Consider the following 72,089-nt stretch of genomic DNA (forward strand, 5'->3'; position numbering starts at 1 on the left):
ACTTAAAAAAAAAGTGTTATAATTGCTGCTGAGCGGTTACTGTCAGCTGTTATTGAGCATAAAAAAATCCTCTGTGTAGTTTCCTGGTTGCAGTTACACGCATGAATGTGGCTGACATCACACCCTGAACCAGCTTATGAAACTGGAGGATGTGGATCACATGAATCAATAAGGAAACAGCTGATTCCTGTTTCTGGCTTGAGCTCCGAATAAAGTAGGTGATTCCGAAAAGGGTTCAGGGTTCAAGTGAGAACATTTCCTGGAACAAACAAGTTTAATGTGGAGAGGTGGAGAGGGCAGTGTTCACAGTACACTGACAGCACAGAGCACAACAACTAAAGATAGGGGTGCTCAAGGAACATGACACTTTGGTCCAATGTCTAATCTACTGGGAGAGGAATCGCTTTATCTACAGTTCTAATGATTTTAATGCAGAGACTGTATGTTCACCTGGTAGGATGAGTAAAAAATAAATATTCTGTGAATATAGGTATTACCCCTTTAGCATTACTTTAGCCTGCCCATTGTAAATCCACTGACCCCACCAACCAACTATTTTGTGAGAAACAAAAAGCTATGACTTGCCTTTAGTGGGAATCACATTGTACTTATAAATATAGGATGACTGATGTGATTACTTCTTCCAACACACGGTCCTTCACACAGTCACTGAGATAGACATCACTGTTCTGCCTAATCACATTTTATGTATGTGACTAAAGACTGCCCACATACATAGCCAAGCGAACCCGTAGGTGTCATGTGCAATGGAGGCAAATTTTAATTCCTGTCTACAAGATATGACTCAAGAATGAAGTATCATATGTATGAAGAGCAGTCCTCTTCACCAAAGAACCGAAAAGGCATCTGATTAAAACTTCACCCTTTTCCTTCTCATCTCAAGCCTCATCTTCTGAACAGTTCTGTCTCTAATATACGAAAATATGTATAAACAGGCTGCCAACAGATTAGATATGCGACTCTCTCCTCTCTGGACAGCTCACAATGAGCCAGCTAAACAAAAGCAGCTGATTATAAGCTAACCTTATGCCAGGTAATATTAACTTTCCCTGATAAACAGTTTGATTACATTCTTACATCCTATGAGAGTTTATTTGCTAAGTGTCCGCGTCCTACAGTTCAATTCAATTCAATTTTATTTATAAAACACCAAATCACAATAACAGTCGCCTCAAGGCACTTTATATTGTATGGTATACCCTACAATAATACATACAGAGAAAAACCCAAGAATCATATGACCCCCTGTTAGCAAGCACTTTGGTGACAGTGGGAAGGAAAAACTCCCTTTTAACAGGAAGAAACCTCCGGAAGAACCAGGCTCAGGGAGGGGCGGCCATCTGCCATGACCAGGGTGAGAGAAGAAAGACAGGAGAGAAGAGAGGCAGAGATTAATAACAAGTATGATTCAGTGCAGAGAAGTCTATTATCACACTTACAGTGTTAGAACATTTCATTAGCGCTGGGTAGTAGCAGCTAACAAAGGCTAACAATAGCAAACACAGCAGCTAACAGATGGAGCATAGCTTACTCGCAGAAAGGATATCCTCAATCCGCAACACCTAACCTCAGTAATGAGTTATCAGACAGAAGTGAACTTCACTCACTCATCATCTTGTGCTGGACTAATTTCACAAAAAATTTTGATCATACTGAATAAAAAATTTAGTCCGTTTTTAAAATCTTGGTTATACTTTGGTTCTAAACAGAGTATTATCTGGGTAAGAAACAGCGCATGATCACACTCCTCAGATAGGCTTTTTTTTTTGCAACCAAACCGATGACCATTGAAATGTTCACCTCAAGACTTCAAAATGTTATTTTAGAAACCAATGAGTGATGTCACAGTATGCACCAACTTTTTACTATGAGTCACATCAAAAACAGCCATTCTGTCAGATGCTTCTGGAGCTGTAAGCACCAGCTGTCTTTTGGCAGCCTTTCCATGATGCACCTACTGTAATGGAAGGGTCGTCTTCTAAAGTTTCATTAGATGGATTTAATGCAAGTGGTGGTGGAGTGACAGCTGATTTAGACCTCTGCAGTGCCGTTTTGTAGAGCCCACAGCAAAACCTAACTGGCCAGTGCCATTACCAACATATTTGTCTCTAAAGTCTTTCTACTTCTTTATACATTCCCTCAAATTACCTACAGGAATTTACTGATTATTTTCTACAGTCAATGGTTTCACCTGGTAGAGCAGCGACATTGATCATTTTATTAAAGATGAAAGAATTTAGACAGTTTTTAATTCTCAGTGATGCTGCATTGTTTGTTTGGACCTGGAAATGGCTTAAAGACTTAAAGACCAGAATAGGTTTCAGAGGGGTTTGCAGTTACAGTCTACAGTGTAGATTTAACACAGAAGTATAAATTCCCTGTTAGTCAAAGGTTTGTCATCGTCACTTCTGTCCCATTTAAGAGTTTTGTGCTTTGAACTGCAAAAATGCTTTCTGATCTTAATTGTAATCTCTATCAGCAAAGGATTATGTCTCGTATTGTCAGAGTAAAACTATATAACATGAAGTTGTGAACTATGCCTTTAAGAGGCCCATTGTCCTTTTGCAGTTATAGCTGGGATACTGGAAGTAACTGCACTTACTGAATTACTGTTAGAAACTGTTCCACAGTTCACACATACACACACAAATATATATGAATTTGACCCCGTGTCTTGTCACTGAGGTGTGCCCTGCCACGACAACAAATACAGGCCTGATCAGAACAATACTCAGGAGTATTCTTCTCCTCTGGCCTAATGGAAGTTTCCACTCCTGCTCACTGATCTGAATACTGCACAATACTTCTCCCTGTTACAGAGCAGAGAGGAAGAAGGAACAGTGCCTGACTGAATCATAATGTGGGTCATTCAATCTATAACAGAGTTGAAAGAGCCAACTCATTATCAGCTGTGAATCTTTATGCGAGCGTGAGGATGACTTGCCTGGTCATATTTGAGGAAACAGATTATAGGGAAGCAGAGGGTGAATTAGATTCTTACTGCGGGAAATGAAAACCACCTTTAGAGAGTAATGCTCCAGAGAGTGACTTAAAATACAAACTAGGTCAAAACTAAATTAACAAATTTCATGACATGTGGTCCATTCGTAGGAATTATTGCTGCAAGTGTATCACACTGAAGATAGGTGAACAACAAGTTTATGCGCTAAAGTCTACTTCTTTATTCCTGCTTTAAAAGAAATACAACAATATAGATTTTTCTGACAATTTTTCAGACTGTTTACTTTTATAATTGATGACCATGTTACAGGTGCTGCCTTTTTAAAAAAAAAAAAAAATCAAGGAATATTTGGTAATATATAAATCACAAGTAAATATACAGTAGGCATTTTCCATAATTTAGTTTCATTAGTTGTGGATTCTGGTATTCGGTGCTTTTTCAGAAAGGTGGGTGTACGTCTCCAGTGCAATGTTTTTCTTTACTAACAACCTTGCAGAACAGCACGGGCCACATACTTTCAGGATCTGTACCAGAGGGAGTGAACACTTGGGCAGTATTTAAGTACATTTTTCACCTTCCTTTGGAGGGCCTGAAGTCTGCATGCTGGCCCTTTAAAGCACTGCAAAGTAACATCTCACACGCACCCAACTTTGCTGAGTCATTGGGTTCAGACTGCTTTTGTAACCTCCACCCAGCAGGGCTTCTCATTGGCTTCAGTCTCCACACGGCACTCCACGTGGTTGGCTGCCAGCACTACTAATCAGTTTCTTTTCGCCAGAAGCCTTTCTTAAAGCGGCAGAGGTACTCCCCTCGTTCCCCTGTGACTGATGCATAACTGACATCTGTTTGAGAGGAACAGATCCCAGAACTCCACAGTAATTTAGCTTTGGGAAGCTTGGGAAGAGGGAAGCTGTGTGGTAAAGATGAGGCATTAGGTGGTGAAGCACTGGGAGAAAAAAATCAGGGACTGGGGAGGAGTCAGCATCGCGGCATAAAGACAGATTAATACGTGACACCTTTGACATTTAACCAACCAACAGTGAGGTCAATGACCACTAAAATAGTTTTATTGAGTCATTATATATAATATAAAACTTAAAAAAAAGGGATGCAACACCTGTAAAAGTGATACCTGGTGCTCCAGCTCTGCTGACACTTTGATTCAAAGAGTAAACTGTACTGCTGATATGGACGTGGAACAATTTTTTTTATAATTGTAACCAACTGATTTAAAATATGACAGTGTGTCACATTTTCATGACACCTTGCTGGCTCTAAGACAAATGATCTGTCAATGGGACCTTGAAAAGAGAAATGTACAGTAGGCCAGTGTAGTCATTTCTATGGGATTTAATGTGCAGAACATGCAAACCAACCTTTGAATTTACTGTCTACAACAGTATAACGACATGAGAAAGTATTAAACAAAGCCAAATGTATTAACAGTTAAACAGCATTTGGTTTGTTCACAACAGAACCTTTCACGTGCTAATGTGAACAGTATAACGACATGAGAAAGTATTAAACAAAGCCAAATGTATTAACAGTTAAACAGCATTTGGTTTGTTCACAACAGAACCTTTCACGTGCTAATGTTTGTACCGTATGCATGAAGAAATGCTGCCGTTTGGCAATACTGTAAAGCAGTAACCTCAAACTCAGCACTTAGGGCCCAGCTATACACACTCCAAGTTTTAAGTGGATCAAATGAATGGCTGACGAGACAGGTGAAGAACACAAAGGTACCATTTACCATTCTAACTCCATGTTCTCCACAGAGCGATACCTACTGATTACAGCAATCTCCTGTATTTTCATCTAGAGTCACTCTAATAGTGGTATTTTTGGTTTGCAACAGAGATCTGTTAGATCAGTTGCCATTAAATCGGTGGAGGAAATTCATGCTGGCCACATAAATTCTACCATATTTTAGCACCATCATCAAGTCACATATTTATTTGTACAAACCCAAAACCCAGCTAAGGTGATGCCATTTGCATTACATTTAGTTGCATGACTGAATGTTAGCATACTACCATGACTAGCACAGATGGCAAACATGGACAGCACTGTTCCTGCTAAAGGAACCGTCATTGTGACTTTAAAGTCTTCCATTGCAACTGACTTAAAGGATTTTAACATCAATCACACTATTATGTAACAACTGAGCAATAATACAAACACAAATCAGTGAAATAATAACATTATCATGCTATAGTTACCTGGATCATTCTGCTATATAACTGATGCACAGTTTTGTGAACAATAATGCTTTGATTCTGAATGAGAGCGATTGCTTGTTTCCCTGCAGTCTCTCTCTCTTTAAACCCTCTGACTCATAGATTCAGGCTCTCAATTTCATCTGGAAGACAGTCTTGCTCGCCCAAAGCAGAAAAGTCCCTCCCCTCCACCTGTTGATGTGAGTGACTATACGCAGTGTTCTGCTTTGAAAAGCAATTACTTGGCTTGAAGAGTCCCCAGATTGCCTCCTTGTCTGGCAGAGGTGCCTATTTCTTCTTGAAATCTGTTTAACACAGGTGTTTATGTACTTCCCTTGCAAGACCACAACTAAAGAAAAGAGGAGGCCGGTCAGAGACAGTAGACAGGAGGACGTAGATTATTCATATGAGAAAGGCGATAGCGTCACAGCAAATCACCGTAATGTTCTCATGTCTGTGCTGTGTGGTTCTGAGAAACAGGAAGTAGCAGCATTATTATTTTTTTCTTTTTTTGCTTAAAGACGTCAGAGGTTAGTCAGATGATGCAGGTCCTTTTTTCATTGTCACAAACAATGCTGATTCAGTCAAGCTCAAAATTCATAAAGTAACAGAGCATATGTTAGAGCTTGAGAGACAAATAGATTTTGTTTGTCATTGTTTGTCAAAAGTCATCAGAAAGAAATTACCTGGCTCAGAGTAGCGCAACAAAGGTACAGTATGTTGAGGTCATAAGAAATACAGAACACTGAATAAATAAGCAAGAAAAATATATGCAAATGTGTATAATTTATAAAAAATATAAGTTATAAAGTAGATAGACGACATTTATTTGATTTAGGTTACATGCAACAAGTTATTAAAGAATAGCAGGATGAAGGAAGGACATGACATAAAAATGACATAATGACATAAGTGTTCATATTCTTCTTCTTCTACTAATCACATAAAAGCACTTGCTTTTATGTGATTAGTATAAAGCTCAGCTCAGAAAAACAGTCATGATTGTTACCTGTGGTGTGGCTTTATGTGCAGTTCCGTGTTTACTTACCAGTAACGTTTTCACACCAGTTTCATGGCTTAGCAGCCAAGATGTGTTTGTGTGTCTGAATACAGACTCGAAGGCACAACCTGCCGTGATGGGTTTAAATAAACTGGCAAAATATGAAGAAAAGGCAAAAAGAAAAACTGTCAGTGTTTGCTACCAGAGGTAAGAGACACTTCACAGTGTGGACTGAGACCATGTGAAAAGACTGAGGGCAGGAAGGATTGGTTTCCTGAGTGATGTGTGGATGTGGAGCATTTCTGTCCAGCTTTGTGAATGCACCAACATAAATTCAGTCAAGGGATAAAAAGCTGTGTCACTGAAGCAGCACTGTGCTGCTCCACTGTTACAGCAAAAGGGTCGGCAGGTTGTTGCCTTCGATCTGTATAACCCCACTTCTCTGAGCCTCAGCACAAAGAAGATTTCTGACATGACTGTAAACGTGAGCATTCCTCTGTTTGTTCAGTGACAGGTAAAACCAGGTAAAGGCTCACTCCTAAAATCCATGATAACATAGAACGGGATGCCAGTGCAGCATGAGCACACAAGCCCCAGTGCATTAAAAAGTCAAGAGCGAATTCACTTAAGATTTGGTTCTTCTCATGCGTGCACTGCAGTGGCTTGAAAGACTTCAGGTATCTTCAATTATGCATGTCCACGGCTTGTTCGTATCAAAGACTCTCTATACCCTCTTTTGTATTTAAGGAACAAATAAGCCTTTCATACTGTACCCAGACAGTAGCTAAGGCTCTCAACAAACTTATGTAAATGACATCATCTGCATTTTAATTTCACCTTCAGCCCTCGAGAGAGAGAGTTGCTTCCACAGCTGCCACACAAATGTTTCTTTTTTTCTTTTTTTTTTTTATCCCATTTGAAGGGAAAATGTTGCACATTCCATTCTCTTTTCCAAATGTGGAATTGTGACTTCAACAAGCAAGCCTCCAATTGAGGTTTTTTGTCCACGAGAAGTGCAATCACTTATTTGGCAGTAGAGCCAGATTCCTGCTCAATTCAAAACCACAGGAATGCTGTGTTTGCTTAAAAAAAAGAGAACACTGGACAACATTTTCTTTGGAGGTTTCGTTTGTTTCAATGTCAGTTTTGCGTATTTTCTGTACAGAGACTTCTTATAGAACTGCCTGGATATGAAACATAAGGAAAGGGGTTGGGCAGTGGGGGGGGGGGGCGAGTACCATTTCACTGCCTCATTTATTTAAGGGACATTATATCAACACCGCAATAACTGCCAGAAGTTCAAGCCAATAAACTCAAGTGGTAATTCTGGTGTCTTATGGGAACACATAAAATAACACATTGCACAATAAAACCCCAAATCTAAAGGCATTTTAAATGCATATGCAAGTACAACGCTTTCAGTTGCAGAAACCAGCGTTAACTACATGATGAAATTGTCATTCTCCACTCAAATCAGCTTGTCATTCTATAGTAATAAGTGTCTTCATGCAACAGACCTGATGCATGACCCTATTAACCTTGAATCGGACACGTGACAGCCTGAGAGTATGAGTATGCACATGTATATATACGAATAATGCTATATGATGGAAAGATATCTGACTTGTATAAACAACCGTGACTCTGGCACTTGGTGTGACACACATGCTGAAAATAACAGTAATTACCACTTGACTTTATGAAGTGCGGATTGGTAACCTGTCATCAGCTACAGTAAGAAGTAAGTGATAACATTTTGTTTCTCCGCTTGTCTATAATTTCAATTTCATCTATGGCTTAGTGGCGTAAAAAAAAGTTCCTCGCAGTTCACACATAATACTTACCAACACCTAATAGGTCCGAGGATAAAACGCCTCCCATGGGCGGCTGTAATGTCATTGGCCGCTGTCTCTAGCGCCCGCCTTAGTTCTCACAGAGATTTGTGTTGCTATTGGTCGAAGAGCCTGACCGTCATCGTACGTACACCGTGGTCATCAGAGGTGAGTTTTCCGGTTCTTGTCTGATTGGTCGCTGGCTGGTGTTGACGTCACGACCCTGCCAGCTGATCGGAGTGAGAAGCCGGTTTGAAGAACGGAGTTGGACCGGAGAGAGAGACCGGGGAGGAACCTCGAGGAGCAGCGAGAAGCATGGGGTGGGACCGGACAACCGGATACACAGATTGGATCGGGTTTTTGGTGTTTTATTTTTTTGTTACAGGTTTAAACGTTAACACAGGAGTGCAAAAAGCGACCGTTTTATCAGGTTAAAGTTGAGGGCTTTCGCGTCACGTCGAAACCTCTGGAAGTGTCACAAAATTGATTGAGAGTTAAGGTGTGGCTGATGGTTTCTGTAAGGCTTCTGCGCTGACAGAAAAGCAGAAAAACCGAGTGATTCCACTCGAGAGTACTCAGTCAGGAGGTGGGGAGGGCTGAGAGTACACATCTACCAGTCGTTTTCATTAAGGATTATATTACATAACAAATGTAATGCCATTTGATTTGCGCACCTTTTCGCTTAAATCTCCCACGGTGGCCGCGATTGATTTGAGACCGTTGCGCAGTTAAGGAGTTTTTTTTGGAGGGTTTGGGTTTTTTTTCCCCGAGCGGGTCGTTCTGGTTTCATAAGTCTGAGAAACGTAACGGACGTGGCAACTTTACAGTAGCCAGCCCCGCTAAATGCCACAGGCGAACTGGGCGTGTGGGGAGGAGGATGAGGTGGAAGGGCGAGGAGGGGGTGAGGGAACAGTCCGAACAGAGTCTAATAATCCTCAAATCTCCCCCAAGCACGGCGCAAATTGCGCATATTTGTCACATTACCGCCACATTGACGCGCACCTCGGCGGAACCAAAGGATTGAGCTGAACTAAAGTAAGTGCGACTGTCAGATACGTTTTTTGCAAACTTTTTTTTTCAGGCGGAGGTGACATTTAGAGGCTACAACCATTAAAGGCATTTCATCGGGTTTTATTGTCTTGTCAGTAGGAAATGAAGACACGTAACCACGTAATTTCAAGCCACTGAAGGTGGTTTCTCGGTTGGTGACGCCTGTTTTTATATATATATATATATATATATATATATATATATATATATATATATATATATATATATATATATATATATATATATATATATATATACTGTAGTTGTTCGTGACACAGCCCAAGGATAGACTGCGATGGAGCGGGTGTGTCTTTGCCAAGCCTGACGTTTGTCCGCTGGATAGACAGATCTACTGCTGGAGAGGAGATGAAATATACGAGTTGCTCTTTATGTTACAGTAGTCTGTTTGACTTGTCAAAGACAACCGAGGAGTCATTCTTCGGTATTATAATGCGTTTATATCACAATAACGCGATCGTAATTGAGTGCACAGGCAGTCTGACCCCGTGTAGTCAAATTAAGATAAGCTTTAAGTCCAGGGGAAAGAGTGAATTCCTCAAGGCCCCACCCTTTGCAGCTCAACATGGATGTGAAGAGTAACCCCACCACCACCACCTCTCTCTCCCTCCCTCCTTCCCTGAGCGTCATTCATTTCCCCGTTCAAGCTTGCATTGTGCTGTTTTCCCCCCTCTTCAGTATCTCCAGGTGTCCACGGTAGATCTTCTTGTTTTAAATCGACTTTTTGAGCATCACGGTTGGTTCTTCTTCCAGGATTGTCCAGAGGTTTTAATAAATTGAGGTAAGACTGGACTGTTTGAGAGTCAACCTGTGGAATTCTCGAGTTTGTCATGAAGTCATGTAGCCTATCCATTGTGACATGTCTGGGCGTAAGGAGGTTTTTATCTGTCAAGACTTTTTTCTTTCTTTCCTTCTTTCTTGTTGCTCGCTTCCCTTTTTTTCCTGGCATCTCTGACTCTCAACCTGTGACCATCAACCTGTTGCAAGTTTAGCCATTCTCTGTACTCTGACCTCCATTTTCAAAGAACTCTAGTGGCAGGGATTATGTAATCTTAAAGGCTGTCTTCACAGTCCTACTTTTGGTTAATCTAATCTCAAACATTTGAGCATTCAGGATGGCAGCGTGGTTAAAGAGCTGTCCTTTCAAACCTCATATTCTTCAGTGGAAAACTGTGGTGTCTGGTTATAATTTGATAAAGACTGGGTACTGAGCTGTAATCCATGAGCCAGTGGCTTTTTCCACCTGCATCCAATCTGTGCCGGCTACGCGACAGCTCAGACCTCGTCGTCCCTGATCTTTGCGAGGCTTAGAACTCCCGATGCATCACTTGACCTCGTGCAAATCACGGCCACTTCTGATGGCTTGCCTTTTTTTTTTTTCGCTGCTTATGCTACACACAGCCTGCTCCAATGCTGACAACCTCATCTAGTCGAATTACATATTATAAGAATGTTATTCATCCAGTTATATACTGTGTCTTAGAGTAAATGTTTTTATCAGGGTGGAGATGCTCTGGAAATGCTTGTTAGTTGCGTCAGCCTGTCTTTTCCCCAGGAGTAGCCAGTCCTGCTGTAACTATCCTCCCTTTGCCTATGAACAGTGAATTATACATGAAGCTACAGGCAGGGCCAGAGTCCAGTGCCACTGGACACATCTTGATTTGAGGACGCAACCATTTGAATGCCAAGACTTGGGGCAAAATTTTACTTACTGTAATAGTTCCAGTGCATGTCGCACCCACACTTTGGGAAGGAAGTGCCGTGCTGGAACTAGTTTCACATATAGGAGCGTGATAATGTATTTACAAGGCCTCAATGACCTCAGTTACAATGACTCATTGTGAGTGTTTTTAACATTAGTACCCAAAAAGGATGTGAAAATGTTTTTATTGTTAGAAGAGTCACACTGAAGTCAGGAGACTGCATAAAGTATGGCCCAGACTCGAAGTTCACATGAAGTAGCTTACCTGACAGGCTCTGTAGTCAGTTAATAATCATTTTGGGGAATATTTGTGAAGAATTAAACTGTTGTTTCGATGACAACCTTGTTTTTTCTGCCCTCTTTCTCCCTTTTCTCCCCTTTGCCATCCTGTATGAATGTTTGCTTTGTCTGAGCTCTGATCGTTTAGCTGCTTTGGATTTACCTATGTCTGTGTGCCTTAGTGGTTAGCCAGCACAGTCATTATTTCCTAGATTTGATTAATACAGCCGTCCAGCCATGACGTCTGTTACTCCACTCCTCAGAAACGACACGTAACAGGGAGACAGACAGGATCTGATGTGTGTGCCAGTAATTTTTTTTTTTTTTTTTTTTTACGATCTTTAATCTAGAGTCAAATGATAGGTCAATGTGAAAGTCAGTATTTTGGGCGCATATGAAAGCATTTATCTTTGCATATTTGTCATATTTTATGAAACTGTGTGTATGCTTGTGGTTTGGTAAACTGGGAGGGGTTTGCCTGACAAGCAGGCCTTTACTTTCCAAAATGCCCACAGACAGATCTATAAACGCTTTGCATCACCCGCGTTCTTGACGCGAAAACTAATAATAAAAAATTTTATTTGATGAGTCACTCGTCCTCTGCTTACTTATGAGTGACCGGCCCGTCAAGTGACTTGTGTAACTGGGCAGGTCTGACTTTTTTTGTCGCTGAAGGCCGATCAAAGAGGGGAGGATCTGCGGTGGACTTGTGGTAGCTGCAGTAAGGTTGCGCATTTTTATGGCCACGCCCAGACAACCTCAGCGGGCTAACTGTGACTAGCTCAGAGTAATTTATGACAGACCTTATGGTAAATGTCGCATATCGTTAGCTTCATAGCATAAGTGCCTAAGTCATTGACTTAGTCAAATGACTTAGGCAATTATGCTATGAAGCTAACGATATGCAATTTTAAGAGGGTAACAAGTGTAGAAATTGTAAGTGGGTTGAAAGAGTGAGTGTCTGGGGATGTTTAAGAGAACAGGTGTTGCCATGCTGTACGTAGGTGCGGATATGTATGGTCTGATTGAAGGACAGATGCACTCTCTTTCTCTGATTGCATGTGCACACATGCACTGCACCAGGATGTGTGGGTGTATGCAGCATGCTGAAGTCTGGCATAGAGTAGTTGATGATGCAGCTTTACCAGTATTCCAAACATGTCCCAGAATAATATTTTAACTGCCTCATATGGAGAGATGTCCACTGCTCTTCGGTGTGTGGTTTACCTGATGGGGCCTAGACTTACATGTACGACACAAACACAAGTACCTGCTCACTGGATCTCTACAAAATTCATAAAACTAGTAGTTTTGTCTGTGTGTGCAGAAATATGCAAACTTACTTTAGGTCACCTAGTAAGTTAGAAATACTAAGCTCAATCTTTTTAAGCTTAAGATGGATGCTCATCCATGATGTGTGTGTGTTTCTTCACATAGGGAATTCTTGCATAAATGGTTTCTAGATTCAGTTTGTCACTCTTTTCTGTAGGTGACCTAATTAAAGAATACGACCATTGTGCTATATAGCTTTAGCACACAGAGGCGGATGTAGTAGCCCGAGGGATTAGATAAACTGCAAAAGAAACTACAGCCACCTTTGTGCAGAGAGCTAAACGAAACACCAGTGTGCGCTTGGGTTGGCCCATATATATCTCATATTTTGATTGAAGAGGTTTAATAAATTCCACCCTCATGCTAGCATAGGCTAGGCTAACCTAAAGCTGGGTTGAGATTATTTTAGGTTGAAGAAACGCAGTAGCACGCCTAGCTTTGGGCCCGTCTATGCAGGGCCAGCAATGAGGAGCAGTGGGCCTCTCAGCAGACCGGCTGGAATGTGAACCATATGTAAGAGGCATCCCAAGAATGTAACTCGGCCTCGCTGAACTGACCAACCTAAAGACGCTGTGGGAGCGCAGCAGGATAAGGAGGTAGAAAATGAGGAATGAGCAAGGAAAGCACGATAGAAATTGAAGCTCAGTAGATAGAAGACGAGAGGTGAAGGATGCGTAGAAGAAAAGCTTCAGGAAAAATGTGCTGCATGTTATTTATTAGACAAAAGGTTACTTTAAATCACATTCAATAAAAAAAAAATTGGTGTGTATAAGATGGCACGGCAATGCATTTTAAAATTAGTCTACTTGCTGTGGTTGAAAAAAAAGAAGAAAACTAACTAGGAACAAACCATTTCTAAAGGTCATTATTTATTTTTTTGCCATTTTAGTTTATTTCTCAAATTTTGCATTTTGGTCAAACAAAACCATCTCAAGTTTTTGGATATGTAAATGGCTCTTTTGGCAATTTTGCTTTGCCTAATAACACATTTATCGACAGATAATTAATGAATATAGATTTTATTTATGTATAGAGTGTGACTATATTTAGAAATCTAATCACTTCTTTGCGTCTCAGTCACAGCCCATGTGTGCTGTCTTGTTTGTGGGGATTAAAGAAAACACTGTAAGGAACTTGTAACTTGTCAATTTTTGCTCTTTTTCATTTGAAATGTAGACAGGAGGAAGAATTGATAGGAGAGTCAGGGAGCTGGAAACGTAACAGTGTCTTGCTTATTAAATGCCTCAAAATGCCATGATGCATGTAACTTGGATAAAAACCAACCAGCCTGAAACTAAATGGTAGTTTTTGAGTAAATGTGTCAGTAATTACAGTCTAGCGAGGCAGCCTACCCCATTAGTAGAGGCCTCATTTAAGACTTAAAGCTGCTGAATACTAATGTCATGTCTAATGTCTGTAGTAAACACCTGTACAGAGCAATAGGGGATGGGTGACTCTTGCAAATGAAACGTGGATGGGTGTTATCATGCAGGTTCAGAGCTGTGGTTCCTTCTTTCTGTGGTGTCAGAGCACCGTGATCTTCCAGCTCACTAACCCAGGGTGAATGCTGCTTTCTAGTCTCTGTTAGCTTAGCACACTGTGCTCTTAGGCTATTTGGGTACAGCTGGGGCCAGAATGGAAGGAAACACACTCACACACAGATACACACACTTATACAAACATTCTCATTTTTTTGAGTCTGGCACACCCCGGTCATGCCCCCTCTCTCTCTCTCAAACACACACACACACTGTCACACATATGCACACACACCCTGCTTGATAGAGTGTGATGAGCTAGTAGTTAAATGGCTTTAATCTAATGGTTTTATCTATTTTCATCTAATGAAATATTAAAGTTATGATATCAGGACTTAGAGTTTTCCTTATGACATCTACCTTGTACAACATTAGTACTAAAACCCTTTGTTGCACTAATCTGTAGTTCCAAGACAAAACATTAGACCGTTAGTACATTTTCATCTCTGCACAAATGCGAGCTGTAGGGTTAAAGGTCAAGCTATCATCACATGAGTGGCCAATCAAATTGACCCTGTGTCTTTTTAAAATGTATAAATGACTGAATAGAGAAGTGTCCACGTGAATGGCTTTTCCTTAATACTCCTTTAATAACCCTGTTGCACATCAACACATTAGAAACCATGTGAGCTAACGTAAAAAAAATCACGACATTAACGCCACTCGTTCCTTATGAGAATTAACAAATTAACGACAGGCTGCAAGCAATGCAGCTTGTTGGCATGGCTACTGCTAGCGGCGGTTAAGTCAACGCAGCACCCAGCAGTTCTGAATTAAACCACCCGGCCTGTCTTGGGAAATATCTGCAAGTAAATGATAACAAGAAGTCATTGCCAATCAGTAAGACAATGAGCCTCAAAAGTTACTAAAGTGCTGCTGTGTGTGACGGTACACAGCAATTCGTTTAGTTTATGAATCTGTGACAATTGGAGGCTGTGATGATGGTAGGAGGATGTTCTCCTGAAAAAGAAAAGCTCCGAGCAGCATTTTTTTAAAAACACATGACAATTAAATGTAACCCAGTTCATTTTTAATTCTGTGAACCGATCTTACAGCTAACTACGGCAAATGTGAACGTGCACAAAACTTGGAAACCTTAGGTGGCAAGTCAGAAGCCCAGAACAGAAAGAATATCAGACTTACACCCAAAAGTTTACCATAAACAGGTCTCCAAATTAAAGCTACTGTCGCTCTATATTTAAATAATGATTTCCTTTTTCAGGCTACTTCATGTTTCAGAGTATAATCATGTGTAAATACTAATACCAGAACTTTATTTCCTTCTTTTCCTTATTTGTGTTCAACCCACCAATCTCCATGTTTGGTGCCTTTTACAACTTCAGCTTTTCATCTTCTTTTATCTTCTTAATAGATTATTTCTGCCTTTATTGTAAAGCTGCTGAAGAAGTGATCTTGAAATGTGAAACGTAAAAAAAAAAAAAGAGTCCCTCCTGCTCACAGCATTTTTGCCCATGTAGTTTAAACCCTATCCCCCTGAGCCATCGGGTCACCCCTGCTGTGTAGCTTCCTTATTAACTTGATGCAAGTTATAAATATCTTGTGATGCAAAGTTTTAGCTTGAAGGATGAAGCAATCACCTTGCATAACAACCTAGTATTGTAACACCGGTAAGTCTCGCAGGTTCAAGAGTGCAGGGTCACAGGTCTGACCATTTAATGTGACATTTTTGTAAGCTGCAGAGCGCCGTGTGTCTGCTTGTCAAAGTAAATCTCACAGAATCGTTACCGAGATGTTATATGGCATATTTCAGTCTTCCGAACCCTTTTCTGCTCCTCTTTAGAGAGGATGGTTGGGATGAAGCGATGATACTGAGGAGATTCTCTGGATTCACACCGCGCATGGGCAGCTGCCACTTCTTATTCATTTACCCGACAGGCATTTTCTGTCTTTCAGCATGCTAACTAAACTGCTAGTTAGAGGGGGAGGGTGATAAGGGATATATATGTATATACGGAGAGAGACACAGGGAAGGGGTGAATTCATGGGAACTACAGAGTAAAAGATGGGCACAAACCGAAACATAGGGAGAAACAATGTAGTCTTTGACATACTTCGTCCCAGTTGTAGGAAGCGAGATGACAGCCAGAGGAAGCACACAAATCTTTTCTTTATGTTGGCTGTCTTTGCCCAGTGTTCACACCCCGACTTCCACCCCTCTGTTTCTGTCTCACTGTGTGAGGATCTTTCACTCAACTCTGTGTCTCCCGTTCTATTTCTTTTTTTATTTATTTACTTTTTTCCCCCAAAGGGTGATTCGATTTGACCCTCGGTGTCCTTCACAGGGATCTTGCATCAGATGTGCGCACACAGATTTGAAGTCACGCTGCATCACCGTCTCTCCGCGCACGGTAGAGACGCCATATTCTGTGTATATATTCTGTGACGCATACCTCTGTTCTTGCTCGCAGACTGCCGTGTTCACATGCATTCCCGGCTCCAGATGCTCTCCATTAAACCCTGTAAGACACACAGCGGGACTTCACTGGAAGGGCTGCTTCCTCTTCCTCTTTCCCACCTGCGGACTTCCTGTCAGTTGACATCACCTCTTCCTTAAAAAAATACCATACTCCGTTTGGAGGAAGTCAGCGCATTTCCAAGCTGTGCTCACTGGATGAATGAGGGTGGCAAATTTTTACAGCCACGTGGATAATAACTGTGGTATAATTGCTGTCAGGTTGGTGAATCTGTGGGGTCTTTTTGGTCCTTTTAGTGTGTGTGTGTGTGTGTGCGCGTGCTTGTGCGTGTTACACCTATTGTTTCACGGGACATACTGTTAATGCTATGCAGCTGAACCAGATAGAACCTATGAGGAACATGTTAGCCTTTTATGGGGCTGTTTTCTACCAGCGGAAGGTGTTCCTCCACCCACAGCTGTAACTGGTTTCATTTTGAATCATTAATTCATATTCAGATAAACATCAGCCGTGGGCACAAAGAGTGATTACACAATATAGATCCACATGCACATGCAATTCACTCTCACACTGCAGTATCTAGTTGCATCTCATAATTTAAAGTCTGTGTGTGTTTCTGCACATAGGGAGAGTACTTCCATGGATCCCACCACACCCTCACCCACCTAGCCTCATGCATGTATTTGTTTACTTACTAAAATGCATTATACATATAAGTTATCCTCCTCCTGTACTCACCAAAGAAGATTCCAATCTTTCGTGGTGATTTTGATAACCCAGGAGCGCGAAGGAGAAAGGGCGCTAGTGTTAGCTTGCATCTCTTCCGGAATTACGCTTCAGTGGGATTTGTGTATGTGCGTGCTTGTTCATGGCTTTTGAAATTCTTTCCCCCTTCACTAATCCAATTCAGAGCTGTAGGAGGAAAGCACTGGCAAATATATTGATCCACTATTCACTTGAAAGCAATTTGTCATGGCCTTCAGAGAAGGATTAAGGGAGGTGGGGGTGCACACAACCGTGACAGTGATACAATAGGCCATCAGCGTGTGCACGTATAGGATGTTAGCGTGCACACTGGGGAATGCAAAATATCTTCAAACACCTTTTGTTCCTAATGGGTTGGCCTATTACCTTAAATGCACATTTTAAACTCTCAGATGACGGTTACAAACATGGACGTGTTTGAATGCCTGGGTGTAGTACGTGTGACTGACTGTATCTTACAAGAATGAGCTCAAGGTGGGCTGATTGAGAAATGCCAGACTGTGCATTACCTCTGCTGTTATTTATATGATAGATTATGAGGAAATTCTTCAACAGATACCAGTAAACACATGTTTCAGATCATTTTTGTGGCCTACGCTGACATTTCCAATGTTTGCTGCAGTAGAAATGGTAACTTCTTCTTTCAAAGCAACCTGCAGAGCATTCCTCTCAAAACTATGGTTAATTGTAGAGGACTGGCTCCCTGTAATAAAGAGCACAAGCAGTATTGTGACTTTTTTTTCAAGTATTACATTGTTATTTGGAGAGGAAAAAAACTGGACTTGAATGTGTGCAATTGTTATACTGGCAATGAACTAATTGTTCTGGGGTGTGCCGTGAGTTTTCTGTAATAAAACTAGCATTAGGGTTTCTGCCAGGACTGCCGCTTTCAACAGAAAATATTTTAGATGACTACGATACCAAAAAAGACGAGGGCTTGATCCTGCTTGTAAAATGGATATAGTTGATGCTTTTGGAGGACAGATAAGAGGCTTGCCAGAATCTGTTGCACAGCTGCTCATATCCTCAGCACAGGAAGCACCTGTATAAGATTCTCTTGCTTCATATAAAGAAAGCCTTCATGGTATACTTAGTTGTAGCATTAGGCTTCCACCTACATTGGACGCAAAGTCTGCCTTAAATGCTTGTGTGGTGGTTTTTTGTATCCTATTTTAGCTTTTTTCTGTTTCGTCTTGCAGGAGAAACATTTAGCATCAATTCCCACTCGTACCCCTAACAGTAAAACTGTTCAAATACCACAATATGGACTGGATTCATTTTTTGCAATTCATTTTGGATAAGATATGGCATTTCTGGAATGATTCATGGGGCTTCCCATTCTTTGGTTTTGGCAGTATCATCATCCCGTATTGCCTTCTGGGATATGTTGTTGTTGGCTTGCTTTCATAGATTGAATCTAGTCTCTTTCCTCTTAGTCATACTTCCGCAATTAGATAGCATTCCAATTTACCAAAAAAGACCATTATAGCCCAAACCATACCCACAGCCAAATCCAAATAAGTGGGATTGTCTGGAAACAAACGAGGGTGAGCGCACCCTTTAATATCAGGTCACTTTTGTAAGAGGATGTCTACTTGGCAGTCGGCTGTGAGTTATTTTTAAATGTTTTTACAGTGACTTTACAATTTAAAGCGCGTTGGTTAATGTGTTACTTTTGTCGAGCCTCTGGACAGCTTCATATTTGCTCTAAGGCAAAGTTAACAATCGTGCCATCACTACTAAATACCCTTTTTGCCGAGTTTGTGTTCTCCATGGTTTTGTTTGCATTTTTAACCTAACAGGTATTTAGTCTGTCCATGTCTGTGCTGCCTCAGGAATAACCAAAAACACATGGGCTGGTTCGCTGCGCACGTCAACCTCAGAGTAATGTCACGATTTGGGGACAATGGGTCTTGATCTCAGAAGTTTAAGCTATCACTAGCTCACTGCCAACTCACTGCTTCTATCACTCGTGCACACATGCGCTGTGTGCCACTTGTGTGTATTTGCTTGTTTCTTCCTACACACTCCGAGGAGCCATTTTCACCCTGTTGCTTAGGCTTGCCGTAATTGTCCTGGGAATCGTCAGCTCTGGGTAATAAATCAGTCCTCTGGTACACTGTGTTCTCCACTCTGGTGTACGGGATGGCCTCTGCTTGCACGTGTAGTGCGCATACTTAGCATTTCATGAGTAGAGGGGAAAAAAACACAGCCGAGAAATAATGCGGTTTGAAAACTACACGAAGAACAAAGAAACTCCAGCTCTCTGTCACAACAGGCTCAACTTCATTTTCTTATTGCATGCAATTGATAAATAATGAGGATTTTTTTCTTCTCTTTCTTTTTTTGCACTTATTTTCTTCTTCCAGACTTCTTTCTTTCCTGTATGTTTCACATGTAGAAATATTAAACAGTCCTCTTCATCTTCCCCACTAAAGTGCTGCATTTAAAGCAAATGCTACAATTCTGGAAAAAAAAGTATTATTGCCATATATGCTTCTTTTGCACTTAATCCTTTGCACATTATGCTTATATCTGAACTGACAAGCTGCTAACGCCTAGTATATTGCCAGAGGGAGACTTGTTTCATTCTGTGTCACATCAGGGTTACTGCATGGTCACCAGTCTGATTTCTTGTAGCAGCGATGATCTCTGACCTTGTCGCCATTTGCTGCCATCTTTTCTCCATCCTGTTTTCATTATTTCATCTGTTTACATCTCCGTCCGTCCTTGCGTAAAACTCTAATCTTCTTACCAGTTCAAACACACTCCATAGGACACCAGGAGAAACTAATCTTCTCACTGTTAACAAAGTCCAGTGGTGGCATCAGGTGCCTTTTTGTAAATATGCTCACTGAGTACAAAAGAGGAAGCTTTTGCCCTGGATCTCATCTCCAATATTACGCACTCACAATGGATCCCTCTGGATTTAGTGCAAGTTCAAGGCCCACAGCAGATTCAGAATTCTCTCTCGATCTAGTCTCGGTGGAAGAGGACAATCTGGTCACACGGAGTGAGTGTGTGTGTTTTGTGTGTGAAGTCCAGAGCTTTCCAGTGTTGCTCAGAGCAGCGTGGGGTTCGCTGAGTTTCTATGGGTTGCTGGGTTCGCAGTGCCGCTGAGGGCTAGTTTGCCCAAAGTCCTGTCCTTGAACTGTGAAAGAATATGCTGCTAGGGAAAGGCTTTTCAGACTGACTGACTGCAATAGTTGAAGTCAGGCCAGCTGAATGGAAGCCAGGCAAGACAAATCCTGGGCTACTCCTAAGTATTACACTGTCGCCGGCTGAATGTGGATGTTTAAAGGGGAACATCCCATAAATGGTTTTCCTGTCACTTTAAATCTCTAACACTCAATAAAGTTTAACTTTAAAAAAATTACTTCATAGCAAAAACAAATAAAGGGGGGGGAAGCCGGTTCAAATCAGCGCTGTGCAGTCAATTCATTCAATCCTAAACTCACGTTTTTGGATGAAAATTTGTGGGGAGATCTTAAGGTGAAATAACAACATACTTGACATGTTGGTGAAGCAGTCACACACCCAGGGGAGTAGAATTGCCTGAACTGCGAGGAAAAATTCCTTCGCTCAGCCCTGTACGGCTGCTGTAAACTGAACTGCCCCACAGGACGAGAGCTGTTTTCTATCAGGAGTTCCAGGCTGTAACCAGAGGCCGAGCTATCTAGCTAGCAAAGACTTCTGTACTCAATTATAGCAAAAAGCAGAGAGAAGGCTAAAACAGTAGGCTGGTACTCCTGATGCAGGATAGCTTCGGGCACTTACACACACAGCGCTGTCGTTTACGTGCGCATGGACATTTTAACTCACCGCACCGCAATATTCACCAAAAAACAAAGAAAACATGCCTTTTTTCTACTTCTCCTTCTTTCTCTCTGGCATCTTTCTCTCTACCTCTTCACCTTTCTCCCACAAGATCCTCTTGAAGCCAGCACAGAAAGAAGCAGTTGTGTGGTGGTGTGCCAAGCAGCAACCACCACGACTGAAAGCTAAAGCCAGCGTGGATGGGCCTTAAGATGGAGTACAAATAGAGGTTACTAGATGCAGGCACCTAAAAAAAAACCCCTCTAAAAACAAAGTCATTATTGCATCTGGTTGACTGAGAGGTATTTCATACTGTTAGCCTTATTTTCTCTAAGTTGGCAGAAGATTGACAATAAGTGAAATTATTTTAGCTATTTTTTTAAAATTTAGGACAAGTCAAAGGCTTAAAATGTCTTTCAGAAGGAACTATAGCTGACTTCACTGATGCTCTGCATATATTTCCCTTCAGGTTATGCTGTGTATCCGAATGTTGGATATAAGGTGCTCACTGGCTGACCTACAGCAGTTCTTCACTGGCAAGCTTTATGTCCTCATGTACCAGCTAAAGCTGCCAGCTGAAGAACTGTTGTGGTTGGCTATTCCCTGCACCGAAGACACTTCCACCCCCCCTCCTAGGAGTGACATGAAGATAACGAGACTAAAAATCCAGGCTCTGACCATCATACACATTTAAAAAAAAAAAAACAGGATAGTCACTCAGGGTCTGAAAATCCTGTTACTTATGCAGCACGTTCATGTGACTGGATTCACACCGTGACACCTGCTGTATCATGTAACAATAATGTTGCATCATGGAAGTCATCTGTCACTCAGGGTTAGTCTTCGTGATGGCTCTGCAGCTCAGCGTTTGTTTTTAATGACATGTTATTGTAAAGTTGTTGTACAGTATTGGCACAGCTGTAAGTTTCTCCTGGCTTGCATCAGCCCAAAGACACATTTTAGACGAGTCATTTTCTTCCACTTATTTCAGTTTAACTTTGAGTGTTTAAACAAACTCCCGTGTGAAAAGCTCAGCAGCTGATGCTAATAAGACTGAAGGCTTGAGTATAATAAGCATTTACACATCCTACTTTATGTCTTTGTATTGATATTGTAGTAAAAAATAATAATTTATTGATTTATTGATTAGCATTCAAATATATCAGTGAATACAGAACAAAGATTACCACAAAGAATTAGTTTGTAGTAGGCTAGTGAGAGGAAAACGGAAACTGCCAACACTAAAATGTATTAAAAAAGTGTGACAGCTAAAGTTTGCTGCTGTTAAGTGTTTCCTCTCTAACAGCCGTAAGTGTCGAGAAAAGAACCCACATTTAAACCGGCAGCCCGACATCTTGCCTGTGACCTTCAGCAGCGATAAATCAAACTACAAGAGAAAGGGCAATGCCCAGAGCAGGATGTAAGACCAAATGTGTCCCTTTAAAAGCTGCCAGCCGGAGTCGAACAGAGGAAAGGAATGTTCTGGGGCCTTAGCAGAACCAGATGCCCGAGCTTGCTCTCCCTTGCACACATGCTCAGTGCTGCCTTCTCTCACTCCTCGAGCTCTTAGTTAACACCACAGATGGAACCACGAGCTGGCCAGACTCATTCGTCAGCCTGTCTGAAGTGCATCTTCATCTCTATCAAATACCTTTAGAGTAGTCGGGCTTGTTCTTCCCAGTCTGTGCCCCAATCTCCTTATCTTCTTGTCCTTGTTCTTGGCAGACATTTTCTTCATCCCCACCACCCCCACAATCCTCCTTCACTTAAGTGACAGACACAAACACAGGAAACACTAACACGGGATTATTCCACTCTCCCTTCTGTACATCCTCTTCAGGTAACACTGTCATTATCCTGCGTCATAACTCTGCCTATAAGAGCCACACCTTGACCTTCCGTGCTGTCTAGGTTTCTTTCAGGTCAACGGCCGCTTGAGCCACGCCCGGGAAATTGTCCTTTGAGTGCGTTATCACGTAATGGAGGAACAGCTGCTCTAAGATGAATCCACCTCACCCATACAGGGTGTGACTTTATGCTATCTGGTACGGGTTTGATACTTGTACGTGTGTGAATCTTCCTCCTTCCTCTCTCCTTCTAATTCAGATGAATCTTAGCTGTGTCACAAGACTTGGGTGGCCTGGTACCTGAGCCAGCTGTTTTGCCAGCTGTGCAGGTCGAGAAAGCAGAAAAGCATTGCACAAAGAGATGAACAGACAGCTGCTGCAAACAGAGACATGGAAGAACATCATCCAAAGAGAACTGAATCAGTGCGGACAACATCAATAATATTATTTTATTAGCTCATAGTCATTTACAGCATGTAAGCCATTATGTTCTAAGTGAATTAAGGTTGTATAATTTGTGCACTGCAGGAAACCTGAGTGCAGAATTTGTGTGTCTTGTGTTTATCTGTGTTCAGGTTCAGAAAACCTTATTTATTCCGCAGTGGGTAATTCAGTTTGACAGTCCACCATCATTATAAACAAAAAAAATAGAAACTCAAGTAAATAAATACTTTGCAAATCTAACATACCACATTCAGCTCGTCAGTGAGCAGCTCAGCGTTAAGGACCCCAAACGTGGAGTTTAACATAATCAGATGAAGATAGAGCAAACTGCTGCCCCTGACATTTAGCATTTTGCAGTTTGATTAAAGAACGTATGAAGGAATTCTGCTTGTTGTTTGTTTTTCTCAAGGATGCATAATAGTACAAATCTGAGGGCAATAAAAAAAACAAAGCTCAAGTCGACAAGTAATACCACAAAAAGTAGTAGTTAAAAAAACCATCCACTAACACCCATTATTGACATTAAGGTTCTGGGTCTAACAATTCCCTGAAAAGTATCTTACAAGCTTCTCACTAAGATTTCTAACATTAAACTTTAATATTGTGTAAGTGCTTTGTTTTAACTTTATCTCTCACAAAGCCCGGGAGCCAGATTCACATGTTGGGAGCTGAACCACAGGACATTAGTGTTCCCGTCTCCAAGCTTATGGACTTAGCTAGCAGACTTCCTGCTGTAGACATACATTATACTGCCAGAGGGAACATAAACAATAATCTTCTTAAGGTGTGAGCTGCTCCATGAGCAGTAAAAGCAAGCCCTTACTCAAGCAATTTACTGTATCCGAGGACTGACTATCAATATAGCATAGTGTGGTCTCACAGTAGTGAAAAATGCTCAGTCAGCTGGCGCACGAGCTAAAATCAACAATAATTTGGTTTGGATTTCATTCTTTTGTCCACACCTGCACAGATTCCTCCACAGTACTGTCACTTAACTTCAACAGCATAAAGCAAGTTTAGCTTACTTTGACTGATAATATAGAAGAGCAGAAATGAAACTAATAGCATTAACACTGGCTTGATTTGATGTCACAGTGAGTTGAGTATCGATGATACCACACAATCTATTCAATCGACACCTCCACTGAATACAGCTAGAATTAATGTTATTGATCACATCTTTTTACTGGCCTCCAACTGACAGCGTAATCCATCTAAAACTACATTTTCATATATTTTATCTTACCATGTAATTACATTGTAATTATATTTACTTACAAATACTTAAATTAAATACACCAGAATAAAGGGCTAATAATTCAAGTTTTTAAAGGAACAAAGAAACATTTTAAGTAACTTCAGGTATTTTACAGGAAACGAGTCGCAAATTATACTGTAAGTAGTTTTAAATAGTGGGTAATCACTTGTTATTTTAGCATAAAAACAAAATTACATCTTGGATTGTAAAAACCCTGTACTTTTAGGAGAACAGGTCATATTATGTAGTGCCTTAACCTTTTTATTATGAGTTATGTGGGATGTTCCGCTAATCAGTTGTACTCTTGTTTTATATTATATGTACGGTAATTATGTTTAAACCCAAAACGGAATGCGACAGAATTAATGATAAATGGTTTATTAATACTTTTAATTTCTCTGTTTTGTGATGAATATGAAGGTGGAGTTTACGGTTTATTGGCTGTGAGGTTCCTCTTGTCTTACCCCTGTGTTACACACTACGTGAGTGTGTTGTGTCATCTGTGTTTATGTCTCCCTCACCTTCTGTGTGTCATAGTCCTGTCCTTGTGTTTCATTCTATGTTTCCTCAGTCATGTCTGTGTTTGGTCTCCCTCCGCGTCTCATCTCCTTTTAACTGTCCCCACGTTCCTGTTTGTCCCCATGTCTGTTTCTTTCTTCTGGCTCCCGTGTCAAGCCATGTGTCTTAGTCTGCATCTTAGCATGTTTCCTGTTTTATTTTGACAATCTCTCGTCCCGAGTTCAGTGTGTTTGGTTTTGCTTCCCCTGTGTCTTTTTGTCTATTCGCCTCAGATGTGTTTCCATGTGTTTCCTCTCTCCCCAGTCACCCTCGTGTGTTTATATTGTGTGAGTTTCCCTTTGTTCCTTCCCAGGTTTGTGCTCATCTTGTGCCATGGACCAGGTATTTATGTTCAGATTTTTCCTTTTCAAGTATTTCATGTCTGGGTCTGCGTTTAGTTTTTATTTTCCCAGTTTAATTTATTGTTAGCTCTGTCTTAGTTCCCTTCTGCCCTTTGTTTTGTATGTTTTTATTAGCCTCAAATAAATTACTTGCTTTACGTTAAGTCCTTTCTTGCCTCGAGCGTTTGCTTTTCGGTTCACACCATGCACTAGCCGCTCGGCCATGACAGTTTTGCTGTATAACCAGTGAATTTTGCTCCTTAGGCCTCAGTCATTAAGGCCTAGAAATTGACCGTGTCCTCCTGGCAACCTCCTGGTCTTGAGAACTTAGACTCAGGTGGAGCCTGATTTATCTAGTGAAAGGGGCTACATTGCAAACTCTTCTTCCATGTAAACCTGAAACAGCTCACACAAATACAATGTGTAGAAGATTACAAAACATTATTTACTGTCACATCCCAGCCATCACTGCTTCAGTGAAGATGCTGTTCCTATGCCATGTGCGTAAATCCATGAATCTCTTGGTTTTTTTCTGCAGTGTGAAACTAAATTGGAATAATAGACTGGGTCTTTGCCTCACACCATACAGTTAAAAAGCCTTGCTGTAAGGGCGTCTCTGAAGAAATAATCCACACACGCTTTGCTGGCTTTGCAGCTGATGGTGCAGCATCTGTGATGGACTGATGGAGAGGAACAGCACCAGCCCTGACTGAAAAACTCAACCAGAACCTGACTGTCATTCATTGCATAACTCACAAAACCTGTCCATGATGCTGTAAAACACTTTACAGAGCCAAATCATTTTCACATATTTTCAACTCTTAGCACTAGCATGCCTCCTTCACTGTACAGATAATCACTATTTTTCATTATTTGATGGAGCAAATCAGAGTGACTGCAGTCAACCTGAGTCCAGTTAGGACAAGTTTCTTTCCACCAGGCGACCTGTGTAATTGCGTTGTGTGCATGAAAACAGAGGACTTCCTGAAATGTTTTGTTTTTCCTTCAAGCATGAAGGTAGCCCTGCACTTTGAGAGATGTATCCTTTTTGCAGAGCATGTATAGACTTCAGGGCATTGACTTTCACCCCTGGCTGTTTGCAGATTAACGTCAGTTCATCTGCTGCTAACAGAAAAGGTCACAGAAAATTCCGGAAACTGAAGAGTTCTCCGGGGATCAAATCTGATTCTGCTCTCTATCTTTTTGTAGAGATATCGCCTCTCAGGACATCTCTGTAAAATCTGATCTCTGTTCCTTATCACTTCTCATTGTAATGATGCCAGTGTAATGGCTAATGGAACGATGTGTTTTAGCAGACCTATATATAAAGTCTGGGTAAAAAGCATTAACAGAAAAGATGCTCATATGGATTCTTTTAGGTAAGTGAAGATAAGTCCCTGAAGTCCACGTGTATAAATTACAAATGAGCCAAGTATTTTTTACACTAAGTACTCTGTTGTAGTGTCTGCTGTGCAGCCTTGGATCACCTCTTAAGTCAAAGCAGGAAGAAGATCCAAGGCCAGGTCTGAAGAGGTTTACAAACCTCTCCTAAATTCTTCCCTGTGGGTGAAATCATATGAAAGCTGCTTAGGCAGATTATCCCTGCCTCGATGGCAGCTGGCAGTGAGATCCTTGGGAGTACACCTGACTCAATACTCGTGGTGACGCAACCACAGCCTGTGGCGCAGCGAGTTCCAACAATCCCCCATGACCTTTAGCCCCAAGGGAGAATCGTATCTTGTGGCAGAAAGCAGACTAATGCCATAATCAGCACACAAGTCATCTGATTATACAAAATCTAGCCATATTTAATCTGCCCCAAATAAAACAGGTCAATAATTTAATTTGATTGTATAGGAATATGCTCTAAGCAACTAGATTGCATGATTAGTAAAAAGAAGAAAAGGGGTTGAAATCTTGTCATCGAGTGGTGCCATGTAAAACATTTAACTTATATTAACTTAATATAAATGGTCAGGGATAGAATTCAAATTGTCTGGACTTTGAGTGAGCAGTAAAAACAGAAAAGTGCCATAAAAATGTCAGTCCAGTGCACCAGATGTTCTTCCAATCCAATTTTTTATGGAAATGAAGAAAGGCATTCATTTTCTGGCAAAAACCCAGTAACAGTTACAAGTATTCTATAAAGAAATTTTATTTTTTTAGCCGCTCTCATAAATCAGTCATGGTCAATACTCAGCAGGGTTCCCCGCTGATAAATGGCCCATTTGGTGTGTTTGGTGTTTTCGGTGTGGTTAGTTCAGATTGCAGGTGCACATTCACAAAGTCAGCAGTAACTACTGACTACTACATTAAACTTTAATATTACAACAACAAATGTTGTTGTCTTCTTAGTCACATTCAGTTGAGACTATGTAAATATGTATTATTAACAGAATATAATAGTCTTCAGCTCTGACAGTTTCTGTCACTTAATTTTTGATGCTGGCCATTGTTGTACAGCAAGACAGCAATACCCTATATTTAGTCTATAATGTTGGTATATGAAAACTTTTGATTGAGTTGGTATCTGCTTAAAGAGTGAAGCTTGTCTTGTGTGCTTATGTTTGTCAGGTACTGGAAAGTCATTTTTCTAAATTAGGTCTAGTAGAAGAATGGTCTCCCTCCAAGTATATTTTAATGAGGTCCCAGGTGCGCTGTCACCTCCTGCAAACACAATGCTCCAATAAAATCCACATCCTATCACACTCAGCCACCAAGGCAACTTTCGTTAACAGTGAAGGGACTTCAGTTTCTTGAGCTTCACACAGAAGCCTTTGTCTGGTTGAAGGCAACACAATGTCCAGCGGCAGAGCAATGCTAAACTGGAAAACACATTTTCGCTTTCAGCTGATTCAGAGGTAAACCATGGAGCTTGAAGCTGCTGAAATACTTTTAATTCTTGAAAAACGACAATTTCAGGGTCGATTACACAACCCGCAGCTAAATATACCATCAGGCTGTCTAGACCACAGCTGTAGTTTATGATTTGAAAACAAAAATATAGATTTTCTGCAGGGAATCACATAAAAGCGAAGAAATGGGAAGTCACTGGTTCATTCCTGCCAGATGAGATGATGGACAATAAAAAACACATCGTCATATCGTCTTTCCTTAAGATCACATTTTCAAATTTATAGTTTTAGATGTCAGCTGTACAAGTTCTCTGTATAGCGCTGTAAAGCATAACAATGCCTCAAGGCACTTTATATTCTAAGGCAATGACCCTACAACAATACAGAGAAATCCACAATATTCAGATAACCCTGTATGTGCTAACACTTGGCGACAGTGGGAAGGAAAAACTCCTATTCAATAGGAAGAAACCTCCAGCAGAACCAAGCTCAGGGTAGCGGCAGCAATCTACCACAAAACAGTTGGGGGTGAGGGAGGAAGACACTCAGTGGTGGGGTCAATTCTCAAGAAACGTATTAGATATCACTCGTTATTTTAATGAGGTAGGTTATGATATGACCTCATATGACCTCCGGTTCATCCAATAAATCCAGGTCCACATTGTTTTATGTCAACTATTTTTTAGATACCGAGATCCGTATTCTTACATCCAGCTAGCATACCGTACATGTTCATTACACATTTTTCTGATGCTGAGTATTTCAAAATAAAGGTCCCATATAAGGTAGTGACATTACAGGTTACTTAATAACTACCCTGGAGAAAGTAATTTGTTGTTGTACTTGCTGAATTACTTTGATGACCTGAAACACCTTGTCATATAATTACCAGTTAACAATATAAACCTTAGGCTATAGTCCCACAAAACAACACAAATCCCTATGCTAATGAGGATGCTCGTATATTTATGATTTTTATTTTATTAGTCCCCCAAAAAAGCAGATGAAAACCAGCCCCAGGAGACTGCCAAAGTGATTCTGCTGTAGAAACATCAACCAGTAGAAACCAAGGCTACAAGCCTGACTGCTCATCTCTGTTTTTTTAACCTGTTGAAGATCAGGCTCTGACTTCTGGGGTGGGGTCCAAATACAATTAGCTTTAAAATCATTCTGGGTTCTTTACTAGCTTTGCATTAGCATGCTGTCTGTGCAGAGGCTTGCAAAGAGCTGAAGTTAGCAGTATATTGCAGTTGTTCCTTTCCTGGATCCAGTTTGCACATTATCATTGTGCTTTTGTCCTTTTGTGCAATAAAAATAAAAGTCATGCCCCTGCTTCCACTCCTGTATTGCTGCATCGCTGTTTCTTTGATGTTTGTGGAACTGGGTCAGACATTAATAAATTACTCATTATTAACATTAAATATGAAATATGTGTGAAAGGACCTTGATTTTTTTTTGACACGGGTGGATTGCTCCCCATTTTTTTGCGTAATTTAATATGTAACATTTGCATGAAGTGATAACCACAGACTCTAGATCACAGGCTATATACTGCTAATAAAATGATAATTTTTAAAGTGTCAGTTGTCTACTTTAAAGCTATAAATTTATACTACTGATCATGCTCCAGAAATTACCTAATGTATCTGGGAGAAAATGCAGATATGAAATTACCACACTGTTTAAAAGATTTTCTAAACTGAGTCATGAAATTTTGGGTGAAATTTGTGATGTGTGCATAAACTGTCTGTCATGAATCGCTGTGCGGCAGGCAGGAGTTGGACCCAAAATGCAGGACTCACAGACTCGGGGAGGTGAACTCAAAACACAGCTTTATTTGCTGGTAGAACAAACATACAAAACTAGACTAAACTGGGAAACCATAAACTAAGAACTCACAGGGAGACACAGGGAGCTCCACACACACAGCATGAGGGACGACGCGACACTGACTCAGAGAAACACAGGGTTTAAATACACTGGGAAGTAACGAGGGGAATGAGACACAGAAGGAGGGCACAGCTGGGAGAAATCAGGACTGACGAGACAAGCAAAGCAGGACGCATTCACATGAGACACGGACCATCAAAGTAAAACAGGAAGTATCACACAGAGACGCGAACTTGACACAGTGGAGACAGCAACTAAGAAATACAGAGACATAAACCATAAGGCAGAGGTCTAAGAACCAAAATACACAGGGAAATACTCAGCTGGGAACACAAGAGACTAGACTAGAGAGAGTAACAAAAAACCAACCATGAGAACATAATGCACAATGCAGAGTGACAGAAAACAAGAAACTCAAACATGCAAAGACACACAATTACACAGAACAGAGGGGACACAGAGAGACATGAAGGGCAAGGGATCAAAACTAGAAGCCATAGAATAAATCACACACAAGTACAATAATACAAAAATCACAAAGAACTAAAAACGCTGGGTCAGGAGACCCAGGACCGTGACACTGTCAGCCAAACACTGAAGAATTATTGTAGAAATGGCAGCAGCTGAAATGTGGCGAGGTCTGGTTTTACTCATGCTGTCTTTCTTCGGGGTCATCTTCTTTTGAATGCAGGGAATGTGGCGCAATGGCGCTCTGTTTTGTCTCAGGCAGCTGTTTTATGGGGGAATACTTATTGAAACAGTCAGTCTTTAGAGCTTTTTTTGTCATCTTTTAGTACCAGTAAAGGAGATGGCCATAAATTATTGAAGCCCCTCAGAACAAGAAGAATACCACTAACGTCAATCTCAGCAAAACAGCTCACCTTTCATATAGACGTAAAAGCAGTTGTTTGATTTTTTTCTGTGAATGCTGTTAATGTTGAAGCAAACAGGTGTAAATCCAATCAGAGATAATTAAAAATGGAAGGATAGTGTAGAAAAAGTCAGATTTAAATCCTGCATTCGTCAATGATATTATAAGAGTAAATCAATCAAGTGCAGACTGTATTAAATGTGTTGTAAAAAGGTGTAAGGTCAGGCATTCTGAAAGCATTGTGAGATATTAAAAAGTAGCCTCACTCACTCACTCATCACATAGCTCAAACTAGGACTCATCCTGTCTCAACAGGGCCCCTTTGCTTGTGATGTGTTCTACACATTGCAGCAGATACTTGGCTTGCACTGAGCTCTGAAAATAGATGGTAGTTCCAGATAGGTGGGCTGTGAGGGGGGAAAAAGAGAGAGAAAGTGGGAAAGGAAGTGAGACATAGGATATTTTAACAAAAGAAGAAAAGACCAGGATTGTGTGTCTCAAATCTGCTGCCCGCACTACTATTTCACCGTGTGTTAGTGTGTGTGTGAGTTTTAGTGTGCAGTGACGTAAGGAACGGTGCTCTTGTCAGTCTGGTGCTCTTCAGCGAAGCACCCATTATGTAATTCTTTGGAAAGTCTGACCAGTAGTGGCTAGACAATCTTATTAAATAGCTGTGATGTGCAGACACACACACACACACACACACACACACACACACTGCCACAGCATGAGGCATGTAGATATAGTCCAACATACTTTAAACACACTCGCTAAAACGACCACTATGATGTGTTACCCTCGAATCCACATAATTAGAGCTCAGACGCCCATACATGTCTATGCGCTGAAGTAGGCCGTGGAGAGTGGAGGCTTATCAGCAGAGTTATAAATAACTGGACGGCCTGCACCTTAAGACGGTTTTGTCTGGGTGGAGGGCGCTCAGAGTTCAATGTAACCTGACAACTTAATCCCTTGTAAGAGACAGGGAGACAGAGGAAGATTGGTGAACGTGGGGGCCGTCTAGGATTTCCAAGCTACTGTTACTTATTAGCACTCAGACAGGAACAGCAAAGTTTCATTTTTTGTTTTTTTGGATACAGCTCAGCTTGTGTTACACGAGTGAAAACCACTGACACATTTACTTATGTGCAAGAGGAACATAGTTCTGCTATATTTTTCCACTCACATTAATAGTTTTTTTATAGTATAGTTTGACATTTTGAAAAACGTGCTTATTATATTGGGGGTTTTTTGTTAAGTAAATAATATACGAGGTGCTGATGAGTGAATCGAGATGTACTCTTATATCATAAGATAGAGCCAAGCTATATGTGTCAGTGTATTTCCTGTGTTTATGCTAAGCCAGCTGTCTGCCTGTAGCTTCATTTTTTCCTCTCTTACTGTAAGTATTGAATATAAGCCACCTCCTTGCTTCCTCTACTTTTACGCAAGTAAAGTACCAGAACCTCTAGTGTCCTCTGGATGCGTGCACATTACCAGAGGAAGCTTTTAGGTGTTTGAAGTGAGCAAATTCAGCAGCCATGAAGAAGTAAAGCTAGCTAGCTAGCTTGCTAGATGCAGCATCCATTTTCAAGCAGGCTGAGCTTTTATTCTAGCCGCATGCAGCATCATCACTGAGATGGAAAACATTGTGCGTGTGTGTCAGGGAGTGCCCCTCTTTGTGTGCATCTCACGCATACTTGAGGAAATTGTCAATAGTTGCTCATAAAGACCAGGACCAGCTGAGAGCACATGGTCCACATTAAAGCCGGTCAGATGCTGCAGACTCCCACAAGGGCGTGCTTGCCATCAGGCTCTCCAGTCCAATGTCTGGCTATTTCAGTGGTCTTCCACGGTCAGGAAATGACTCTGGGTTTGAAACGGAGCTTCTGAGTGGATAATCTCTCCCGGCAGTGCAGACACTTCCAAGTTCACTGGGTTTGTGTTCAGTCATGCAGAGTGTACCAGTGAACTGTGATACTGTAAGGCTGGGATCGATGCATTATTCACATATCTTGGTTTAGCTCCAGAGCTCCAAAAGCAAGGCTTAATCTCCTTTTAAAGATATGTAGTAGGCCTGAAGCTGTTCAAACTAAAAATCAGTAGGAGTCAATCTACAGGTTGCACATTTCAAAACCTAATAGACTAGAGATTTCTCATTTGTAGCATTTGTCTGAATACAACAGGTTAAAGTTGTTGTTGTTTTTTTAATAAAGAGGTTTACTTTCACCTGTTATTTGTCCATACAGTACAATAATATTATACACATTTCAAGACCTTTTAATCAAATTTAGGTGTGTTACAAACACCCACTTATTGCCTGTTTTTTAATTTGTTTGGTTGATTTGTTTGTTTTTAACAACACACTTTTCTATTGGATAGTAAGACAGACTTTTTGTCGTAAGGACTGGGCCAGGTTAAGTTTGTTGAGATCAGATAGGTTGGCCACCGGACAGCAACCATTTAATCCCTTGACCTGGTCTAACCACCAGATTAGACCAGCTTGTTGAGGGAAAATACTCAGGTCGATCCTGTCGCTCTCTGTTGGATTCACTTCAATCGCATTCAATATTTCCCAGAAGGAAAGGTCATGACGGCATAGCTTGATCACAGCAGAGAACTCTCAGAACAGGCAGGGCTTGGTAACCGGATGACTTCATGGCATTAAGTAATTTAAACCAGAAAAGGGCAGACAATACCTTACACAGACAACACAAAGATATAATAAAACACAAGCCAGAACAAAACAATAATGCTACAGCAAGAGGCTGCATCACAAATATAAGCCATATATTTTTTTATTGATTTCAAATTTACTATAGTTTCTATTTGGATAGACTGCAGAAGGAGACTAACTGATGTTAGTCACAAGATTAAAAAAAAAAAAAAAAGCTCTAAAGTTAGCTTTGCCTTTTTTAATATTATAAAGATTGCTAATATTAGCAGTTCCAAACTTGATGTTATAGCAATTATAACAACTACAGTGCTTTGAAAAAGTATTTATCCCCCTTCTTAAGTTTTGCATATTTTTCATGAGCAAATACAATATATAGTTTTTAAATCGTGATTTAATTAACTGAGGGGGAAACGTAATCCAAACCTACCTGGCCCAATGTGAAAAAAGTAATTACCTGCCCCAATTAATTAATTAAGTATTAACCACATTCTTTGGAGTTCTTCGAGTATGATTACTCCCAGACCTGTCGAAATTACTGAAGTAGAACCTGTCTGACAAAGTGAAGCAGGCTAAAAGATTGCAAAAAGCAACACATGATGCCACAATCTATAGAAGAAGCTGAAAACCAAAGTCATTGACATCTATTAATCTGGAAAGGGTTAAAAAGCCATTTCTGAGGCTCTGGGACTCCAGTGAACCACAGTAAGAGACATTCTCCACAAACGGAAAAAACTTGGTCATACCAGCAGTCAAACGTGGTGGTGGTAGTGTGATTATATGTTGTTTGTTTAATTTAAGACAAAAAAAAAAATTAAATGAATGAGAGGTAAAACTTGAGGGGGTAGGGACAAATAAGTAAATACTTCAGCCTACTCCTTTTCAAACAAATAATGGAATGATATTTTGTAATGATTGTGAAGGCACATGTTTGAAATGTTTGAAATAAAAATGAACTGAACTGAACTGAACTGAACTGATGGCCTGGGCCTGTTTTGCTGCTTCAGGACCTGGATGACTTGCTGTAATTGGTGGAACCATGAGTTCTGATCTCTACGAGAAAATCCTGAAACACACTCAAACACACAGGTAATGCAACAGGACAATGATCCAAAACACACCAGAAAATCAATCTGTGTGTGTGAAAAGTGTGGCTGAAATAAAACAATTCTGAAGAGTGGGCCAAAAGTCCAAAAACAAAAATTCCTCTCCAGCAACTAAAAGACTCATTTCAGTTATCACAAGCAGCTGATTGCGGTTTTTGCTGCAAAGCTGTCGCAGCCAGTTATATTAGGTTTAGGGGGATACTATTTTTCAGACAGAGCCAAGTAAGTGTTTTTTTTTTCCTTAATAAATGAAATTTATCATTTAAAAACTGGTTGCCCTCGTCTAAGATTAAAATTTTCTTCTATGATCTGAAACATATGCAAAGAAAGAGACAAAGTATTGTGCATAAGTACCATTGATATAGTTTTCTGTAGAAAACAAATTATCTGTTGTTTTGTATTTGTTTGTAGCCGTTAATAGCATCAAAAATGTTTGTACCATAAGTGAAAAAGTAGGAAAGTAACATCATGCATCTAGCATGTGCCTCATTTGGAGAACTCTGTTTATAGCAAAGAATTTTGTTGTTAAATTAAAAAATGTGTTTTATTGCCTTTAATGTTTCTGCCCTTGCGTGCTCTTAAATGAAAAACAGTCAGTGAAATCAGGGTTTGTTGCCATGCTACTGTAGCAACAGGCGAAGCCAGAACTTCAGTTTTGCTGACGCACTTCACACATATATGGTATGGACAAAATTTTTAATGTTCTGACCTGTTTGTTCTTTTGTTCTGTCACAAGAAACATCCTGTAATTACTGTTTTTTTCTCTTATATGTCTCTGTGTACGGGATTCTTTTTCCATTTTGTATGTCATGCAGGTAGAGAAAGCGATCTGCGTGGCTTATCTTAATAGTCGAATAAGCTGTTGTTGAAAGTAAGCAATAGGATTAGGTCTGTATAGATCTGTCGGGTCAATTAGCTCTATTAGCTCGCAGCATGGCACAAGAGGATTTTCCATGTCTTTGTGTTTGTCTCATCAAAACTGTACTGCCAGTTACCTTTGACAATTTACAATCATGAGTTATTATGAGTTGTTAAAGGTACAGATGTGTGATCTACAAGTTACCCACTTGAATTACAAACTTTCAGTAAAACCATTATAAATAATAATAGATAAATGAGTATTTTAAAGCTCGTTTAAGTTTAAAGATGATGCTTAAACTTCATTTTACCAAGCACTAATCTCAAGGATATGTTCATTATAGGATTTCATAACAGGGCTCATTTAATCTGCTTTGTTCTTAAATTAAAACTCCACTGAGTTGAATGTTAAAGTTACTAGTCAGAAAAGAGTAGCCTATTCAGTTGTGTAAAGTCTTTGCTGACTTTGGAGGAGCTTTGTAAAGAAAGGAAGAAATAACCCATTGGCAGAATCTGGGTTTGCACTAAGACACTTTGGTTAATTAATGGAAATCCTATGACTGGAGCTTAAAAATTCCATGTGCTAGTAGAAATAATCAAGTTGTGTCAAAAGAAACTGCAGGGTCCAGTGTTTTTTGAGGACTTTTGAGATAACTAATTAAGATGAAGGGAGATAGGAAATTAGATTAAAAGAGCCTTTGATGCATTAATTTATTTATTTTTTGCTATAGTTCTATCTCAATCCCACAATTCTTCCAAATCATTGTCAGTTTTAACATGCTCTGCAAAGAATCACTTAAACCTAAATAATAAGGAAAAGGTAAAATGCATTTACACTTAATTTATATTTCTGCAGTGAATCTATGGAGCAACTATGACGTAGCCTACGTGAAGGGTTTGCTGTTATGACCTACCTGTGGCATAGATTTTGCATAGAAGTATAAATTCTTTGTTTACTGGGGAAAAGGGTCAAACTTTTATATTTAAACATCAAAAACATAACTAATAGATAATTTTCAATATGCCTAGGGGTTTGTTGTACTGATATTTACCAGATTTAGCATGCTAATCAGCTAGCATAGGTTCACATCATCTGGTAATATCACTTTGTCCCTCAAGGGCAATTCTGAATCACTGTTGTGTCCAATCGTTGTCTCCAACCAGGCCCGCAGCAGGGACAGTCTTTTTTTATGGTGTACAATTCTAACACTCTTGTCATCCAGGTTAGAGGATATCCCACAATGCTTACAGTTATAGTGGCTAGACAGAGTTGGGGAGAAACAGAATACATGTACCAGCGTTATGTATTACCACTTAAATGGGTGATCATTAGAATACAATTACTTTGTTGAAATAAATGGATTACGCGGTGGTCTTTTCCTGTTTCATGTTAGGCTATCCCCTCTCTAATTTTAGTAATTCCACATATTGCTGGAAACCCAAACAAAACAAAACAAAAAAAGTGGCTCTAATGTAAGCACCCTTTTAATGTTGGTGGCGTCAGTTACACAATGGACTCAAAGCCAGCACAACAGAGCCAGCAGTGCAAGGGCAGGAATGCATTTCTTACTTGGAAATTCCAACACTACTTCACATTTAAAGAAGAAAGGAATGGGCGAAATCTGATCTGATCGTCCAACGCAAACTCTGTTTGCCAGCAACCAAGCTGCTCTCAGTGTCAAAAGACTGCAACATAAAGAAACATCTGTAAGTAACTTCTTTTTAAAAAACTAACATTAGCCTACTGCAACTACCTTGTTTTAGTGGTAGCTACCTGGGTTATGTGCCACTTCAGTATCTTCAATGTACTATTGCTGTGTTATTTATTACTATTACTGAAGGCTGCATTACAAGCAGCTAGCTACAAATAATCATGTGCAGTTCTGAAAGTAGACATAAAGAAAATATATTACTGATACAGAAATAGTTTTCTATACAAGATCACTGCAACAAACTGTTACTCATTTTTATTAAGATTTTAAAATCTAGCTGGTATTGCTTTCAGAACTGCACATGATTATTTGCAGCTAGCAGATTGTTGATGCTATCCATCAAGTCTAAAAGTCTGCAGTCTATGAACTACCTTCAGCTAACAATGTTAGCTCGGTGGTGAGTAACCTTCAGTAATAGTAATAAATCACACAGCAATAGTACATTGATGCAGTTGTAAAAAGCATGACAATATATCAAGTAATCCAAAGTATTCAGAATACATTACTCAACATTGAGTAACTTCATGGAATAAGTTACAAACTACATTTTGGGCCATGTATTCTGTAATCTGCAGTGAAATGCAATTTAAAAGTAATCTTCCCAACACTGTGGTTAGACTAGCATATGCCACTATGGAAGACTGGAAGCACTGGCGTAAGCTAAAAACAAAATGGCAGCTGTTCCATACTTTCTTCTATATTTAGTTCAGTACCCTTCTAGGCTATGTACACACAAACTGAAAAAGGGAAAAACAGTGTCATGTGCAATCCATAGCATGCCAAAGCAGCAGCTAGTAATACAACTCAAGCCTTAGAAAGGCAGGTCAGTTTGAAGCCTATTAGGGTTGCCAACTGTCCCGTTTTATACGGGACATCCTTAAATGTCCCGTATATTGACCATTACCTGCACTTTTTGACGTTACGCTCACCAGATTTATTTATTTGTTTATTCATATATAAGGAACCCCATTAGCTTCCACAATAGTCTTCCTGGGGCCCAAGCCATCAAGTATAATCTAATAACATATTACACAATAAAGTAGTCGTAAAAATAAGGGGCTGTTTGGTCTGTGTAGGTTAATAAACTGGGTAATTGAAGCCCATATTTACAGTATTTGCTTATTTTACAAAGGAAATGCCCATGTGATTTCAGTTATCATTTACTGTAGTTTTCTTTCTTTTAGATGAGGTATTGATTAAACTGAATCCCAACACATTGCTGCATTTTTATTATAAGAATATGAACATACAGTGCATATTTACACTATGCCCAGCTGGTTGTACACTGTGCCACTGGCACGCCAGAGTGTCCTGTATTTGATAGCTAAAAAGTTGGCAACCCTAAAGCCTATGAACAATAACACAGGACACCTCTGATGTTGCAAGGCAAAATATTTGTTTTCCGTATCCACACGTAAAAGCTTTCTACAAAAGCTCTAGTGCCTTTAGTGGCTTAAAACATAGTAAACGTGTGGACAAAATGCCCAAAAAACAATGAAAAACACAGAAATACCAAATTATTAAGTCTTAGTGTCTGACTAAGGCCCTGGATTGGCAGGTAGTGCATGTGGCATTTTGAAAGTGCTTTTCACTTGGGGACTTCTCCGGGTACTCCAGCTTCCTCCCACAGTCCAAAGACATCAATCTTTGGTTTACTAGTGATTATAAATTGGCCGCAGGTATTAATGTGCGCGTGAAAGGTGTCTGTCTCTATGTGTTAGGCCTGTGGTAGACATGTTACCTGCCCAAGGGTGTACCTGGCCTTGTACCCACATGGCAGCTGGGATGGGCACCAGGCCCCCTCCCCCTCATTGGTGAATTAGATCAGCAGACGAGGATGGATAGATAAAGGGATGGAATTAAATTGCATGTATTATTTATTATATATGTGTGTGTTTATTTTTATCATAGATTCTAATCACAGACTCTGATATCCAATATTTCCTGTGCCACATAGTCACCTTTGCATTATAGAAGAAAGCAAGAGCCTGCATGTACTGTAAGAGTGTATTTATGTGTCATGTGCATTTGCCCTTTGTCCTTGCTGCTATGTGTTCTGGTATGTAGCTAAAGGTCGGGGCCAGGCAGCAAGCAGGACAGCAGGGGCCCTCTCAGGGGGAGCTGAGGCTGGGAAGAGCTGCAGGGCCGAAGTCCAGCTGCACTGACGAGAGCAGAGATTAGGATGGAGCCGTGAATATCAGAGCAAAACAATACACACATTTATGTACAAAATATAGCTCGTGTGAGGAAATAATCAGTTAGTGAGCACTGTGTATTTAATTTCCTCCATGTAAACTGAGGTGTCATCAAAGTGCAGGTACTGATGTGTGCACCTCACGAATCTCAGCAAATGTGATATTCTAGAAACTTCTCACCTCTCGTTACCCGCTGCATGACTTCACAAGACTCCAGTGCAGGCTGTTCCTGAGAAATTTGCAAGTCAAGACAGCTACTGCACAAAATGTACACACATGCAAACACACACACAGCCAGCAACCTAGAAGTCCTCCTGTTGGTCGGAAAAGGTACTGCAGGGCCAAAAGTCCTCTGTCTCAGTGGTTTAGAAAGCAGTCACCTCTGATTTTGTCTTCTCTGCATGACAAGACGCCACAGTCACAAGAATCTTCTGCTCCATGAGTGGATTTAAACAAGAGACAAAAACGTATCTCTCATATAATTTCCTTATTCGTTAAATATGGAAAAACAAATATTACTTTTGGCTTTTGTTTTGTTTTTGTTTCCCCTTCTTATTGACTCAAAGCTACATTTTGTAAGGCTAGTTGGAAGTTACACAGTCTTTTTAGATTTGTGACAATCCTTTTAAAACACTTGGAGTTTAGAAATATGTGGAAAAATATATGGAAGTAAGGACTGGAAGCAATTTATCCACAGCTTTAGTCCTGAACATGATTGCTTGAATTCCACAGTCATCTGTAATCTATGAATGTCATTTTTGTCCACAGCTTTCCTCCATTTGGTAAATATAGTGTACACGCAGTTTTAAAAACACATTCAATATGAGATCCAAATATGAAATCCCTTGTGGCTGAAGGATTTGACTGGCTTGGTTGAACTGCTGCCATCTTACTTATCCTTTTGAAATCTTTAGAGGAAATATGAGCGATGCATTGGGAATCTTAACAGTTCTAATCTAAGGAAATATAAATATATATATTTTTAACAGCAGTTTTGAATTCACACACAAGAAAGCCCGCACATTTATTCTGCTTAAGTAGCACTTGAGTGATTAGTAACCTTACACAGACTAAAATGTACCATTGTAGATTCACGTGCACCATCATCTGCTAGCACAAAGCAAAGGCACTAAAAAGGCTGCAAATGGTAGGAACCTAAAAGGGTATTAAAGCACATAATTGCCCCTATTTTTTTATGCTAACTTTTTGCACCACATATTTGGATGATCTAATGCAACATATGGGCGACCGTGGCTCAGGGGGTTGGGAATCGCATCTGTAACCAGAAGGTTGCCGGTTCGATCCCCGGGCTCTCTGTCCTGGTCGTTGTGTCCTTGGGCAAGACACTTTACCCTACTTGCCTACTGGTGTTGGCCAGAGGGGCCGATGGCGCGATATGGCAGCCTCGCTTCTGTCAGTCTGCCCCAGGGCAGCTGTGGCTACAACTGTAGCCGCCTCCTCCAGTGTATGAATGTGTGAGTGAATGAATAGTGGTATTGTAAAGCGCTTTGGGTGCCTAGAAAAGCACTATATAAATCCAATCCATTATTATTACAGTGGGGCAAAAAAGTATTTAGTCAGCCACCGATTGTGCAAGTTCCCCCACTTAAAATGATGACAGAGGTCAGTAATTTGCACCAGAGGTACACTTCAACTGTGAGAGACAGAATGTGAAAAAAAAATCCATGAATTCACATGGTAGGATTTGTAAAGAATTTATTCGTAAATCAGGGTGGAAAATAAGTATTTGGTCAATAACAAAAATACAACTCAATACTTTGTAACATAACCTTTGTTGGCAATAACAGAGGTCAAACGTTTACTATAGGTCTTTACCAGGTTTGCACACACAGTAGCTGGTATTTTGGCCCATTCCTCCATGCAGATCTTCTCGAGAGCAGTGATGTTTTGGGGCTGTCGCCGAGCAACACGGACTTTCAACTCCCGCCACAGATTTTCTATGGGGTTGAGGTCTGGAGACTGGCTAGGCCACTCCAGGACTTTCAAATGCTTCTTACGGAGCCACTCCTTTGTTGCCCGGGCGGTGTGTTTTGGATCATTGTCATGTTGGAAGACCCAGCCTCGTTTCATCTTCAAAGTTCTCACTGATGGAAGGAGGTTTTGGCTCAAAATCTCACGATACATGGCCCCATTCATTCTGTCCTTAACACGGATCAGTCGTCCTGTCCCCTTGGCAGAAAAACAGCCCCATAGCATGATGTTTCCACCCCCATGCTTCACAGTAGGTATGGTGTTCTTGGGATGCAACTCAGTATTCGTCTTCCTCCAAACACGACGAGTTGAGTTTATACCAAAAAGTTCTACTTTGGTTTCATCTGACCACATGACATTCTCCCAATCCTCTGCTGTATCATCCATGTGCTCTCTGGCAAACTTCAGACGGGCCTGGACATGCACTGGCTTCAGCAGCGGAACACGTCTGGCACTGCGGGATTTGATTCCCTGCCGTTGTAGTGTGTTACTGATGGTGACCTTTGTTACTTTGGTCCCAGCTCTCTGCAGGTCATTCACCAGGTCCCCCCGTGTGGTTCTGGGATCTTTGCTCACCGTTCTCATGATCATTTTGACCCCACGGGATGAGATCTTGCGTGGAGCCCCAGATCGAGGGAGATTATCAGTGGTCTTGTATGTCTTCCATTTTCTGATGATTGCTCCCACAGTTGATTTTTTCACACCAAGCTGCTTGCCTATTGTAGATTCACTCTTCCCAGTCTGGTGCAGGTCTACAATACTTTTCCTGGTGTCCTTCGAAAGCTCTTTGGTCTTGGCCATGGCGGAGTTTGGAGTCTGACTGTTTGAGGCTGTGGACAGGTGTCTTTTATACAGATGATGAGTTCAAACAGGTGCCATTCATACAGGTAACGAGTGGGGGACAGAAAAGCTTCTTACAGAAGACGTTACAGGTCTGTGAGAGCCAGAGATTTTCCTTGTTTGAGGTGACCAAATACTTATTTTCCACCCTAATTTACGAATAAATTCTTTACAAATCCTACCATGTGAATTCATGGATTTCTTTTCACATTCTGTCTCTCACAGTTGCCGTGTACCTCTGGTGCAAATTACTGACCTCTGTCATCATTTTAAGTGGGGGAACTTGCACAATCGGTGGCTGACTAAATACTTTTTTGCCCCACTGTATGTGCTTTTGACCTAAGGTGTTATTGTGGATTGTGGTGCAAACACTATTATTCCATCAGTTATTCAGACATTTGCCTCTTTACCTGTTCAGGCAACACATTGACTTACACTATATGGACAGATGTATTCTCCTCTCTCCTCCTCTTAATCATTGTTTTTGCTGGGGTTGGCCAATGCACTGGCCTGAACAAAGTCATTCTTTACATAAGTATTTGGCAGGTCTCAAATTATCATTAATCTAAACAAAAAGGTTGAGGTTCTCTAACCTAGATTCTAAATGTAAGACATCTCTTATGCAATTAGCTTTCCAAAAGAAATAATGAAATAATAAAAAAACATTCATCTATTCAACTAAGTAGGAAAAAGGGTAGGTTGAAAGTTTTCCTTTCAAAGTCAAAGCAGATCAAACCTCAAAACACTAGTGTGCATGAGCCTTCGCATTTGTGTATGATCAAGACTTCCAGTTGAGGTTACTGACTCTGGGCTGAACGGGACGCTTGCATGTGCTTTGCAGAGAGGTTTACACTCGATCAGTTTTTCTCTGGCGATTCGAGGAAGCATTTCAGTGACCAGGGAGGCTGTGATTCGCCACGTAACCATCGATTCTGTCACTTCTCCTAAACCTGAGAGATGTGCACATGCATAAACACAGAAGCGATAGACGGTCTGTGACGCAGTCCCATGAACCCGCTCTGTATTGTCAGCAGTGGGAGAACTATTTCGATCCTTCACCAAAAAGTACAAGCTTTGCATGCATACAGTGTATGGCTGCTTTTGCTGTATGTCGTTAAATCTTAAAGCATAGCAAAATATTTTTAAATATATTTTTTTCAAGAAGTCTCAGATATTTCCTTCAGATAACTCCTTCAGTAATATAATATAACAGAATTAAAATAACTGAATACTGAACTGACTCTGAGGTGAAAATACACCTGACTAAATAACTTCTAATGCTTCATGTCTGCTGTGTCAAAGGCCAGCAGAGGCCATTCTACCTTCTCCCTGTGCGTTCTCCGGCTGTATTGACCATGGGTGTGAATGTGAGCCTCAGTGGTTGTCTGTGTCTCTGTGTTAGCCCTCCGACAGACTGACAACCTGTCTAGGCTGTGCCTCACCTCTCAACCCATGGCAGCTGGGATAGTCTCCAGCCCCCCCAAGACCACCATCCTGAATTGGGTAAGCAGGAGAAAATGGGAGGATGATAGGTTTCAGTAAAATGAGACAATCTTTTGGTGGCAAAATCAAACCATTGTTTCAAAAGTGAAAGCACTTATCAGGTAAACGAGGATGTCTGACATTAAAATTACTATTAAATTTGTAAAGTAGGTCAGTTTAGATTTGTTTTTTATCACAGTCCATCCTTGACCCAGCATGCATATCATTGTTTCATTGTTATGCAGATGACTCACTGATTTACCAGCTACTGAAACGTAAATCCATGACTCCTCCAAGGGCCTCAGTGGACTGTGTAAAGCAGGGGTGTCAAATTTACAGCCTGGGGGCCAGAATTGGCCTGGCAAAGACTCCAATCCAGCCCACTGGACACCTTTGGAAAATGTGAACAACTGCATAAATTTTTACCTGCGTTTTCACAGTTTTAAAGCTGTTTCTATTGATAAAGACCAACCCTGCCATTGCCATTCATACTACACCAAAGTAATAGATAAACAATTACATTTTCTGTGAATTAAGAAAAACGTTATATTTCATAATTACAGTACGATGTGAGCAATGAACTAAGAGAACGTTTTATGTAATCACATAGTTCGCTGGAGCCCACTTAGGATCAAAGTTGGTTGTTGTGGCCCATGATGTTAACACATAATTTTGTTAATCATTGTGACTGGAACTCCTAACCTCCACAATCTCTGCCTTTTGAGGATTTATATTTTTTAAAATAAACACGTAAATAAATACATAAATGCTCTCGTTAAAGTTAGCTTTTTTCAGCTACCTGCAAAAGTAAAGCCATTTCTGAGCTTCAGAGACTTTCAGATGGTAATCCATTCCTCAGTTTCATCTCGACTTCATTTTTTGTAACAGTTGTCCAGGTGTCATTGCTTACATAGTCAACTTTAACTAGATCCAAAACCCAGAGGCATGGCTGTTAATTGGCACATACAAACAAGCCCTCATGTCCCCCATATTTGCTTCCTTACACTTCCTTACACTGGGTGTCATTTGGTTTTATTTTTACTCACTTTGTGTTTTATTTTTTATTTAAACCCTTTCTTTTTGTTCTGTGTTTCAGCACTTCGGTGCACTTTCAAAGTGACCATTCTATAAAACATATGTGTATGTGCATGCATGTGTTTGATGTCTCCTGCTCTTGTGTGCTGGCTCCAAACCTCCCCTCAGTGTCTGTTCCTCCTCCTTTTGCATCTGCCTGATGAGCTCTAAGTGTCAATCTCAAAGAGAAAGAAAGGGTAATCGAGCTATCGCTCGTCTGTCTCCTGTTTACTCTTTGTGCTTTGTTCCCAGCAGCAGCAGAAGCACAAATGGTGTACACATCCATAAACATTATTCTATGTGCGTATATAGTGTGCGTCATGGAGGAAGTCCTCCCACGTGTGTTATGTATATGAATGAAAGGCTTTTTACAAAGTGAACAGCTCCACCCCAGGAAATCCATGACTGTGCTTTCCAGAAATAGAGTATTACTTACTTAAGGTGGAACTACTGCATCACCAATTAGTTTCCAGAAGAATCCAAATATGGTAAATGGTAAATGGCCTGTATTTATATAGCGCTTTACTAGTCCCTAAGGACCCCAAAGCGCTTTACACATCCAGTCATCCACCCATTCACACACACATTCACACACTGGTGATGGCAAGCTACATTGTAGCCACAGCTGCCCTGGGGCGCACTGACAGAGGCGAGGCTGCCGGACACTGGCGCCACCGGGCCCTCTGACCACCACCAGTAGGCAACGGGTGAAGTGTCTTGCCCAAGGACACAACGACCGAGACTGTCCAAGCCGGGGCTCGAACTGGCAACCTTCCGATTACAAGGCGAACTCCCAACTCTTGAGCCACGATCGCCCCAAATATGGCAGAGACTGGGTTGTGCTGCCTGTTGGAAGGACTACTTGTAGATGAACCCATTCTCAAAGCTATGCAAGCATGTGGTTCATCAAAGTGGCGCATTCAATTTCCCACGCTACAATGTACATGCAGAAAATTCTGACGTGCTTGCACGCACACACATACACACACACACACACACACAAATGGACCATAGGCAGAGCAATAGAACAAGGTGTAGGCGTTGTGACGCAAGAAATATGAGTCACTCTGACACAAAGCGGTTATAACAGAAACTGCTGTGATAGTATTACCTCTCCAGCAGGTCAGATGTTTTTTGTTGTTGTTGTTTTTTGTTTTTTTTTTATTTAAGAAATGACCAGAAATGGTGATACACATGACTTTAAATCTGAAACCTTTCTTGGGACATGCTATCAGGTTTATGAGTAATTATAGGACTCTAGCGATAGATTGTTCCTCTAAACTCAGAGATATGATGATGCAAAAGGCTGTAACTATAGCAACACAAATCTGCCATCCGAGGGAGGCACTCTGCCATGTACCCATGTTGCATTTTCAGCATTTCACTTTCGAAAAGGAGAGAAGACAGGGCAGGGAGAATGTAGAAGAAGGAGAAATTTATTTATTTGTTTTTTTGTAACTGGCATTTAAATGTGTTTGTGAAGGTTTTAGTTAACATAAGCACCTCTGTGCCACAAGACTGTGTAAATAGTTTGTTTGTAAAGGCCAGCTTTACACGTGATTCCCTCTAAGAGCTTTACTTTCAAATCAGAGGCAATACGATCTAGAAGCAGGCAAACTCCTGCTGCACTGCCCAGCTCTTCCACAAGAGGGGGTGAACTCTGCCTTTACCTTGAGCAGCTGCCAAGTACATACCGAACTATTGCCCAATCCTGTTTGTCACATCAGTGGGGGGGAAAAGGCAAACCTGATAGAAGGTTGCAGCATTTTCCAGGGATATAGAGGTCTTATTTGAACAGAGATTAGACAGCTGTCTCGCTTGATAATTCAATGCGAAACACTAACTTTTCCATGTTGTTGCACAGAGGAAACACAAGCCTATAAAGTTACACAATTGTGAGCGTTGCCAAGGTGCAGTTATTGGGTTTTCTATTTGTGCCATTAGTATGGAATAAGACATTAACACTGGGTAATGCTTGGGAATAATTGCCCCCTCAAACTGCTTGCAGACTTTGTTAGCAAACAGTACGGGGCACTTGGATAACACACCCGCACACATGCACACAGGCACTGCACAGATGGGAGACAGATGTTTCATAGACAAGGTCAAGGAGTCCATAGAGTAATTGTCTGCTCCACCATTTCTCAGTATTCTCTGCATTGTTTGGATCACCACATCCACATAAATCCTGGAAATTTCCTCTGGAATGGAAACCATTCCAGTTTTGCTCTTGTAGACCTGTACAGAGTTTTCTTTTCATGTTTTATCTCTAGCACAAACACACACACAAACATGCACATTAGGACTTTTCATCCAGGCAAATGTTGACATTAAATCTAAAGAAACTTAAATCCATCCCAATTAAATCTAGTCCTGGATTGTTGTTTCATTTGTTATCGTCCTCTTTGTGTTTAGAGAAAGTGCTGGGGATGAGTGCTACAGAGGGATGATGGGACATAAGGAGAGGAGGAGAAGTTTCTAATCTCATTATCTCTGCCTAAACTAATCCACCACAATCGATACCGCCAAATCATCAACAAGCTTTTACATATATTGTACCCATCACAACACAGACACAAACCTCTGTGTGAGATATATGCTTTGTAATTTAAGGTGAGGTAAAGATGTCGGATATGAAAGACGCACTCCTGCTGGGATCAGAAGGAATTAAGAAAACCATCCTGCATGGAGGGAGTGGAGACATTCCAAAGTTTGTCACAGGAGTGAAGGTACTGTAGGCCGACTTCATTTAAACTTTTGGATTATTCTACCACGGATAGGCATAAAAAAAACATTTGACTTCATATTGTCTCCGGAGCCCAAAATTAATCGTATTTGACCATTTTTCATGTGATAGGTTAAATTAAAACTATAACTCACAAAGCGAGAAATATAACTCATACTAAAACTGCAGTTTTAATATGTGCACTTAATTATCATAATGTCATCAGCATCACAAGACCATGCAGAAGAAGAAAGGCAGCGACTCTGTGTTATAACACTGTTGTCTGTGGCTAATTTTGATTTTAAGCAGAGCAGATGTACCTTTTTTTAATTACAAAGGAACAGAATGACTGTCTGCACAATGAGCTCAGGAGCTAACTGTGTGTTGCACTTCCTTGAAGTAGTATTTTAATATACACAAAATTAACAATAAAGGAACACAGTTCAGAAAGTTGAACAACAGAGTACAGAAGTTCATATATTTAGCTTTTTAAATATTTGTGGATTTTATCTCCATACTGTGTGCTTATTATTTAATAATTTGCCGCAGGAGGGGCAAAGAGGGATGAGCATGCTCAAGTTACTGTAGTTCCCAAGTTATTGCCAGTAGAGGTCGATAGAAGATGTAGCGGTTTATAACATTTTAATGAGATTTTAATTTTATTTTATGACAATATAAATTATAAGAACATTCTTCAAATGAGAACTGAATTTGAAAAAATGGCTTGGACGTTAAAGACGTATGAAGTTCTCCTTATCTCAGTTACATTATGTGTCACTACTGATCGAGGCTAACTGACTGTCTCATACCCTGTTCTTGTGTTTTCCTAATAATGTTTACTACTCGTTTCTCATGTGCCACTGAAGCCTTTCACAAGGGTCATGAACTCATTGATGAATTTTACTGGTGCTGCGCATTAAAGAACTGGTTTTTCTTTGTTACTACAGCTTGCACACAGTTCTTTTAAAAGGTTTCCATTCCTTGGATATTACAGAACCAGACAACCTTGGCATGTGTGACCTTCCTCCTGTCTGTCTCCTTTGTTGAGTAACTGAGCTGTGTGAAGCTCGTGACGTAACATTTTTGCTGAGATGCTCAAATTTCACTGTTATTCAGACCCATATTTCACCATAATATCTTTTCCCATCACTGAGGTTTGAATACGTTTGCACTTCCTCTTCCACTTTATTCTTCTGGTATTTACACTCATGCTATCGCTATGTTATGTAAACTAACCTGTTTGGGGAGGTACTGCCATCATTTTCTCCAGTTTGTCCATTCTGTAGAGTACTGTGTAAAAATCTTGATCCATCCATTCACTTCCGCTTATCCTTTTCAGGGTCGCGGGGGGCGCTGGAGCCTATCCCAGCTGTCATAGGGCGAAAGGCGGGGTACACCCTGGACAGGTCGCCAGTCTGTCGCAAATCTTGAGTCAACCTTAATTTCTTTATCTTTTGCTTCCAAGGAGTCAGACTTTTTTGTCATTTTTAAAGTGGTCTTGAAGCTTTCTGAAGCTCTTTTAAAACTGTTCCTTTGGACATCGGCTGCTTTTACATTTTCAGCCCAGTCCTCATCATATAAAAAGGCACCTAAGTCAAGAGATCAACCAGTGTTGTGGCTACACACAACAGTCAACATAGCAAAGAGACTATTTTAAATTGTGTCTTTAGGCACTTTTTTACCAGCAGCCGGATGCAAAAGCAAATGATTTGTTCCCATTTCTTTTGTTGAATCTATGGAAAATGCCAAAGATAACACAGTTTGACAGACATAAAATTTTATTTTTGCACCAACAGGTGATTGCCAAAGAGCTGTTAGCTGAAAACTTGGTATATCTCCTCGTGGTATACAATGTGTCCCTGAAAGACTTTAAAGACACCGGATAACATAAACAGTCTTTAAGAATAGGAGAAAATCTGAAGCCTCATCTGAAATCAGTGGAAGGGTGGCTGTTAATAAGCTATTCTTATAGAAAGGAAAGAGGTGGGGAAAAGGCTGAGGGGTGCAAAACTGCACAAGAACTGGACTGAAAATCAGGTCCAACAGGTTTGATGGAGTGATGAATTCAAATTTGACATTTTTGGTTCAGCTCAGGAGAACACAGAGGCTCTTTAGTGGTTTAAGGGTGTTGGGGATCTTGTTAAAATTGGTGAAATTATGAATGCAGATGAGTTCAGGCAGATTTTGATCCATCATGCAGCACCATCAGGAAAGCATTTGATTGACAGTGGTTTCATTTTTGTACAAACCTTCTATATTGTGTTTTTCCATTACGTTTTCAATAAAACACTTAACTATTTCCTATTTTCCTAGCAAATATGAAAAAATAACAGGCGACTCTACTGTATGTAGCAGATTCACACAGCATGGGCCTTTTTCTCCTTACTATTTATCCAGGTGACCTTCCACTTCCGCACGCAGCTGTGTGACGACGAGCGCACGGTGATAGATGACAGCAAAGCGGTTGGAACACCCATGGAGATAGTGATTGGCAACATGTTTAAGCTGGACATCTGGGAGACCCTGTTGTCCTCTATGAGGATCGGTGAAGTGGCGGAGTTCTGGTGTGACACCGTTGTAAGTGCTAATAAAAGCTTTGGTTTTGTATTTATTTGATTGCACGCTCCCTAATTTTCTCACTCGTCTAACTCAAAGTGGATTACATCCTGTTGATCCAAACTTAGTCTGAAAAGTGTGTCCGTGCAGACAGAATGACATCATGCTGCAGATGTGTGAGTTATAAACAATGCTTTAAATAACAAGGAAACAAACTAACACAGGATGAGATGTGTTCCAGATATAGAGGTTGAAGGTTAAGGTATATATGGGACACACAAGTCTTCGTAACTTTTGGGTTAGAAGAAAAACTAAATCATCATTTTGTGGTTTTAAACAAACATTCATGCAGCAATAATAACAAGTCGGGTACCGGCTAAAGTTTTACTTTTAATTCACTGAATATATGATTGTTTTTATGAATAATTGTCATCTCATACAGATAAACAAAGACAGATAAAAACTAACAGATAAACAGATCGATCCCTGCAACAGGCTTTATAATATAGACATGCTACCTCAGAATATGTTGTCACATGTTATGTAATCCATAACTTTTTAACTTTTTATGCTAGCGTGTGTGTGTGTGTGTGTGTGTGTGTGTGTGTGTGTGTGTGTGTGTAAGAGACAGATGGATCGAGGCATACTGTCATTAATCCGCAGCAGCCTCACTTTTCCCTAATCGGCTCTGACTCCTGCTGAATCAGCACTACTGACTCCCCTCCACTCTGATTAGATTTGATGGGGCTTAGAGCTTTTATTCACTCCGAACAACACGTCTGCACGACATAGCCTGCTCCACTGGCTGTGTCGTGCGCTGCCACTCTTCACCCAGCAGAGGGCAAACATAACTTGTTAAGAAAACAAGCTCCAGGGAATGCTGAGTAACTCAATGTAAAATGTTTAGTGCAAAGCTTCAAGATTCTTTATTGTAATTATGCAGTCACATAATGAAATTCTTTGTGTTTAAGTGTCAGCTTAAAACAGGCAAGATTTAAAACAGAAACACACATTAAATAGGCAAACATCCTGGAGCTCATTCCAGCTACCACAGGGCGAGAGGCGGGGCACACCCTGGACAGATCAATAGGGAAACAATTAAAAGTAATATGTATGGAATGTTGCAAAGGGTTGTCCTGTTACTTTTCAAGCAATAAAATTATATCTCTGTGCTGGATTATTAGAGCAGAATTAATAGTGTCACAATTAATATCAGTGTGATCACAGTTCAGCTTCTAAGCATCTTTAAACCTGTTCATTTGGTGTAAATTATGTAATGAATGAGCAATGTTCAGTCAGCACGATAACAGTGTTTTTTTTAGTTGCTGAGTGATGCCATATCGCCATAAAACATATAAATATTTAACAGACAGCCATTTCAAAGACACCAAACTCATGAGGCACAGACTAAAAGTCATGGACTGTTTCGTGATCCACCTCAGTCACTTTAAGTCTTGTATCACCTTGTGATCCTCCTTTCCAGCACACTGGTGTCTATCCACTGGTGTCCAAAAGCATGCGACGCATCGCTGAGGGCAAAGACCCAGTCGACTGGCACATCCATACATGCGGCATGGCCAACATGTTTGCCTACCACAGCCTTGGCTATGAAGACCTGGATGAGCTGATGAAGGAACCGAAGCCGCTCTACTTCGTCCTGGAGCTGCTCAAGGTGAGAAAGAAGAAAGACAACCTGCAAGCTCGCCTACAAAATAAATGCTTTTTAAATTAGGAATATATTTGCATTAAAGGGGTTTAGCATATCTAGACGGGGATGTCAAACTCACTGTACACTTTAATCATAAATGGGCTGTCAGTATAAAGAAGTTTCATTTCACACTTAATCCCTGAGATGTCTGAGTATTAGAAAAAGATTTCAAAGTATATCTCAGTTTTTCTGCATAACAAAGAAACACTGCTGTAGTAAATGAAAGAAATCTGTCAGTATGACTCTTGTGAGTTGTGAGAAATAAATATTTAAAATTAGGGAACAAGTTCTGGTAGCCGGGATTGGAGCCTTTGCCAGGTCTATTTTGGCCCTCAGGCCTTATGTTTGACATCCCGGCTCTGTAGTATAATTGATGGAAAACTGAAGTCCGTGTATGTGCATGTGTGGCTGACAGGTGCAGCAGCCCAGAGAGTACGACAGGGAGACGTGGGCTCTGAGTGATGAGGAGAGGCTGAAGGCCGTTCCTGTGCTGCACGGCCAGGGAAACAAACTCTACAAACAGGGACGTTACCAAGAAGCCACACAGAAATACAAGGAGGCCATCATCTGCATTAAAAATGTTCAGACCAAGGTTAATACTTGAAAAAATTGATCCAAGGCAGAAATTCCTTTACAAAGCACTGATTTGCCATTATATATAGGCATGACTTTGAACCTCTTCCTCCCATATCAGGAGAAAGCATGGGATGTCCCATGGATGAAGCTGGAGAAGATGGCCAACACTTTAACACTTAACTACTGCCAATGTTTGCTCCGCATGGAGGAGTACTACGAGGTCATTGAGCACACAACCGACATTATCAATCAGCACCCAGGTTTGTCACTCATCACAAGCTTTTTAACTCGAGCAAGCGAGGGATCTTAAAGCAGGGGGAGAATTCTCTGCCAAGAGTATTATCACACTTTCCAGCCAGTTGTGAAAGACTGTCACATGGTTTACAGTTTATTCAGGCTTTTTTATATGCCGGGCATGTTTTCATACTGTGAGAATGAGCGTGTGAATTTTTTTATGACGCTTGTAATTGCAGGTTGCATAGTCCCGTTAAAGTCTGATCCTGGTGCCTGTGCGTGTTTTTATCATTCATAGACCTAAACGGTTATGTCAGTTATGTCTTCTCTCACTGCAGAGCTGCATATTTCTATCGCATGACTGCCTGCTTGCAAATGCATAAACAAACAAGCTTATATTTGTCCTGCAGGCATAGTTAAGGCCTACTACCTGCGAGGGAAGGCCCACGTGGAGGTGTGGAACGAGGCGGAGGCCCGGCAGGATTTCAGCAGGGTGCTGGACCTGAACCCGGGCATGAAAAAGGCTGTTAAGAAGGAACTGGCCATACTTAACATGCGTATGGAAGAGAAGAACAAAGAAGACAAGCTCAAATACAAAGGCATGTTTTGACCTGATGAGACTGAGAGCTGATCGACTAAAGAAGAATTCAGCTGTTAAATATCAAACCTCTGCACAGGATACTCACCTACATGAGAGTATCTGATAAAATGATCCATCTTATAAACTGCAAGGTTGTATCAAACTCCAAATTATAGCTGACAACGTGTGTAAAAATGAAACGAAGAACTTTTCATTGTTAAAACCTGACTTATTGTGGTTTATATGTTGTGGATGTGCATTATGATTAAATTGTAATTAATATTTGTTTGTATTTTGACTCCATTATTAAGCATGGCCAAAATATGTACCCAAATGCTATAAGTCAGATTAAAGTCTGAAAGTCTGTACTTTAGTCATATCTTGATTATTTGATTTAAACTCCATTGTGTTGGTGTACAAAATTACAAAACCTTGTGGACCAAACTGTATATCCCTGAAGCCAGAAGCCATTTAGCATAAAGCCTGGGAAGGAAGAGACATCTTCCAGCAAAACGGAAAAACTTTGGTTATAATTTGTGACCTTTGGACTAACCTGGTTGTTTTTTAACCATTTTCCTGTCATTTATATTCCAACCATTTGCTGGTTATAATAACTTGGCATTTGCTCTATACTATGGAGACACAGTTGTGGTTATCTTAGTTTTTAAAGGCCACAAAGAAAGGGAGTACATTTATTTTCCACAAATTAAAATATTTTTAAAACTACTGTTCCGGTTTGCGACGTTGTTGACTCATCGAACTTATTTTTCCATTAACTGACTCGATTCGGGACCAGATGCTCATTATGAATGTGCCAGTAATTTAACTAAGAGGCAATGACCTGAGTTGTGTGAATGTTGTGGAAAATTTTAAATATTATCAAGTCGTCCTGTCAAAAACTGAGAAATTACTTTCTTAGTCTTGCAGAAACGCTGAACGTCCACAAGATGGAGCTCTAACTGTAGCTATACCTCTGCAGCAACCTGATCCCTGATGGGAAAATTACTCTGTCTCAGCAGCATTCACATCTGTCACAGGAGTGTGGGCACTGAAAACTACTCCTTAGTCCCTTCATATATTTACAAATGTGCTGTAAGCTGAACATAAACTGAATAGGAGAGAAACACTCGTGAACGACACAACTGATTTTAAGTAAATTCTTTAAGAAGAAAATACACTGAAAGCAGACGTGCCTCTGCGTGTACACTGAGATAATATACTAGCTCAATAGCATGACATCATACTGAGAGCTGGGTTTAATTCAGGGAATCCCCGTTTATCAGTGCTTTCCACCCAGCATCCCTATAACAGGTCACCGCTGAATGCTAATGCACCATCAAATGATGATGAAAATCAATAGAAATGTATTAAGAAACACACACACACACACACACACATGACATTCAACACAGGCCATTATCACCCCCTTTATGCATTTGTTTTTCGGGAGGTTTGCCTGGTTTAACGCAAGTAAACAAGTAGAATAACATGGTGGTTTAATAGAGAGCCCATTAGAAACCGGATGCTGTCTATCTCAAGAGGATCCTCTTCACACATCTAACAACGTATTTTCCAAATAAATAAATAATATATGTATCTAAATCTGTTCGCAAACTTTGATTTATAAAGATTTGATTTATGGTGAATTGTGTCACTGAACTGCTGCCCAAACATGCCACAACAGCAAATTCTGCATAGCAGCACAACTCGCCATTGGCTCTCGTCCATAAAGCGCTGGTGCTGATGTTGGGAGCGGGGCAGGGAAGGGAGGAGGAGGAGTGGAAGGAGGTAGAAGGGAGGGGGCTCGACAGCCCTGCTTCGCCCGCTTTCAACAGTGCAATGCGCCAAGTTAGCCACAGAGAGCTAGTTACACGGCGGAAGTGCAGCGATCATGTAGGCAAAATAAAACGCTGCGAATGTCACATTATAGGAGAAGTACATGAAAGCATGATTTCTGAGATTTTCTGTCATTTTGTTTTGGATTGGACTCTGTGTTTTAATGTCAACTTTGTATTTATTTTACTTTACTTTAGAGCGTAGGCTGCTTCGTACTGTGTAGCTAACCTATCCAAAAAAGCTGTTGTCTCTTATTTTTTATACTTATATTGCAGTAACTTGGTAAAGGCATGTGTTCACGGAATTTCATTCACTATAAGCTATTTGGAGTTTGGGGTTGTGCCAAAGGACATTAGTATGGCCCATTATAATTTATCATGAGTTACACAGATCTGTGCAAAAGTCTTTAGCCAGACTTTTTTGAAATGGTCTTGCTTGTTTGTTAAGTCACTTAATGATGAGTCATTCGAACTCAACCGATGAATCAGTGTTGACACTTACCAGACAACTTATCAAAGAATCCATTTCAAATATTATCTTTAGGCAATGTGTTACTAGCAAGTGCTCACAAAAACACACAAACTGTTAAGAAGTAGGAAAAAATCCAGCAAACGTCCAACACAGGACCTGAGAGATGCATCTGGCCCTTCGGGGCCTCTCTTTAATGAGAGAGGTACAACAGTGAACGTGAACAGCCATTGACCAGTGGTGTTGGTGATCTTGTCAGAATTGGTATTCTCAGACTTTCGATTCAACATGCAATGCTATCTAAGCGTGTGATTGATGACAGCTTTATTTCTCAGCATGGCAGTGATCACAAACACACTACCAGTGCATTCAAAGCATACCTGGACCTAATAACACACACACACTATCAATCATGAATTTTTGCCTCCACCTAGAAAAGAACAAAAGCCATCCAGGATTCAAAGGAGAGCTCTGAATGACCTTCGAGAAGCCTGGAGAACTGTTCCTGAAGACTACTTAAAGATATTATAAGAAAGCTTTCCAGAAAGAGTTCAGGCTGTGTTGAAGGATGAAGGTGATCATGCCAAATATTGACTTTCATTTTCATTAGGTTGTGTAAACTATATTTTTTCCTTATCTACTGTTCTTTCATTTATGTTTTCAGGTTTCAGTAAATCGCTGCACCTGTTTTCTATTTTTCCACAGATACGTGGGCTAATGAAAGTCATAGGGGTGGCTCAAGACTTTTGCACAGTACTGTGTGTGCAAAAAGACAAAAGACAAAAAAAGGGGTTTTTTGTCTGTTACTGACGTAGTAAAATAAATAAATAACCTACATGATGCCAGTACAACCAGTTAGGATGAACTCGTTTATTTTCCCTTACTGGCTTTTTGTTGAGAACGCTCGAGTTTTATTTTGTGCATCGTCGCCGGAAGTGCCCTGTTTAAATGCGTTAACATGACACTGGTCCCAAGTAGAGTGCAGTGGCTGTGTTCCTGGAGACAGAGGAGGAGAAAGTGTCCGATTTTGGGGGGGTCTGCTTCGAAAATCACGTCTGACTTTGATCTTTCTTTTTTATGAAAGGAGAAGGAAACCCTTGAAGCTACTTCTGCAAGAACAAACAGACACAGGCTCAAGTGGTGGGACTGGATCTAGATCTGCATGGGTGACAGAAGCTCCTCTCACTGATCTGGATGTGTCAAAGAGGAGGGACGGTTTGTGCTGTGAGCTCCTTTTGAAATGACTCAAGTGTCGGGTGTGAACACAAGACAAGTGATCGAAGGAGGAAAATGATGTTTACAGGAGTCAGGCTGCTTTCATCTGATTTTATTCGTTGCTTTTAGGAAGTTTTTCCATCAAATCTCTCCGCCTTTCAGATAATCTAATTTGAAGCCGTCCACCGCACCTCGGCGTGTCAGCTTCTTCGTTATCAAAGTTGATCTCAGCTTTAGAGATTTGTTGTAAAAACGAAAATTTGACTAGTCAAAGTGCCGTCATTCACTGTTTTGTAATCAATCTTAAGACATTTTTAACAGATATTTATTTTCACAAATTTATAAATATATAAATATATCTTTCTAACTGAGAGGTGAACATGGCGATCAACACGGATGCCAACTTCCAGAGATCCAGTTTGGGTGAGGGCGGAGGAGGCGCTCCGCCGCCAGACTTCCAGGAAACTGAGAAACTACTTGCAGTGACCACTGAGCCTGGAGGGAACCAGATGAACATGTCCACCTCCTTCACGGTCAACGTGGGCAGCGACAAGGGTCTGGAAGCCGAGGAGAACGGCCACAGCGTCTCCGTGAGATCGGGCTCCACCGGGCAGCTGGCCGCCTCCGCCCCTCTCTCCCCTTCCAAGGCGAGTCTGAGCCGCTCCTCCACCGGCAACGCAGTCCAGGAGACCCCGAAGCCCCGGGATTACCTCATCCTGGTCATCATCTCCTGCATTTGCCCCGTTTGGCCCATCAGCATCGTGGCACTGGTGTACTCCATCATGGTGAGCATCTTGTTGCCTCGTCAAAAGTGTTAAAACCCCTAAATATGTTATTGCTGGTGCACATGATGGGACAGTGCTATTAGGCTAAGTAAATTAAGATCTTGGAACAAAAGAGGACTGGGCTCTTGAGATTCCATCACTGCTTCTTGCAGTTAAGGCTCACTTTATATTTGAGAATGCCCTTTACCTTTACAGCCTTTTGATATATGAAGGAAGCTTTTTTTTTTTAAGTATGGCTATTATCCCTAACTAAGAACCACATTTGCGTTTGGGTGAATGGTCATATTAATTTTAGACAGAAAGACCATTTAGCAGAGCTTGGATGACAATTTAAAAGAGTTTCTGACACTTTTACACTTAAAGGTTTTAAATTTTTGAATATATATATAAATAACAGAAGTGCAAATGTATGTGAAAAACTGACTTATACACACAGAACACTCAGTGCCTCATTATCTTTCACTATTGCTGAGGCTTTAAATGATCTCACGCTGGCTGCTTCCACTCAGCTGCCAGATGGTCTGCTTCAGAGGGGCTGATACTTGATGTATCCCTTCACAGGAAATTTAAGGGTGCAGCTAAGACACTAAAGCTACTTCAGTCAGATATGGCATTACAGAATTGTAAATAAAATGTTGTGTTTTTGCAGATAGACCTTTGTATGGGCTGCATTCCAAAACGCAGCACATGTAACTGATCTGTGATGCTGAGGATGCACTTTCCTGCTGTCTCCCTCTGCAGTGAGGTCTGGAGCGAAGATGGTGGAGCTGTTGTTTGAGGCTCTGCTTTTTAGTATTGTTTTTTTACACAATACTATGCCTATATCTCTCAAAGATACATCAGTACCAGTGTGTGCTGCACATATGAGCTTATAAAAGTGCATAATGCATAATGCAAAGAAAGATGCTTGTGTTTATTTAAAAATGGCATCATTCACATAATTTGTCTGGCAATCAGCAGGAAGTCCAGTGTTTACACACATTTCAAAAAGCTTGGTATATTTAAATCACGTATGTAAATTTGCCTCCATGTGATATACACACACAACTTTTGAAATAAAGTAATTCATAAACAGAACATAGTGTGAAGGTCAAAAATTTTATGTATGTATATATTCTTCTCTACCAATATGTTGAAACTGTATCAAATTCATGCCTAAATTACCACAGCTATATTTACTATATTTTTACTCTTTTCCACATTTACAATAAAACATCTAAAATAAGAAAAAAGGCTTGTAAACTACAAATCGTATGTATATAGGCTCTTCAAGCTCTGTAACAGCCACAATAGAGCTTAGCAAAGTGTGTTGTTAGCCATAATATCTAATGTGTTCTGCACTGTAAGTGTAGAGAAAGGCAAACTGCTGTTCTTGAGCAGTACAGACACAAACAGCCTATGACGGACCTTTGCAGTAAGTATCTGGAACCATTCTAGCAGAACTCTTTTAGCGCCATCAGTCATAACTTCCCTGTGTCACGATTTTAACTCCTGGTGGCTGACGGCTCCTTAGTTTCAAGCCATTTGTGTTTTTCAGCGCACTTTACTTCTGACACTGTCCAGTAGCCAATTCTCAGATCTACAGAGAAACAAAGCAGAGGAAATGCAGTAAGCCATTAGTTCTGTAATATCACTCTTGCGGGGACTACACACCAAGGGGAATATCAGACGGTATCCACAAGACAGCCTGTACTTCCCTGAGCCATCATCACGAACCCACTGACATTCACAAGTCGGTTGCTGGCTAATGGCATTGAGCGAGAGAGTGAGAGAGAGAGAGAGAGAGAGAGAGTGTGTGTGTGTGTGTGTGTGTGTGTGTGTGTGTGTGTGTGTGTGTGAGAGAGAGAGAGAGAGAGAGAGACAGAGAGAAAGTGTGGCAGAGGGAGGTTTTCACAGAGGGCAGAAGAGAGAAAAGCGAAGGAGGAAGAAACTGGAGCTGGCCACTAACTCAATAGAAGACGAGAGAAGTCAATTTAGTTTCTCTGCAGAGGGCAGATTGCAGCAGTTAGCCAGCTCAGTAGCAGCGATCAACATCCTCTCTCTTTCCTGGGGGGTAAGGAAAGGGGATATGGGCCTCCCAAAGAAGATCAAAACATCATTCGCTACAAGGGCAGATGGGCATGAGAGAGACAGCAAATAGCCATAAAGTAGTTCCTATCACTTGATTAGAAGAAGCTGAATCAGATAGCACAGTCAGATAAGTGCGAGTGAGTCAGAACAGGAAAAACAGAGGTGTACAACGCTCACTTGTGAGCAGATGAATCAAAAGTAATGTGGTTGATACCACACGATACAGCTTTGGAGTACCAGATTAGTGCTAAGTGCCAGTATTCGCTACTCATCATCCACTGTGAAATGGATATTGCTGGAAAGTCAGATAAAAAAAAAAGAGCAACTTTTAAAATGGTATCAATGGGGAGGTGTCAGAGGAAGCTGAACAGACTTTAGAAATTCATTCACAGAAAGACAGAAAGATCAAAAAAGACCATCTTAAGGGGTAGCCTGATATGAAATGCCACAGTTGGTGGTCACTTGCATTATTGATGAGCCTTTAGCTTCCAGTGATCTGGATTCAGACTTCATTTCATGCCAAGAGGGTTTGTGCTTAACAGTCGTGCTATTATGTAACATTAACTGTGCTGTGTGCTGTGTATTCAATTAAAACCTGATGTAAACCATATAGCTTTTGTTTTATAAGTATAGTACGCAATCAACATTTGTAGCTAAGCAATGGCTCAAAAATGGCTGTGTAATGTGATCAGAGTGATAAGCAGCAGTATCTGTGGCACTGTCCCGTAGCTCTAAGTGGCATTTAAGCCTGTTTCAGCTCATTGCTTTAGTTCTTCAGAAATACAGCTGTTTTTAGCAGCAGATTCAAGCAACAAAGCTTTGACAAATCCACAGTATTCCAGCCTGTTCGACACAAAACTGAGCTGCAACAGACCCAAATATTTACCCCAGGAATCTTTCAAACCTCAAACAGAGCTGGAAAGAAACGCAAATATAGGAGTGGATACAAATATATCCAGGTGTTTTGTTTTTAGATCACACACCTGTCTCCAGCTCCAGCTTTAAATACAATCAAAACTCGTGTAATTGTCTGTGTCTAACTGTAAATGCAGACTTCAGTAGATTCTGCTATTATGCAAAACATAAACTATATCACAGAATTTAAGAAAATACACATTTTTGTGTATGTAGACAGTGCAAACATTAAGTAAGATGTATATCCATCTTTTAATCGCTTAAACAGGTAAAAGTATCCATCTGTGTTGGTCCCATTTACCCTTGTAAAAGCGTCAGCATCTTTCCACACTGTAGATGGTGCATTGCTAACAGCAGGAACAGTTACATCCATCATCATCTCCCACTACTTTCAGCAGTAGGAGCACATAAAAGCCAACTTCCAGCTGGCTGCCGCCAAAGATCTCTGACAGATGCTTGGTGGGAAGGACTTGCGGCTGGCAAACGTTGAAGATACGCAGTCAATTATGGTTACTGGAGAGGTTGGGGTAATAGGTTTTTACAGTGCGCACTAGCCTATCCCAGTAATGGGAATGCCCAAACTGCAGGAGCATTACTGCATGTGCTGCAGATTTGCCTGTAAAATATGGTCTCACAATGCTGCACTGGCGGGATGGCTTTGTTTGTGTGTGTATGTGTGTGTGTGTGTGTAGGTAAATGAGATCTTATTAGCAGTCAAGTGCTGCAGTCACCATCAGAGAGCATTTAACACTGTTCTTACCCAATGTGAGCTCATCAGAGTGTTACAGAGAAAAAAGAAAAGCCGTGTGCTACAACTCATTTATCATTTTAAATCAATGAATGCTACAATGTGATCATCCACTGAATAATACAACTGAATGCATAGAAAGTCATGTTTTGAGTACAAGTATAGTACAGAGCACTTACCAGCATAAGTGGTATTGGATAATATAGGAGCTTTTAAAATCTTCAAATCCCACTACTCGATGATTTAATATTAAAAATGAATGCATCTTCACTTGTTTTAATTATAATATTGGGACATTTTATTTACAATATTGTACAGAAATCTTGAGCCACCCCTCTTTTCTTTCTATTTTGCCTCCAAAGAACAAGACTTTCTCGTATGATAGTTCTCCAGCCTTCCAGAAGGTCCAGAAGTTTCTTTAGCTGTTTTTCCATTCATTTTCATTCCAGTGCTTCTACCTCACTATATTGAGAGGAATGTTTTTGTTAGGCCACTTAACACTGACCTATGACTCATTCAAACATAAAAAGACATGATAAGTTAGGGGATGAATCAGTGTTGTCTCTACGCAAAGAACTGTATCTTCAGGCACTTTGTTACTAGCAGCCTGCGACAACACACATAAATTGTATTTTGAAGTGGAGAACAAAAGAATAAGAATCTTCAGAAGATAAAGTTATCTGAATGCCATGTCCTTAATAGGGGAAAAGATCCAGCCTGACAGGACCTGAGAGATGCATCTGGCCCTCCAGTTGATCTGAAGGCCCAGATGTTCACTGAAGACTCACGAGATGGTCTCAGTGGAAGGGACTGTCTTCTTCTGGCAAGAAGGCATTGTTGATGAAGGGATACTGGGACAAAGGGCTGAGGTATGCCAAATTGTACAAAAACTGTACTGAAAAATCAGTGGCAACAGTGGAGTGGAGTGGTGAATCCAAATGTGAAATCAGGATGTGCAGAAGAGGTCAGGAGAGAGATACGACAGTGAGTGTCTACAGCCATCTGTAAAACATGGTGGAGGTTCTGTCATGGTTTGGAGCTGCCTATCAGCCAGTGGTGTTGGAAATCTTGACAAAATTGATTACATTTATTTTTATTTATATAAATGACAACAACTGTTGCCTCAAGGTGCTTAATTGATACAATTGTAAACACAGAGAAGTGCCATCAGATGTTAATACCTAATGCAATACCATCTGCAAATCATCTGATTGGTGATAGCTTCAATTTTCAGCATGACAATGGTCGCAAACACTTCCAGTGCAGTAAAATCATACCTGGATAGAAAAACACACATTGGAACTCTATCAGTCATGGACTAACCTTCCCCTAGAGTCCCAACTGCAACACTACTGAAGCAGTGTGGGATCATCTCGACAGACAATGGAATAAAAGGCAGCCAACACCCAAATATTTTCAATGGACCTTCATATTGTCCTTATATATCGTATTTGCATGTGAGCTTACAAATGTTTCAGTAAAACCTATTCTTCATTTTATTAGCAAAATCTGGACAAATGCAACAGAAATCGCTTCAGCACATTAATTTGTGATTAACTACCTGCAAAAAAAAAGTTGTAATAATGGCATTTGCACCAGCTTAAGCTGTGCATTCCAATTGCTAAGTAACAGATGCTAAACTTACTTTTCATTGTGTGATTTGCATCACATTAGATAATGACAGCGGTGTAACTAGACAACTCTTTGCTTTAGAAATCTCACCTGTGGTGAAAGCGTTTCTTAGTGTTTGCCCTTTTTTAGTACAAATAGCCCATTTCTGTTTTGTTTTTGTAGTTGAATTGTATATCGATAAACTGTGTTTGGTTTAACAAACAGATTGCTAATAATAGCATACATTATCCCGATGATAGTGCACTGTGCTATGAACTAAACGATGAAACCTGACTCTGAGTTATTTAAATATGCCTGGCAGTGGTTCACTTATAAATGATCTGCCAATGGATAAAGGTTTATACTATGATGGTCTAGTCTTTAAAAGCATTAGCACTCTGTTAGTTTGTTTGAATTCACAAGCAAATATATAAACACAAGTAAAATCGTATGTAACCATCAGCTACAATGCATTTTATAGCTAGAATAGGTATTGTGCCATCATAGCTCTGGAAGGTTTGATCATTTGGTCGCATGGGTGGTTTGAAATTTTAATGGGCATTTTCTGTAAAAAGTCTAAAAGCCTTGCTAGCCGCTTCCGAGAGACTGCGATGTTCTTTATCCCTCACCGGACCAATGTGATTTAACTTAACATACCAAAACAAAAAACCCTGCAAAAGCCTCGTACAAATTCATTTGGGGATTATAATCTAAAAGTTTTGAAAGACATAATGTATAAACCTGGAAAACGACAGATTTGCTCATAGAAGAAAACATCCTCTCACTGTACACTTCTGCGTTCCACCATGGCTGCTGTTGGTTCTCCATTATTAATGGCAAGTGAGAAAAGAAGCACTTACTGACTTACTACCACCCACACTTGTCTGCTGAACATTTGAACACATTAGAGAGAACGAGTGTGCGTGTGTGTGTGTACAAAGGCAGCACAATGAACACTACAATTAGGGTAGAATTTCCCATTCTGAAAACAAATATGACCCGTAGTCGTGCTGTGAATCAATACAGGCGTGATTCAGTGAAGCAAAGGGTGCCTCCCTTTCACTACACACAGATATTCACAAACACAAATGAAAACCTCTCGCAGGTCTCAAAGGTAACATCCAACAAGACTAGGTCCAAATGAGAGTGCTGACATTGCCTTCCTTTGTTTCTTTTTACTTTCTTATTATCATTATGCAAGTAAAATATCATCTTTTTAAATCACCTCCATTCTCCATTGATGGTTTCTCTCCAAGCTGGCCAAATAGGCTGTGTTTTCTGTAAGGGACTTCCATTGATTTAAGGTGCTGATGCTGCTTTTCTCTATGAGAAAAGATCAATACAGGCTCCAGCGGGACTTTGCACCATAGCTTCACATTGCAGTCCTCAGAGCAAGAAGATGGAGTGTGTCCCTGTGAAAGAGTGAGTGAGTGAGAGTTAAAAAAAAAAAAAAAAAAGTAATGTTTTTGTTTTACTGTCATGAGCCTGGATTGTGGGATGAGACATTGCATGTAGTAGATATTTAGATTTGATCAAATTTAAATAAATCCTAGAAATAATCGTCCAGTTAAATAGTTTTTGTGATTACGTTTCTTACCATGCAGGATATAGGAGTACATTATATTAGGTGACTGTTTTAAAGCAATTGCATTATATTGAAATATCTTTGTTTTAATTGCGATGCAGCATCTGTCAAAAGTTGAGTTTGAGCCTTTTAGAATTAAAAATTGGGAGGCGTTTGTGAAGCTGCGATAAACTGTGTGAGCAAATCAGTCAGTAATTTAACCCCATAACAGACTAGTGTATTATATTTGATACATACAGTTTTTGAGACTTCAACATTTCAGTGTGATTTTTTTTTTTCCCTAAAAAATACAAATATATTGGATAATACACTTTTAAGAGGTAATTCTTTGCCAGGTGTAGCTATCATATTTGCTAAACTTTGTTTTTTGCAAATTATTGCAAATTTCATCTTTTTATAAATGTCAGGAGATTTAATAAATTCTCCATTTATTGGCAATTATTTAACGGTTCAAGTTTGAAGGGGTAAGAAGAATATTTGTCAATGTAAAATTCTGACAAATGTACATTTTTCATCACATGGTCCCAAGGTCCTCCTTAAAAGCAGACGTGAGCTTTTCTCAGAAAGATCTCAAAAAACTACCATCAGTGCATTTCATCTTTGCATCTACAACTAAGAAAAACATAATTTTCATAATTACCAGAGCTGTTAACTTAGAGCAGCTGTTTTGGCCTAATAAATTTGTTAAGCGCTGTGTATTTAATTTATTTCTCCTTTTTTTCCTGCATCTTTAATAATCCAAAACATTCATATTTCACCCATGCCTAGTACCACTTCCTCATCTTCTTAATATTGAGTTCATTATGCACTGGGCAGCTGAAATCCTTTATCATGCAAGAATGTGAAGACATTCTGCTTTGAAAGTATATCATGAGCTCGGTTGTTGTTATTATTTCCCAAACATCAGGCATTATTAAAAGAAGAGATGAATGCCATATTTAAAAGTAGTTTTCCACTCTATCCTAAGGTTGCACTGTCCCAAACCCACGTGTACTAGTGCACAGTAGTATCTTACTACCAGACAGCCTGGAGGCAGAGCATCTCACGGGAGTGAGACGATGGAGTAACAAGTTAGTAATCAGGGGAACTACTCTGTAATTCAATCTGAATTTGAGGCAGTTCCCACCTAACCCCCAACACTCTATTTCTTCAGTATTCAGTGACTGAATGAAGCAAGAAAACAGAGACACCATAGCATGATTTCAAACTAAATTGTGAGGGTAACGTGAAATTAAGAATAGTGGATTACTTCCTGAAATTCTCTTATGAAGCATGAAGTTCTCAATCGCTGCTAAACTCAGGTGTAGGCAGGTTTCATTGCTGCAGTCACACATGGACTGAGTCATGATCCTTCTTCTACCTGCAAATCACCTCTTACTTTTAATTCTGATGAAAATGCTTTTAATTTCAGTCAGTGTTAATTATATTTGTTTTATTAACACTTTCATACACACAATGCCGTTTATATTTAAAGCATTTGAACTTTCATATGTAAAATGGGGAAAAATCTTTTGAGGAATACGATAGTGTAGTTAAACTGTCAAACTGATGAATTTCTTTGTTTTGTTTTTGTTTTTTAACTTTTCATATTTTTATATCTGTAACTCCAACCTGTGTAGAGCTTATATGTATTTTAGTCTTAGGACAGTAGGGCAGCACTTTCTTTCTTCTAATACCAGATAAGTTTTGGTGAGAGTTCCAATTTCTGTTTTATCACCTCTGCTTTGAAAAGACTCATCCTGGACACCTGCTGAAGTATTTAAACGCCATCTCCATTCAGGTTGATCAGGTTGTTTAGTTGCTCTAGTACTCAAGTGAAACTTGTTAAGTTATAGAGCAAATACTTGGAGTGATATATGTAAACTATAGGCAAAACACACACATGATGAAATTTTGTTTTATGACTAAATAAATGAAAAACAGCAACATAAGATTTTTTATCTGATGTGTGCATGTACATGCTGCAATACCGTGAAGAGCAGTGTTCCTTTGTGTGGATTCCCTTTCACAAAATAAAAACATACACTGTTAAAAAACCCTGCCAATCCAATGAAAAGCCTGAGACATCAGTAACGGGAGATTTGATCTTTGGGGTGACTCACATAAAAGCAATGCAGAAGGCTGAGAATTCCCATCCATCACACCTTTCACACATACGCATGAATCACTCTGTCTCCGTATCTGCAGTGTACAAGCAAAGCAATATACGTTCAGCATTAAAATGATATACAACCCCTTCATACTGCTGCACTCACCGACTCCATCCAATTGGCTCTGCAAGTCACATTCTTCCATCAGTCCCAATCTGCCGGCATGAGATTTGCCCGTTTACAGTTGAAATAAATTACTCTCTGCATTTCACAAGTCAACATTACTGTGCTGCATGTTTATCAATTTCTTTTTAAAATAAGTATTGATTAACTATATGATAAATATTTTAAAGTGTAACTCTTGAAGAGCTGCTTCAGTATTTTCCTCCGGCCAGGAACTTCATCATCAACTTCATCGGCCAGCTCTGTTCTAGGATGTCCTCTGGACCCAGTGGAGGTGGTGAGTGACAGGAGAATGGTGGCTAAGCTGTCATCACTGTTGGACAACATCTCCCACCCCATGCAGCAGACTGTGACAGCACTGAGCAGCTCCTTCAGTGGGAGACTGCGGCACCCACGGTGTGGGACGGAGAGATTTCGCAGGTCTTTCCTCCCCACTGCTGTCAGACTCCATAATAAAGACTTTAACTGATCAAACACACACATCCATACATATGCAATAATACTAAGTGCAATAATCCTTTCTGTCATCGTTGTATTTTTACTCAGTTGTATATAGTATTTGTATTTGTATTCTATTTTTATCTTATTGTATATTTATTTTATTTTATTCTACTGTATATAGTATTTTATTTTATTCTATTCTGTACAGTTGTGTACTGTATTTATTCTTATTGTATCCTAATTTTTGCCTCATAACTTTTGCACTGTCCACTTCCTGCTGTGACAAAACAAATTTCCCACGTGTGGGACTAATAAAGGTTATCTTATCTTATCTTATCTTATCTTATTTGTCCAGTAAAGCCACGATCCCTTCTCTGCACATGTCAAAACCATCACAGCTTTGCCTCTAACATTGTTTCCAAAGCACTGTGAGATGTCACTCTGACATAATCATTTCTAACCCTGTCCATCATGGTCTCTTTGTCAGTGCCACAGCAGGTCTCACTACCATCTTGTAAACTTTCCCTTTGACTTTGATACTCTTTACATTTTCATCTTTCCACCTGCCACTCTCTCATTCACACACACATATTCTGTTTGCTACTACTGACTTTCATTCCTTTTCTCTCCAGAGCATACCTCCACCTGTCCAGGCTCCACAGAGTCCACAGAGACCCCTGCCTGCTTTCCTTTGGCTTTGCCACCTCTCTTTTTTATATTATTAGCCTCCAGTACTCTGTGCACTTCATTCATCTTCCTGACTATCCCACTGTTTCTTCACTAACCTTTGAGTGTTTTCTTGCACTTCCTCTTTCCACCACCAAGTCTCTTTGTCCTGTGTCGTCTGCCCAGAAGATACCCCAAACACCAGTAACTTTTCCCCACCACCCAGAGCTTGTCTCAACTCACTTCTACTTGTTCTTGGTGTCCAAAGTCATTCTACAGACTACCATCTGATGCTGCCTAACTACATTGTCCCCATGAAAACTTTTGAGGGTTAGACTTTTCAAAGAGCCACAGGTTAGAGTGTGAATAATTATTGGTACACCTCAGCGCTTCAGTGTATATGCCGAAAGAAAAACCAGCTCTGGAGAACATACGGGTGTTTTATGTTTTCAGTGTAAAATATGTACTAATCTGGACATTTTTCAAGAACTTTTCACATTTGTTTCACCCATAAATGGGAAAAGCATTGTACTTTAGTACATAAGCTCAGTGAGCAATGGTTTATATGTATCTTGAATTTCACACCTTACACTCAATGTGTGTGAAGACTTGTGTATGTTCGTGAGTTAATAAAGGTTTTTTTTAATCACCTATTTCTTTTTTTAAATGTTAAATCACATTACACCAGATCAGCAAAATCCATCGATGAGCCTGACTGATCCAGGATGATTAGTTCAGTAGTTTCAGGGTGTTCAAAATTGATAATAATCAAACAATTTGGAGTTCTTCAGGTGCAGGTGCAATAACTCAGGTTTTGGGGCAGTCACAAAGTCTTAGTGCTGCTTGGTCTTATTAGTTTTTCCTACACAAACTGGAAAAATAAAGAAATTAGAGGAAGAACTGGATTAATTACAAATAATACTTTATAGGGTTCCTGCTACATCACTGTTTGCATCTCTAGCTTTATCCAAGAACTCATAAATATGTAGATGAAAATCTCCACCCTAAGTGTATCCTTGGTTTGGCTGGTTCGACAGATCTTCCTAAAAATGTTTGGTCTACTACCTAATATATTAAATTTGTTTAATAGTCTTGCTGCTTTTGTGTGTCCTCAGTCCAGAAACAGTCTCCAGGCGGGGGACATAGACGGGGCCAAGAGGCTGGGTAAACTGGCTCGTCTGCTCAGTATCGTCTCCATTGTCTTGGGCGTGGTCATGATCACAGTCTACGTCTCAGTTTCAGGTACATTCATTGAATCAAGCAGGACAAATTTTTGAGGACAGTGATGTTATCATGATGGTGTCCAGTGTGCTGCACCGAGATTTAGATTGAGGTTTAAAGTGTAGCTGTAGGAGGAACTATCTACTCAGAAGGGTAGTCCAAGAAACATCTGCCAAGGCAGCTCACTCTCTCGGCAGAGTGTTCCTGGTAACTCATTTTGTTTACTTTCTTCTTTTTAAACATACGTTAAGAAGTTTGTAGTGCAGTAAAAATGAGATAAGAGTAGCATGACAGATGTTTACATTGATTACATTATTGTCATTTTGACTTTTATATCAATCTTGAAGGAGAGGTCAGAGGTCAAACGCTAAAACTTTTAAATTCTTATAAGGCTTTTTGTCAATTTTCAACCAATAAATCATTAAGTTGACCTTGAAGATAAGGCCCCTCTACACTCAAAGTTTTATCGAAATCAGAATCCAAAGTTTTTCAAGCGATCTTGTTTACAGACAGAAAGAATGACATGCTTCAGATGTGTTTCCTGTTTTCAACTTTGCCAACATCTGTGTGTGTGTTACATTTACTTTTGCTGCAATCATAAGTGTGTAACATACTTCTTCTCTTTCCCTTTTTTACAGTTTCCAAATGAACTCGCGAGAGATGATCTTTCAGCAAGTAAACAAATGAAAAACACCATTCAGAGATGCATGTATTAGAATCTGGTTAGCATTTGCTTGACAAAAATAATGAAAATCCTGATGTAAATCTGTCAGGTTAAAACAGAGGAGGAAGAAAATGCAGATTTGTTTGTGGTCAGAAGGAACCCCGTGTGTTTCCCAGTGTGGAACATGGACTTCTCTCAATGAAGACAATAATCTGTGTATGAGGAGAGAGCGACTTTCTCTGTATGAGATGGAGCTTCTTTCGAAAAATGGATTTGGGGTTTGGTCGCCAAACTTTGGACAGCTGCATATAATCCTCATATATTCCTCATCGAATCTTTTGCATTCAAAGCATATACAGTTACAAATATATTTGAAATGTGGATAGAAAAAAATTACATATATACATTGTATATGTACATTTTATATGTTTGTATGCCAAGCGGTGCTGGGTTTGCTAAGGCTGTCATAGTGGCTGCTTTGTCAGTACCTGGATGCTCAGTGGAAACTCAAAGGTTTGTGAAAGTGGGCAGGGGACATAATTGTTTTTATTTATTATAATTTTTCATTGAAAACAAAAAAAAACAAGACCAAGTGCATGCCTGAATGTAGATCACCGAACCTCTGCCTTCATTTTGACTGTTATTTCCATGTTTCTTACCTTTTCCAGGAGTCTGAGAGACTAGCAGGTTTGCACATGTGAGACTGTTTTGTGTACATCTAATTATTTACCACAAACATGACTTAGTCTCAGCTACACCTTCAGGTGTTGTTTCTCCTCACCATATTCCCTTATAATTAATTTTACGTGTGTGCGTGCACGCGTGCGTGTGCACGTGTGTTTGCTGCCTTTCTACACCATTGGCATTGTTATACAATGACTGTTAAATGTCACTGATTATTTCACTGAATGTTTTTTCCAGCTTGTTGTATTGGTATAAAATGTATTTATATAGGAAAATATATATGCAATATGTACGCATGCTATGGGCCAAACAGGCTGACACAAACTTCTTTTTTTTTAAACAACGAGCGGGTCTATAAGTTTAACTTAGTAACAATGAAAAGCATTTAAACAAAAAACACAAGCATTCTGTAAAGTTCAAGCCTGACAAATTGTCTGTATTCATAATTTTATCGAAGAGATGCAGTTTATTGTTCTGCCTGTGGATACATATAACAAGTATGTTACAGTGACATGTACCAGGCTTGTGAGCAGAGATAAAATTCAGTAACACTATGTTGCATTATTCAGATCATTTGGATAGATTTTGGGGCAATAATGTTATTTGGATGGCGGGGTTAATTTACATTTTGTATCATTTTCATTTTGATAAGTTGCAGTGCTTGTTTTCACTTGCTCATACAGTTCAAACAAGTGAAACCTTATAGCTATATTATGCTGCTAAAGTGATACTACCAAGTCCTCATCATCATCAGTGAAAGGATGTACAACTGCTAACTGTCGAGTTAACAGACTTTCAAGTCCCCGTTCATACTCGTGGTTGTACAAAAAGTCACTTTAGCAAAACATCCGAAAGCAGCAAAATCCAAAGATGCCCTACTGTTTACGTAGTGCAGGCGACAGCCCTACTGTTTTTCTTACATCTACATTTTTCATCTGGACCAATTGGCGAGCAGAAGCCAACTGTCAGTAAAACAGTTCAAACTTTTCCACTTCATTTCCGTGTATTAATGTGTTTCCTTTCCAGTATATTGTATGTGCCAGTTCACCTCTCTGTGGTGTACATTTTGCATGTCAGGAATAAACATTACCATGCATGGTCCAAGTTGTGCCTTCTCATGGTAACTTCCAATTCACAAGGAATTGTGTTGACCACAGCCATGCTAGCAACTTTCTGAGTCTGTAGTCTATAGATAGCATGTTGTTTCAAATAAATGTAAATATTCCAATAATTATATCAATAAAAACACCAACATGTTGATCGCAACGGCGATCGTGGCTCAAGAGTTGGCAGTTCGTCTTGTAATCGGAAGGTTGCCGGTTCGAGCCCCGGTTCGGACAGTCTCGGTCGTTGTGTCCTTGGGCAAGACACTTCACCCGTTGCCTACTGGAGGTGGTCAGAGGACCCGGTGGCGCCAGTGTCCGTTAGCCTCGCCTCTGTCAGTGCACCCCAGGGCAGCTGTGGCTACAATGTAGCTTGCCATCACCAGTGTGTGAATGACTGAATGTAGTGTAAAGCACTTTGGGGTCCTTAGGGACTAAGTAAAGCGCTATACAAATACA

The 72,089-nt window shown here is 40.3% G+C and overlaps 2 protein-coding genes across 3 annotated transcripts; both read left to right on the top strand.

Moving 5' to 3' along the window:
- Positions 1–9,352: 9,352 nt before the first annotated feature.
- On the top strand, positions 9,353–53,739 carry aipl1 (aryl hydrocarbon receptor interacting protein-like 1). 2 transcript variants are annotated; one of them, XM_085429963.1, is made up of 6 exons: positions 9,353–9,883; positions 50,089–50,268; positions 51,731–51,919; positions 52,371–52,547; positions 52,650–52,791; positions 53,176–53,739. In XM_085429963.1, exons 2-6 carry the CDS (start codon positions 50,167–50,169, stop codon positions 53,373–53,375), a joined length of 810 nt encoding a protein of 269 aa, XP_085286089.1. In that variant the 5' UTR covers positions 9,353–9,883; positions 50,089–50,166; the 3' UTR covers positions 53,376–53,739. The 2 variants fall into 2 exon arrangements, with proteins under 2 accessions (XP_085286089.1, XP_085286090.1); XM_085429964.1 differs by lacking the exon at positions 9,353–9,883 and adding an exon at positions 47,591–47,695.
- Positions 53,740–56,613: 2,874 nt separating this feature from the next.
- trarg1a (trafficking regulator of GLUT4 (SLC2A4) 1a) lies at positions 56,614–71,081 on the top strand. Its single transcript, XM_085429965.1, has 3 exons — positions 56,614–57,649; positions 69,074–69,200; positions 69,818–71,081. The coding sequence occupies exons 1-3, from the start codon at positions 57,245–57,247 to the stop codon at positions 69,826–69,828; spliced, it is 543 nt and encodes a 180-aa protein (XP_085286091.1). The 5' UTR covers positions 56,614–57,244; the 3' UTR covers positions 69,829–71,081.
- Positions 71,082–72,089: the final 1,008 nt, after the last annotated feature.

The sequence above is a fragment of the Copadichromis virginalis genome, linkage group LG14 (genome assembly GCF_057382275.1).
Source record: "Copadichromis virginalis isolate Kocher_CV1m ecotype Utaka linkage group LG14, C_Virginalis_male_GT1.1, whole genome shotgun sequence".
Classification (NCBI taxonomy): Eukaryota; Metazoa; Chordata; class Actinopteri; order Cichliformes; family Cichlidae; genus Copadichromis; species Copadichromis virginalis.

What these genes read in the sequence shown, in the direction of transcription:
- trarg1a (XM_085429965.1), top strand. Translation starts at nt 57,245, where the DNA reads ATGGCGATCAACACGGATGCCAACTTCCAGAGATCCAGTTTGGGTGAG. An exon ending in CACTGGTGTACTCCATCATG is followed by an intron (nt 57,650 to 69,073) that starts GTGAGCATCTTG and finishes GTGTGTCCTCAG; the next exon opens with TCCAGAAACAGTCTCCAGGC.
- aipl1 (XM_085429964.1), top strand. Translation starts at nt 47,591, where the DNA reads ATGTCGGATATGAAAGACGCACTCCTGCTGGGATCAGAAGGAATTAAG. An exon ending in AGTTCTGGTGTGACACCGTT is followed by an intron (nt 50,269 to 51,730) that starts GTAAGTGCTAAT and finishes CCTCCTTTCCAG; the next exon opens with CACACTGGTGTCTATCCACT. An exon ending in CATTATCAATCAGCACCCAG is followed by an intron (nt 52,792 to 53,175) that starts GTTTGTCACTCA and finishes TTTGTCCTGCAG; the next exon opens with GCATAGTTAAGGCCTACTAC.